This window comes from Ziziphus jujuba, chromosome 10 (assembly GCF_031755915.1).
Source record: "Ziziphus jujuba cultivar Dongzao chromosome 10, ASM3175591v1".
Classification (NCBI taxonomy): Eukaryota; Viridiplantae; Streptophyta; class Magnoliopsida; order Rosales; family Rhamnaceae; genus Ziziphus; species Ziziphus jujuba.
In genome coordinates this window covers 19,106,926-19,162,155 of record NC_083388.1, presented here as the reverse complement: position 1 = coordinate 19,162,155, position 55,230 = coordinate 19,106,926, and the positions used below count along the sequence as shown (strand labels likewise).

General features: G+C 32.9%; 8 protein-coding genes and 1 pseudogene across 9 annotated transcripts; 4 read left to right on the top strand and 5 right to left on the bottom strand.

The window, feature by feature from the left end:
* The first annotated feature begins 814 nt into the window (after positions 1 to 814).
* On the top strand, positions 815 to 5,749 carry LOC107411676 (uncharacterized). The gene is made up of 9 exons (XM_016019306.4): positions 815 to 1,160; positions 1,291 to 1,428; positions 2,248 to 2,336; positions 2,442 to 2,577; positions 3,498 to 3,572; positions 3,797 to 3,918; positions 3,995 to 4,070; positions 4,919 to 4,978; positions 5,385 to 5,749. The coding sequence occupies exons 2-9, from the start codon at positions 1,315 to 1,317 to the stop codon at positions 5,532 to 5,534; spliced, it is 822 nt and encodes a 273-aa protein (XP_015874792.3). The 5' UTR covers positions 815 to 1,160; positions 1,291 to 1,314; the 3' UTR covers positions 5,535 to 5,749.
* A 1,761-nt stretch (positions 5,750 to 7,510) lies between these two features.
* Positions 7,511 to 11,409, top strand: LOC107411702 (calcium uniporter protein 6, mitochondrial). Its single transcript, XM_016019340.4, has 2 exons — positions 7,511 to 8,697; positions 10,618 to 11,409. The coding sequence occupies exons 1-2, from the start codon at positions 8,146 to 8,148 to the stop codon at positions 11,101 to 11,103; spliced, it is 1,038 nt and encodes a 345-aa protein (XP_015874826.3). The 5' UTR covers positions 7,511 to 8,145; the 3' UTR covers positions 11,104 to 11,409.
* Positions 11,410 to 11,589: 180 nt separating this feature from the next.
* On the bottom strand, positions 11,590 to 19,237 carry LOC107411701 (uncharacterized). The gene is made up of 20 exons (XM_016019339.4): positions 19,087 to 19,237; positions 18,820 to 18,932; positions 18,610 to 18,685; positions 18,353 to 18,495; positions 17,856 to 17,942; positions 17,176 to 17,259; positions 16,598 to 16,805; positions 16,306 to 16,391; positions 16,002 to 16,233; positions 15,673 to 15,796; positions 15,361 to 15,497; positions 14,961 to 15,069; positions 14,422 to 14,464; positions 14,043 to 14,214; positions 13,547 to 13,617; positions 13,363 to 13,456; positions 12,838 to 13,050; positions 12,530 to 12,739; positions 11,989 to 12,351; positions 11,590 to 11,897 (listed from the first exon to the last, which is right to left on the bottom strand). The coding sequence occupies exons 1-20, from the start codon at positions 19,102 to 19,104 to the stop codon at positions 11,772 to 11,774; spliced, it is 2,709 nt and encodes a 902-aa protein (XP_015874825.3). The 5' UTR covers positions 19,105 to 19,237; the 3' UTR covers positions 11,590 to 11,771.
* A 6,277-nt stretch (positions 19,238 to 25,514) lies between these two features.
* Positions 25,515 to 28,515, bottom strand: LOC107411680 (bifunctional bis(5'-adenosyl)-triphosphatase/adenylylsulfatase FHIT). Its single transcript, XM_016019311.4, has 5 exons — positions 28,342 to 28,515; positions 28,141 to 28,257; positions 26,326 to 26,472; positions 25,913 to 26,011; positions 25,515 to 25,833 (listed from the first exon to the last, which is right to left on the bottom strand). The coding sequence occupies exons 1-5, from the start codon at positions 28,462 to 28,464 to the stop codon at positions 25,717 to 25,719; spliced, it is 603 nt and encodes a 200-aa protein (XP_015874797.3). The 5' UTR covers positions 28,465 to 28,515; the 3' UTR covers positions 25,515 to 25,716.
* Positions 28,516 to 28,736: 221 nt separating this feature from the next.
* Positions 28,737 to 31,087, top strand: LOC107403542 (large ribosomal subunit protein bL17c). The gene is made up of 2 exons (XM_016010447.4): positions 28,737 to 29,145; positions 30,435 to 31,087. The coding sequence occupies exons 1-2, from the start codon at positions 28,890 to 28,892 to the stop codon at positions 30,842 to 30,844; spliced, it is 666 nt and encodes a 221-aa protein (XP_015865933.2). The 5' UTR covers positions 28,737 to 28,889; the 3' UTR covers positions 30,845 to 31,087.
* Positions 31,088 to 31,742: 655 nt separating this feature from the next.
* On the top strand, positions 31,743 to 33,190 carry LOC107403531 (uncharacterized). Of its 2 annotated transcripts, none has more exons than XM_025068278.3 (3): positions 31,743 to 32,184; positions 32,299 to 32,528; positions 32,830 to 33,190. In XM_025068278.3, exons 1-3 carry the CDS (start codon positions 31,909 to 31,911, stop codon positions 33,023 to 33,025), a joined length of 702 nt encoding a protein of 233 aa, XP_024924046.2. In that variant the 5' UTR covers positions 31,743 to 31,908; the 3' UTR covers positions 33,026 to 33,190. The 2 variants fall into 2 exon arrangements, with proteins under 2 accessions (XP_024924046.2, XP_015865923.2); XM_016010437.4 differs by having other exon boundaries at positions 31,746 to 32,184; positions 32,293 to 32,528.
* A 140-nt stretch (positions 33,191 to 33,330) lies between these two features.
* Positions 33,331 to 35,923, bottom strand: LOC107403532 (reticulon-like protein B4). Its single transcript, XM_048468701.2, has 5 exons — positions 35,617 to 35,923; positions 35,064 to 35,244; positions 34,820 to 34,961; positions 34,655 to 34,724; positions 33,331 to 33,597 (listed from the first exon to the last, which is right to left on the bottom strand). Exons 1-5 carry the CDS (start codon positions 35,795 to 35,797, stop codon positions 33,422 to 33,424), a joined length of 750 nt encoding a protein of 249 aa, XP_048324658.2. The 5' UTR covers positions 35,798 to 35,923; the 3' UTR covers positions 33,331 to 33,421.
* A 2,987-nt stretch (positions 35,924 to 38,910) lies between these two features.
* On the bottom strand, positions 38,911 to 41,700 carry LOC107403544 (cytochrome P450 714C2). Its single transcript, XM_016010449.4, has 5 exons — positions 41,236 to 41,700; positions 40,609 to 40,829; positions 40,284 to 40,531; positions 39,809 to 40,166; positions 38,911 to 39,672 (listed from the first exon to the last, which is right to left on the bottom strand). Exons 1-5 carry the CDS (start codon positions 41,534 to 41,536, stop codon positions 39,247 to 39,249), a joined length of 1,554 nt encoding a protein of 517 aa, XP_015865935.3. The 5' UTR covers positions 41,537 to 41,700; the 3' UTR covers positions 38,911 to 39,246.
* Positions 41,701 to 45,944: 4,244 nt separating this feature from the next.
* LOC107403536 (cytochrome P450 714C2-like) lies at positions 45,945 to 48,430 on the bottom strand (annotated as a pseudogene).
* Positions 48,431 to 55,230: the final 6,800 nt, after the last annotated feature.

Genomic DNA, 55,230 nt, shown 5'->3' with positions numbered 1-55,230 from the left:
TTCCCGTTAAAAAAATAAAACAACATGCTTTATGGAATTTTCTACCCATATATATATATATTTTTTTTTTCTTTTCCTTCATTTTATTTTAGTTTTACAAACCAAAGGTTTCAATTTGACAAAATAAAAAAGCAAAACATTTAATTAAAGGGAAGAAAGGGGCGCACTCCCAACATCAACTCTTTCATAAATAAGAGAAAATGAGGTTATTCTGAAATGTTGTCTTTTTTATTTAATTTTTTGAAATTTGAAAAAGACTATAATAAGGTCTTAAAATAAATAAAAATAAAAATAATATAAGGATAATAGAGTGATAAGGAAGATCAATAACTTAAGAGTATATTATACTGCACATTTAAATTTTTTTTTATTACAATAAGATATTTTTGTTTATATATTTTTATAATTTTATGAAAATATCTTATTATAATTAAATTTTTTTTTAAAAATATACAGTATAGAATATGCATAATTTAATAAATACTCGGTAACAATAAAGCGCGTCGGCGGCACCTGTCCGGTCCAAATAAAGACGTGGAGTGGACCAGCCAATGTATTATCTTATTCATTATTGTTATTATTAGATTAATTATTATCTTATTTATTATTACTATTATTTATTTTTAAATATTAAAATATAAAATAAAATTAATAACGAAGAGAATTAATTTGTTCTGGTCCACGAATGGACTTAGAAACGAACCCATTCCATAAATGAACAATCAGAATCTTAGAATAATTAAATTAATAAAATAATATTATTCATTTTTTTTATTTGTTTATTTTTTTTTTAAAAAAAAAAATTTTCAACACAATGGATGGGTAAAAGAATATAGCAAGAAAGATTCCTTCTCTCTGTCTTCAAATCCAATCCTCAAATTCGTCGTCTTTCTTTCTCTCTTTCCCTGCCTTTTTCATTTTCCTCCTTCACCATTATTACCCTTTTCATTTCAATCATTTTTTACCATTCATTTTTTTTCTTGTTGGGGTACTGTATTGGTATTTAAGAGCTTTTCTTTGTTGATGGCGTTTTTGTTTGTGGTCTTCCATTTGACTAGTTGCTTCCCAACTCTTTGATTTCTTGGGCTACAAGAAGAACAAGGAGGAGGGAGAGGAAAAACGATTCCTTTTCTGCTGCTTTTACAGCTTTCGGTTACTGGGTCTGTCTTTTTATCTTGCATTTCTTTTGCAGCTACATTTTTGCTTCCATGGAAATTGGAATCTTTTTCATTTCGTCTGTATTTTTTTTTTTTGGGTTGAATTTGAGGCAATTTTGTGTTTTCTTTGCAGTTTGGTTGAATCCCAAGAAGCAGTATGGAGGGATTTCTTTTTCCCAATAGTGCTATATCCATCAGTGACTATGTCAGTTCCAACAAGGAATTCCACTGCTTTGCTTCCATCTTGTGTGGCATCGTTCTCTGCCGTATTGTAAGTTGGGTTCTTTCGTAAATTCACTTCTGCATCATAATACTGCTTGCTGATTACGGTTTGGTCAGATTTTATTCAATGTATTTCTGTTAAAACCCAGAATAGGAATTTGTGGCCTGATTTTTGCCAATTCTACAGTATCCCTTACTTTGTGCGTGCAAGTGGGTTGTCTTTTTTAAGACTGCTCAAGCTTTCAACTTCCTGTTCTCTGTCTAATAGCTAGCTGACAAGACTCTTTTATTGCGCTGTTTCATCACTCTTTCTCTCAATGTGTTACACCTCCATTCCTCTATCTTGGATACAGTTATTATTCTATTACTTATTTCATGCAAGTGGGTTTTCATTCCTCAAGACTATTCAAGATTTTAATATCCAGTTCTCTATATTAAAGTTAGTGAATAAGAATCTTTCGTTGTGCCACTTCATCACTCCCCCTTAGGATGTGTGACACCTCCTTTCCTTTGTCAGGACTCAGCAAGTATTTTCAAGCTTAACCTTAGCAGCATCCTGTTTTTTAATGTTATTTACTTTCTAAAATACTCATTTTGATTGAATAGGAATATATTTCTTGTATGTATAATGATGACCTACCAAGATATTTCTGGAATATAGGACCATACTGCATACAGAATGGTTGAATAAAAGAACAAATGGATGCAATAAACTTGTTAGTGTGATTGTTTTAGTATAGGATCTAATTATGAAATAACTGGTCTATTTTTGTTGCTTCAATTTCCATCACAATGTAGGCACAATTAATAAGAAGATCATTTCTTTATTGTTAGTCGGTTCCAATTGATGAATCTTTTCTCTGTGAAGGTATATAAGTTAACCGGCCAAGTTAGCGCTTCTTGCTTTGAGAGATATGGCAAATTAAGTACAGCAGAAAAAGTTGAATGGAACAATCGGTGAAAATCTTTTCCTTCTACCATATACATTTGTACCTATTATTTTTCTTCTGTTGAAATTCAAGTTCTTCCTGGGCATAATTGTTGTTGGCTTCCTCTGAACAGGGGATTCTCAACAGTTCATGCTATTTTTGTAGCATTTGCATCTCTCTACCTCCTGCAATCAGATTTGTTTAAGGAGGATTTTCAGCATGAGCTAATTGTTGATAGAAAATCTACTTTATCTGATACGGTATTGGGGGTAAGTGGATATTCCTTGTACTTTTCAGCCTAATTAACTTAAATTTTGTTCCTGAGAACCTGAACTACAGATTATTTTCTCATATCTCTATGCTGCAACAGTTGAGCTATGCTTTTGATTATATGTAGTATACTAGTATCAAAGACATATTACATCATCTGAAAAAGTTAAAGCTCTATTAGAGTAATGCTTCTAAGTGATTACATGTAGTGTCCGAGACATGTTACTTTCTTTGATAGAATTGCCAGGTTTCTTTCTTTTGCCTCTGGCTTTGTAAGACGTTTCCTGCTTGCAATTTTAAGCCCTGATTTGCTTTGATTTGTTTGCTTTAATTAAATTAAACTTATGCTTGTTCTGACTAACGTAGCAACACTCGCACATTCCTTTCTTGGTACACGTTTATTTGAATAAATTCTACCTCTACACCTTGAAGTAAGTAAAAATAGGTCAGATCATTATATGGGTTCATCTTGACATGGTTCCAATTGCGGGTTGGGCATCTGGACATGAACATGTTCAGTTTGTTTATTGTTGGGTTGATTGGCCCAAATTCAATCTAAATCTATTAGCCTGAAGTTGAACAAGTAATCTTAATGTTTGGTTTAAGTCAAATTTGCAGATTATGTCAAAAGTTAGCATCCTTCATTTATTATCTGCTTGGCATAATCCACGTTTATATTTAACTGTTGCATAGCAACCATCATGCAATATAAGGCAACATGATGGTCATCTTTTTATTTGTATTATTTAGAGTTTACTTATATTTTCTGGGACTACGTCCATATCTATTGCAATTTACTTAACATTTTTGTTGGACATTAGATAATGAAGAAAACTTTGCAATATTTTATTTCCTGTTGTCTTTCTATTACTGTTCTCTAGGTTGCTTAATTTATTTTCCTTTTATATGCTTACTGCAGGTCTCTATTGGCTATTTTCTGTCAGACTTGGGGATGATTTTTTGGAATTTTCCAGCTCTAGGTGGTTTTGAGTATGTAAGTGCATAATATGGAAGCAAAGATGCTTTCTTGGTGTTAGTAAGTTATATTAATTGCAAATTAATAATCTTTCAATGGGACTTTTTTTTTTTTTTTTTTTTTTCATATTTTCAAAGAATTTATAATTTAGTGTATCCACTGAATTTATATTGTGATTACCTGATCAAGTGATCAGGACTCCGATATTCTTACCCAATTTTTTATTTTATTTTTTTTGTTAGGTAATACACCATGCACTGTCCATGTTTTCAATCATTCTGTCCCTTGCAAGTGGTAAAGCGCAGATTTACATACTTATGGTTCTCTTCACTGAGAGCACCACTCCTTTTGTAAATCTTAGATGGTAAGGTTGGCATCTAGACATTCAAGCATCTGTGTTCATCATGGTCAAGATTGGCTTACTTTGTGAATATGTTTAGGTACTTGGATACTGCTGGTCTGAAGGGCTCAACTCTTTATGTCTGCAATGGTATTGCATTGTTCATTGGGTGGCTGGTATTGTCTAACAAACTCAACTCTTAGTTCATTCCAGACATCTGGTCATGTTTCAATATTTTGTATTTGCTGTGTTGCGTGATATTGGGTGAAGAGTGATTGAATTAGATTGCCCATCAACTGTGATAGTGTTGTCACTGAATAAGATTCACGTAAAAGCACATAACATGCCAAGTTATTTATAATGAAAATAATCCAAAAGAATTTTGATTCATGGACAGTAAAATGGAGATCGACTGAGGCATCAATTTTTTGTAAGAATATTATGGAGACCAAGAAATGGAGATTGTTGATGGTTAATTTTGGTTGAAAGGTTTTCTATATGCGGTGGATCTCTTTTGCATGACTTGGGTTGGGGTTGGTTTTCCATCAGGCTTATTGATATGGAATGATGAAGTTCTCCCATTTATGTGTCTCAAAATACAATCTGATAACTTAATCAAGGATGGATGGTTTTTCTTTTTACCTTTAGAATCTGTCTAACATCCATACATATGGGCATGTATATGCATATAGATGCTCTTTGTTGCTAGGACTCAGCAGTCTAAGCAAAGACCTAGGGTTTGAAGAAGATGGTGAAAACCACACAGACATCCCTTAGAAATACACTCTATACAGAATTTCTATTGTCATGTGTGTGTTCCACTTAGATACAATAAAAGTAATGGAACATTAAATCTTTTTAAAACAAGTGACTCAAAGTATAGGGAGATTTCTAAGTCAGCTTTTGACCTCATACTATTTTGTGTTTCTAGTAGATTTTACTAAGTGTAATGCAAAATTTATTTATTTACTTAATTTTGTTGATTTATTCAACGGTTGTGACATTGGATTTTCAATACCTTCAGGTTGCAAGGGTTCTTTTGTTCATTTTCTTTTTCATCCATATGCTCATACATTTTGATCAGGTGAGTTCTATTTTGGAAGTACTTCTGATTTTAACCATGTTTGAATTGTTGTCGATTAAGCAAAACCTTTCTGAACTAAATCCATTTTGTCCTCCATGCTGGCTCATAATTTGAGTCATTTATGGTGAACCTGTAGTTCTATCTTGTAATTATTGCAGATTTGAACAAATTATGAGTGAAAACATTTTTTATGTCTCTTCATGCAAATTCCATGTCGATATTAAGCCTTTCCTATTTTGCGGTTCTTGTCCTGTAACAAACTGAAATAAACAAAATTATGAACTGGCTTTACAGTTCTCTCTGTGTGTGGATACATACATATAGCGAGCTTGTATTCCCTCATCCTTCTTGTTTTGATGCATGATTCTGTATAATGTTTATTTACCAAATATTCCTCGACTCTCAGGTGAAGACAATATTTCCTTTGGGCTTCTACAGTTTGCTGGTGGTGCCTCCAGTGTTAGGAACCATGAATCTGTTCTGGTTTTGGAAGATCGCGAAAGGTTTGATCAAAACCCTTTCTAAGGCAAAACATAGTCACATCCACAGTCAGTGATGCTACCATTCAAAAGATGATATTGATGGATATGTGAATGGGATGCAATCACCCAATGTACATTTAGTTACACGCTTTTTTTCTCCACAAATTCTTTTGTTTTTGTTGGGAGGAGACCTTGACATTGTTTGTGATTTTAATATTGAAAAAAAAAAAAGAAAAAAAAAAAAAAAAAAAGGAATACAAGTGAATGGTTAAGAAGATATATTCAGACTTCTCTACAGAAGCCCTTATCCTTTCACGGTATCTCATGATAACTCAACATCATTCATCCCTTATATTTTTCTTTCGAGAGCACGGGAACTTGGAATTACAATGACATCAACTAGAATCATATTGAAAATCTTTTGGGGTGCCTTGAATGGGAATTGAAAGCAGGGTAGGTCGGCATTTAATAAATAAAAATGATAATAGCAGAGTGGTTGGTTAGGGTAGAAGCACAATGATAAGGAGATGAGAAATTGGGTAGTTTTTGAACAAAGTTGTATTTTATGGGGTGCATGGTACACAAGTAATATATATGGTACACTTATTGTACTATAATTTATAACTGCAATGGTAGGATTCATTTGGGGTTTGTTTAAAAGGTTAATTTGATATGTCTTTAGCCTGTCAACTGACTGTCTGTGCATATACATATACATATATATATATAGATATATATGTTTTTATATATATAGATATATATTAAATGGGGACACATGTGAGATTGATGGTTTTATGTAACTATCATTGTGAATATAACTTCATTTTAAATTGTGATGAAGAATACATTGTTTGTTAATTATGAACATAAACAATCACAGACAACACAAACAAATAACATTTTTATACTTCCAAGTCTCTCTGAGAGAGAGAGAGGGAGGGGAGACACGTGTGATAATTTTTTTTTTGATTGATAGTTTTATGTAACAAACATTTTAAATGATGATGAAGAGCACATTGTCTGTTTTTTTTTTTTTGGGGTGAATGGAACACATTGTTTAAAGGTTAAACAATCATAATAGACAAGACACGATGGCGAATAACATTTTTATACTCCTTAAACTTCGAAATAATTATGAATGGAAGAAAAGAAGTTTGTGTTTTAGAGAGTGTTAGTTGGAGATTGTTAGTTGAGGAGGAGGTAGTGGAGTTATTTTGACCCAACTCTTCTCAGTTCGAAAAAGCCTATGATAAACACAACGTGGGGACACACCATGTTTGACATATAATACGCGTTAGTAGGCATCACATTCAGAAACATCCTTATCATCTTCTTGCCCAAAAGTTGGTAAATGCATTCCCAGTATAAACAAGTCAATGTTTTCTGAAAACCCGTGTTTGATTCTTGTATCCACATATCGTTCTTCGATCCATGTCCGACACCTGTCTGCTGGGTCGGTAGGTCGGTCAAGTAGTACCAGCTCCTTCACTCCCGACAGCCTTTAAAAATAATATATATTTACATACGTAAATGTTACTGCGACGAAGTACCATATGGCTTATATATGTAAATACAGCGCTGTAGAATTTCTTCTATTAGGATTTATGTAAGGAAAATTTTGTAAAACAAAATAAGAAATGTTTGATTGTCAATTTAAAAAAAAAAAAAATACTTTTAATATTTTATTCATTGCTCTTTTAAGCATTGTAGTATTAAGTTTAAATTAGAGTTTATTGAGAGAAATTTAAAATTTTGATTTTTTTAATCAATAAATATGTATTAATTTGTGGCAAAATATCTATTTTTTTCAAAAAAAAAAAAAAAAAAACTAATTACAGAACTCATTACAGTCTCAATAAATACTATGTACATTTTAATACTTGTGAAGGGATGTATATTTTAATATCTGCATGGCTATCTACCATAATATAATGTTCGAAGTCGTAGCAGTATATAAATATATACAATTTTTTTTTTTTTTTGGGTGTGTGAATACTCTCAAAAATAATATTTTGAAAAAAGAAAGAGAAGAGAAAGAATATGTATGAATATGACACATGTACTTTGCCCTTTGAGAAAATACATGGAAGGAACGGAGATGGCGGTCCGGTATTTGGATGGTTATCCTTGGAATTGGGGTGGTCAAATAAAAAAATTGGTTTTCTCTGGACGGTTTTTATTTGGCCTTAAAAATTTTCTCGCCCGCCTTCAACTCCACTCTCTTCTCTTCGTCATTCTCTTCCTTCTTAAATAAATAAATACTTCTTCTACTGCTTACCCATTATTAAGCTTTTGCCTTGTTTTTGTCTTTGTTTATTTTATTTATTTATAAAGTGATTCAAACCTTTTTCCTTCTCTGTTCTCCACTTCCAGTTTGTTCCTTTCCTTTTTACAGGTACTTGTCCTTATTTTGTGAATCTATGAAATTGGAAATCTGATTTGGAAAATAGGAAAGTTTAGATCTTTACAGCAACAAAGTTCAAGTTTTAAAAGCAAACGAAACTATATATATATATATATATATATAAAATCATGGAAACCGTTTTAGAATTCAAACCCACTGGGTTTTTTTTCTTCGCAAAGAAGAGCAAGCTCTGATTTTTGGGTGTTTTTGCTCAAATTCATATTAAAGATCAAATTTTTTGGTTGTCCCAATTGAAGAAAAAGGGAAAATAGAAAAGGGAAATGTGGAGGAGATGGTGGTGTTTTGGTGTTCAGCTATTGAAGCAATCGGCGGTTGGCCATGGCTTCCATACCAGGAATCAAATCCCTTTTCCTTCTTCTTCTTCTGCTACCTGTTCTTGCCGATTATTGGATTGCATACCAATGGGTATTGAAAGACGTGGATTGGCAGGAAGACTTGGACTCTGTTTTCCTGCATTGTGGTTCGTTGGATCCACAAGGACTTTCTCCTCCGATACGTCCTCATCCGCTGATACCACCAAATCCAAATGTAATGATGAAGATGATAATGGCAATGGCAAAGTTGTTGGTGAGGGAGAAGCAATATCTTTTGCGGAGGCAAAGAGGCTAATGAGGCTTGTTAACGTGGATGCGCTCAAGAGCAAGCTTGGTGCTGAAGGGAAAGAAGCTATCAACTACTGTGAGCTTCTTCAAGCCTGCGAGAGCGTCGGTCTTGCTAGATCGCCGGCAGAGGCTGCCGCTTTTGCTCGTGTCCTTGATGAAGCCGGTGTCGTCCTTCTCTTCCGTGACAAGGTCTATCTTCACCCTGATAAGGTAAAAATCTTCTCTACCCTTTTCTTCTTGTTGTTGTTGTTTTTGAATTCTCAATGGCTTTTTTCTTGGTTTTACACATATTTTAGACACCGTCTACGAACCATTTGCATCTCTTTTCCTTGCTTTCCGTAAGTGAGAGGCAAATGGGGGCAACAGGACACTTGCTTTTATAGCAAGTCTCATACCCGTGTGTGCTGTCCAAAATTCCAATTTTTCTCTTACACTGGCTTGCTTATTTTCTTTCTTTTTGTTCTCATTTTTATTTTATTTTATTTTATGATGGTGGGACTTGAAATGTACAGTTGAGGAATCCATGCTTTGTCTTTGGTTAGGGGGGTCTACAAAGAAAGTAATTGATTTGGATAAAGAAAGCATTTAGAATAATATCTGCTGGAAAAGTTTTCTAGGGTATGCATTCTTCCCAGGTGGAGTATTGAGGACTAGTTTAATGAAACTTCATTGTCAAACTCTACCTTAAATTGGTATGCAATTTCATATACTATGGAAATTATTTATGTATTTACTTAAATTTAATTTAATTTTTTTCCAACTTTGATGTACAATCTTTGTTTCGTTCTACTAGTTTGTTATTGTGATATTCGTTTCCTATTTCTTTTGGGTGGGTTTTTTTGTTTTTATTTTTCCCCATCATTCGACTTTCAATTGGTTCTTTTGGCAACATTTTCTGATCCACCCTTTAACGAGATGGATCATAATATAGCTCATGGTCTTTGTTCTCTGCATCAATTCAAGTTAACTCCTGGATTCAGTCTCATCACATTCCCAGTGTGGCTCACTTTTCTTGTTGACACATTTCGGCCAAAGAGAATATAATCCATCAACTAAAAGTGCAACAACTGCTGGTGCTAGCGAACTTCTACTTACATACTTAACCTCAATTGCATACTTTAAATACATTTTGCTTCTTGTCAACTCAGATCACCTTAAACAAAAAGATAGAACAACATTTTATGCTACCAAGACTGGATATCAATCTGTTAAATACTGGACATCAGGCAGATGATGGTGTATATGAATCCAACACGCACTGGCCTTCGTAATATTTCCTTTCTAATTTAAAACACTATTTCAATGCAGGTAATGGCAGTATTGTGTATTGACAGATGACACAAGTGACTTTATCTGTGTTTTTGTACCTTCTCATTTAAGCCAATATCTCTCTGATTGTTTTTTACCTCTTGTAACAAATCCTGAAGTGATTTCCGATCAATTAAGAAAATGCCCTTTGCCTAAATTTAGTTTATGATGCATTTAAGCCAGCTGCATTTGCATGGAATCCAAAAGATGCACCAGCAGGAAAGAGAGACTAAAGGCGTTTTTTCATTTGATAGAGTGGAGATAGATAAAGGTAAACATAAAATAACATAGGAAAAACAAGTGAGGAAGTATTTGATTCTAGATGTAGGGGTCTAGCGTTGGATAGGTTTGAAAGACTAAGAGGAATTTATCTGAGCTTTTAAGTAGTTTTGAAGAAGGATGTATAGAGCCAGATGATTTATTTTGAGATAACAGCTTACTTGGGTTGGTTTCCTGCCATGCATTGTATGCGGTCATGTTATACTTGCACATACTCGCACTCACAATTTTGCATCTACAAGAACATGCATTTGTGTCAAAATATGACTGCCTAATAGAGGTTTTCTTCATTTTCGGTTTGTGTGTATCATTTTTTTTTCCTTCAACATCAATAATTCTATGTCCAAAGCTACATATATGTTTCAATTTTGTACCTAGTTGACTTATACTTGTATTTTGAGCATTTTGAAATCAACTATTCTCGAGTCTAATAAAACCGAAAAGTTGGACAGAGTGTTGAACTTTGTTAAGGAGTCCTTGTTTAAAGTCCTTATAACTATTGATTTGGTTTACCAAGGGGCATCTTATCCTTGTAACATTCAGGTGGTGGATATGGTTAGAAATGCAGTACCTCTTGCTTTGGTTTCCGATGATGACCCCATAAGGCACGAGCTAAAGGTGCTGCAGAAGTTGAAGGAAGATATAGATGTGCAAGCACATAAGCAAGTTAGACGTGTTCTCTGGTCTGGACTGGGGCTCGCGATGTTGCAGGTTGGTCTCTTCTTCCGCTTGACATTCTGGGAGTTCTCATGGGATGTGATGGAACCCATTGCCTTTTTCACCACAACAAGCGGTTTAGTCATAGGCTATGCCTACTTTCTATTAACTTCAAGAGATCCCACTTACCAAGACTTGATGAAGAGGCTTTTCCTCTCTAGGCAGAGGAAGCTTTTGAAGAAGCACAATTTTGATGTTCAAAGATTCAAGGAAATACAGAGAACGTGTAGAACACCTCTCGACGCCAATGCTTCAATCAAGAATAGGGTAGGCGTGGAGCTGGAGCTAGATGATTGTTTAAGCAAGGATTAACATGTTTGGGGTTTTTACTATTTGTGAAGAAAAAGAAAAAAAAGTAATACATGTTGGTAACAATTAGGTCCCTCCTGTTTTTAAGTAGGTAGGGGGCAAGAATTTTACTTTTTAACTTTTGGATTGTTCAGCAAACTTTGCTTGTTCTTTTGACAGTTAGTATTCTTGCTGCTTCTCGGTTTACAAGAGAGAAGTGGGAAAAAGACATTCTCAACTACAAGAGCTGCATTCTTATGTTTCTATGGCGGAATGCTGGCATACATAAAATCTAACTCAGTTGCTACAATTTAATTTTGCTTCTTCATACGATTATTACCTTGTTTCTATGTTTGGGCTACAGTCAAAATATTTTTTAGTTGATTTCAAAATAAATAATAAAAATAAAAAAGAAAAATTTCGAGTCAAAAACGGCAAAACTGCTGAAATTATTGGTTGGATGTCATGTATATAAGGTTGATAAATATGGAAAAAATGAAAAAGAAAAAGTAGTCAGTATTAAAGCGTAAAAATAAGATTGAATAAAATACAGTGATTCTGATCTACTCGATAAGGCAAACGGAATACGTAAGTATGTAATAAAATATCTCTTCGTTTTGTATATTCTTCATACAAATTTACTCATCTATGACATACTGTAAACCATCACGTAATCTGACGCACTTTTTAAGTTACATGAGCTTATATACATTATTCTTCTTATAAATGAAGAATTCACCTTCAAGCTGATTGACTAAATCACTTACAAATTGTTCTTCAGATCCACTGAAGTGCTTGACAATATCTGATAGAGTGACCTGAAATGCATCCACATACCAAACAACATAATCAGACAAAATCAAGTTAGCTAATAGCTATAGAAGAGACTTGAGTCAAAATAGCACTTACCCCTTCATCATAATTCTTAAGCCAGTCTAATATGGAATCCTCTGTTGCATTCAATTCCATGGTACATCTTTCCTCTGGTTCACTGACCTTTTGGCGTTTCTTCGGAAGCAGGTCTGTATCATGGATTAGGGGCAGCTCTGCTTCCTGGAACTCATTAAAGGGAAGAGAAGCTGTTTCTTCATTTTCCTCCAAGCAAGGAACCAAATTCTGAATTGTGGTCTTAACTTCACAAGGCGTTCCCTTGCAGCATGCATTAAGGGAACTCTTTGGCAATCCTGATGCCTTGCTCCCTGAAAGAACGACTTCTGGAGTTATCCCGCAGTTTTGCATGGCTAAGCATGTCTTGATGTGTGTGTAATTTATCTGGCATCAAAAAACGCATTATTCAGGAACTCAAAAAGTGACTCGTATTAAGTAGGCCAGCATGCATGTTTAACAAGCCAATATAGTAGGTTCCAGTACACATGTATATTTAAGTAAACTGCAGTAGCTATTTAGAGAATAATTCCAATATGGCAAAGGTTGAAGGTTTCAAGCTCACGTCTTCTGATAATTCGTTTTTGATAGGCTTCAATTTTTCTGTAGAGCCAACCTTCAAAATAGCACCCTTAATATCTGAGAACATTTCAAGTGTCAATCCAACCTCAGCACAGAATCTGGTCCAATCCATTGCAAATCCTTCTTGGGCAGCCTCTAGAAGATATTCAGCGACAGTCTGTTCCTTTATAGGAGATGGTCTAGCAGGGTTGTTCTACGATTAATAAATTTACACAAAGATTAAAGCATGTACCACAAGAAAATAAGAGTAAAAAAATACCAAAAAAATAAAATAAAACTTAAAAAGCATACAGCAATTTTCTGAACTGAGAGACCATCTTCATGCCACATTTGCCAAGCCTCAAACTTTGCTGGTGTTAACTTTCTATGTTGGCTGGGCACTGGATAGACTTTTCTAGTAGTAGCAGTTTGTATACTTGCCTCTCCATCCAAGGAAAGGTTTAACTGTCGCGATAGATGCTCAATAGTTTGAAGAACATGATTTCCATGTGTCATTAGAAGGTACTGCATCATTAGCAGAGTTCATATTTAGCTTCAAATATTTGAGAAAAAGTAAAATCAAAAGCAGGTACCATATTAAATTTTCAAAAATTCTTAAAACTGTTTGTGCAAGATGTGTCAATGGTGATAGTCTTAAACTTATCTCACTATAGATTAGCATTAATTACAGTGAAACCTTGATTGTTAACATCAAATTAAGTACAAATGGTGATCCTGATGAAGTCATAGTCTGAATGTTACATGCAGAGAAATAACAGATAATTATAAATAAATAAATGGGGAATCTTTGTCATTGGCCCCATTATTAGTGGATACCTGGTTGACACCATCGATGTTTGCTAACCTTGCTTTGGTCGATGGTCTAGTCAGTGCAATTTTTTTTATTGTCTGATCACCACATATAGCATATCTGCAAAGAGGAAAATTTTTAACATATAAATTAATGTCTATGCTAATTGAAAACAATTGCCTATGCTAAAGAAAAAAGAAAAATCCTCACGGAGCAGTTCCTACGCCTCTTGCAAGCTTCATTCTCTCTTCTAGAAGCATGTGGTACAGTTGTTCCTCAGCCTAAGTGGAAGATAATAAACAAACACAAACATATAATTAAGATTTGCCCAATAGAATAATAGAGGTGAAAATCGCAAATTGCTTTCCGGGCAGGAGAACAACAGCCATATGATTATCTTCCACAAGCATATGTTAAAGTATCTAAGGTGAGACATAAATGGCAGAGAACAAGTTTAAAGCAGAAAGGATCAAAATTTGTTTACAAATATTTATTTCAATTTTAAGTTTTCTAAGTCTAGGGGCCCACGAATCATTTGTAACTAGAAAATGAGAATTCCCTAGCTTCATAAGCAGGTCAGGGCACATCAAATGAGTGTTCTCTTTCTTCTTTATGGCTCAACTTACAGGGCATCAAGAGCATATGAAGATGAAAACAAAGATGAAATTGAGGCACATGGACATATTAACACTCAAAATTTACCAACCTCTGAAAATCCCTCACTTTCCAAAGTAGACAATTTTTTAAGTTCTCCAGCTTCACTTGATTGGCTTATATTTCCCTCTTCAGCGACCATTTCATTTGTCACTGGCAGAACTAGGGGTGGTTGATAATCAGGTGTGGCTGAACTAAGATATTGTACCCCTTTTGGACTGACACTGATGCATGAAGGAATAGGTTTTATATAAGTCAGCACATAATTTATTTAAATATAAGACAACCAAATTTAAATTACAAGAGCAATAATTTACTTATTAAGCACATATCATATTTTGATATGCAGATATTAGAAGGAAATAGAGAAGGAAAACCTCCAGTTTAAAATATTTCATTTTGTACTAATAAACCAAGTAAAAATAGTTTACCTTACAGTCTTATATATATCAACCACAGTCTCCATCAGATAACCTGTAATAAGTTGTAACTTCAAGTTATTAACTGCTCAATTACTCAAAAGAGAAAACTAAACATGATTTGAATATAATCCACTCATGGCAATAAAACTGTAGAGAATAAATGAAACATGTTCAAGAATAAGAAAATTAGTAACAGATAAACATGGATTCAGAAATGCAAGTCAGGTTATATTTCAAAACAGAAAAAGGCAGGCACGACCCAATTATTTTTTCCCTACACAGTGAAAGAAGGTCAACAATGTGTAGTGCTAGATAACCAACAAAAATAACAAGCAGGCATGCCTATAATTAACACCCTATAATTTAATTTATCTACTACTCTAGAAGACATGCACTGGAAAATTTCTACTAAAGCATGCTCTACTCAGTAGAAAGAAAATTATACAAGGAACAACAAGATCAACACCAATAGATACCACTATCAGTAAGAAACAAAATGTACATTTATTACACTCAGCTATAGAATGAAAATATTTTCCATCACATACCAGAGGAAATCAGTGTGTAAGCGAGTGCTTTCCACCAATTTGATGAGTAACCTTTCCCAAGTCCATAAAGTGGAAGCTTGTCAGAGTGAGCATCAAGAACTTTTTTTGACTGTGAGCCACACCAGCAAGATAAAGCAGCCAGTAAGAGCCTCATCAAAGTTGAAAGTCAACAATCAAATACTTTTCTACCAAACAAAGTCAATCACATACAATTCTTTTCATTAGCTGAAGAGATAGCAAAATTGTTATAATCAAACAGGGGGGGGGGGGGGGGAATCAACCATTTGAACTACTTGATCAATGGAAGCTGAACTACTGGCACACACTTGGAATTAACTTCCTGCACACCTCTGTTAACAATAAAAAGTGAAATTGTATTCAAAATGTATGAAAAACTTACTCGAGAACCACGAAGAATGTCTACAGGCATATTTAGGCCCCATCTACCCTTACATGATTGAATGCACGCCATTAAAAGAAATGCTTCTCTAGACATGTCACGCTCCCTCCTTGAGATAATGCAGTTATCACAATTTTCTGCAAACACAGTAACAATCAACTATGCAACAGTGGACGAAAATCAGATGAGACTGGAAAGGTTCAACATCGTTGAATATAAGTATTGTATAGCTTTAAATTAATCACTTGGATGATGATGTTGAATACTGAACTTGAAAATGAGAACAGACAAACTACTAAACAAAATCCATACCACATTTAGCAGCTGAAAGATTCTCTCCAAAGTGGTTAAGCAAGAACTTTCTTCTGCAAGTTGTCAGTAAGCAATAGTGTTGCGCAGCCATCAATGACTCCACAACAGCTTTTCGCTGATTTTCCTGGTAAAAAAGAAGACAACTCATGAGGCAGAGTACAAATTCACAAAGTAAGCTTGTCAGGAAAAGCATGAAAAAAGCTACTTCAACTGCCAACTGCCAAGAGCCACAATTTAGTTTAAATAACTATGTTGTATAATTTATCTGCCATAAACATAGGGAGTGCAAAGGAAAACATGCATTCTGAGAGATAAACAAATATACGTACTGTCTGTAATTCCCCAATATAGAAATCGGCTTTAGCAAAGTCACTTCTTGTGTAATAAAGCCAGCAGACAGATGCCATCCCATCTCTACCACAACGCCCACTTTCCTGATAGTAGGACTCCAGACTTTTGGGACAACCATAGTGTATCACTTGCCTTACATTTGGCTTGTCAATACCCATGCCAAAAGCAATAGTAGCAACCATAACATGTAGTTCATCTGTTATAAATAATCTAGAAAAAATATGCAGAAGAATGAGTTAGGTATATTCTTATCTCCAAATGCACATGAAATAGAGGAAGCACCTGTGGGACTCCTCACGAGCTTTGTTGCCCATTTGACCATGATAGATTGCAGCCTTAATACCTGCCTCTCGAAGTGACTTGTATATCTAAGAAAAAATAATATTAGGAAAGGAATTATAAAAAGTTCACTGTTTTGGCCTATATATTTGTGACCGAAATAAGGCTATAGAAATCCTACTAGAAATGCAATTGGATGAGGAGTAAAGTTTAACATTGATTTTTCTAGCAAACAACGACATGTCTTAAGCAAACAAATGAATTATAAGGACAAGAAAAAATAAAAAAGATATACCTGCTCAACATCGTTACGTGTAGTGCAGTAAACGATAGTCGAACTGGTACTAGCTACAAATTTTGAAATTTCTTGAACCAGCTCATCCACAGATGATTGACCACGATTGAATGACTTGACACCATAGAAGAGATTTTGGCGGTCAAATGAGCCTATGGCAACATAAGGATCTTTCATCTTTAGGGAACTGATAATATCATTTCGAACCCTGAAAATGAATAGTGCAGAAACAAACATCAGAAAATTAATAGTCACCAATAAAAAATTTGAAGCAGACGAATCTTTATAACAAAGTTGATGGGGCAGCATGATGAAACTGTTATCAAATATGACCACAGATTGTAAAAAAATAAAATATATATATATATATATATATATAAAAAGGACAAGTATACAGGCGATAAATATTTGTATGGCATCATCCCTGGAATCTAAAAAATAGAAGTACTTGACATGAAGAATCTTACTCCTATAGTTGCTTTGGTAAATCACATACAATTCTAAAAACAGAAGGCAGAGAGAGAGAGGGAGAGAGGGGGAGGGGGGGCGAGGGGGGGTAGAGAGAGAGAGAGAGATACCTTTCAGTAGCAGTTGCGGTTAATCCAACAAATGGAACATCTGGGAGAACATCACGTAACTTGTCTAATTGCTTGTATTCCACCCTGATAATCAGAAAGGATGACACCTCATTAAATGATGAAAGCAACAAGACAAAGGGACTACTAGAAAAAAGTAGATATCAATCATCAAGCAATATAAAAATAATTATAATAACTACATTATGTTTTCATCTCAATAAACCTATCAGGCAAGCAAAACAGCTAAATGGTATGAAGTCAATACACAAGATAAATCAAGCAAAGAGAAATAACTGATAAATGATGAAAAAATAATAATGCTACTGGATGAAGAATTTGCTGTTGACAGTAATTGAATACATAAAATTAAAATAATAATGACACGAGAAAGAGAGTCACATGAAGATATAGACTAAATTAATTAGGATCCAAACTAATAGTTTCCCAGCCACTCCACAAAGACAAGGAAATTTAAGCTGTAAAAGTAAAACCAACATAAAACTGTAAACACGGCTGGCCGTTAAGAGTTTAGCACACAAGAATAACCGTGTGAACCCTCCCTTTTTATCTTTATCTAGTCTCATAACGTTAGGAAAGCAGGAACAGGTTTTGCAGGCCATTGGCCAAAATTTTCCAGAGACAGAGACTTGAAGAACAAACAGAATAAAAACATCAATAACCTGAAACTATGGCCCCACTCTGATATGCAATGAGCTTCATCAACAGCGAACAGACAAATCCCCACCTTTAGCAAATTTGACCAGAAGCTGAAAATGAAACAAAATTTAGATAGCTACATGTGTTACGAAAGTCAAATAGAGTAAATTATTCCATTGTGATATCCACTTCCATCTCTCAATAACTAGTAGAAAATAGTTGTGTTACAAAGGTTTAAACCACGCAAAATGATAAATAGTAAATAAAAGAGCACCAAACAAGCCTTAGCTACCATCAAACAAATCATTTTAACCATCACTATTCTTGCTTTTGTAACCAAAAACATAATTTGAGAGCTGGAAGGATACACCAGGAAATCTTTAAAACGCTACATATGTTTATTCCAAAGAAGGATTTTCCACTAAATGTTCCTGAAATGTTGGGAGGCAAAGATTTGAAGCAAGTTCCACAACCAACAAGGATACAATGTCACATGGGTAATTTGGCAGGAAGAGGGTACCTCTTAGAGACCATGCATGCCTTTTCGGGGGTCATGAACAAGATATGGAATTCACCACTCTGGGCTTTGGTATATACAGACTGATCAGTCTGAGTGCTTCCCAGAAACTCAGCTTTGATGCCCCGTTGTTTCAAGGACATAACCTTTTTATGTGAAATACTAAGGTAAGTACCAAAACAAGCCCCACCATACAATGATCCTAAAAAACTAAGAGCAACGGCAAACGACTGGTCGTTTTTATGGTGTGCCAATTTTACCTGATCTTGCATCAACGAAATAAGGGGGCTCACAACTATGCCAGTCGTCCCCACAGCCAAAGGAGGTATTTGATAGCTGTTTTCACAATTCAATAAGAGAGGCAAAAGCTTAAAGCAGAAATACCCACATGGATGGGACATGGTGAAAACCGGAAAAAAAAAAAAAAAACAAAACAAAACAAAACAAAAACAAAATGAAGTGGGTTTTACCACAAGGACTTGCCGCTTCCGGTGGCCATGACCACCAAGCAGTCTCTTTTGTTGATGATTTTCTCAATCACTTCCTTCTGGTACGGCCGGAACGCAGAGTAGCCGAAATATTGCTGCAACCAAAGCACCACCAGTATCAGAACCAGAGAGCGCATGAAAACAAAGCCCAAAATTCTTTTTTTTTGAAGAATGAGAGGGTTGCAGAGTGGTTGATCATAATACAAAATCAATGTAAAATGAAATTGAATATGCGGTTGTACTACTCACTTTGAGAAGGGACTCCATTTTCTGTGCCTCTGCTTCTGCTCAGAAGCATAAGCGATATATATATATATATATATAGAGAGAGAGAGAGAGAGTGTGTGTGTGTGTGCTAGAAGAGTATTAGGGAAGCTATTTATATTCCTCCAATTTTCATTTTGATTTTTCGAACGTAATCAGTTAACGCTTCCTTTTTCCCGCCTTTCGTTTGGAACTTTTGCTTTCCCTACGCCATCCAGGCCCATTGCCACCCATTTCTCAATCCACGTTGGGCTTTGACCCCCACATAACAACTTTTCATCATCCCTGTCTTAGACCCCCTCGTTTTGGGGCGGGTTTCCCCATTGGGTTTTTTCGATAACTAGACAGTTTACAATTGCATTTTAGAAAAATAGTAAATTTTTTTATTTTTTTAAAAACTAACCAATATTTTACCCGTTTGGACTAAAGTACCCTTATCTACAAAACCTTTCCTTTCTTCTACACAGCCGTTCGTTCGTGGGGGTGGGGTTTATACAAAACTGTTCGTGGGGTTTCTCTAAACTCTTTGCATCTCATCGCCTTTCACTCTCATTTTTTTGTATTTTTTTAGATCTCAAACTAAAATTAGGTAAAAATTTTATCTTTTTTCTTATTAGATGAAAGTAAGGAAATATATATTTTTTTTGTTTTTTCTCTTTCTATTTTTTCTTGTAAGTTTTATTAGTTTAGGGTTTTTTAAGCTTTTTATTTGATATGGGTATGCAAGAAATTGATTTATGAGATGTTCTATGTGATTTTAAAGATACTTTAGGTGGCATATGGTTTGAAAATGGGAGAAATTTTGTGTAAAACTGAAAAATCGCGAAAAACAGTAAAAACGGAGGAAATTTGGCGAAAAAGATGAATTTCCGCCAATTTCCTCCAGTTTATCAGTTTTCGCAAATTTCCGCCAATTTTCCACCAGTTTTTCGCCAGTTTTCCGCCATTTTTCCGCCAGTTTTCCATCAGTTTTCCGCCACTTTTCCGCCAATTTTCCGCCAGTAGGAAAAAGCTATATTTGGCCCGAAAAAAAAAACAGAATCAACTTTTTTAATACAGTTAATATGTTTGTTTAATATTATTCAAAATTTTATATATTTATTGATTTAGTTTAATGTTATTCATTTAATTTTGTAGTCAAATGGAAGATGATGACATTGTAATTGCGATTTTATACAATGGAACATTGGTACAAAATGGTAGTGGTGATTGGGAATATCGAAATGGTAAAAATGTAATGGTTTCCGTCGGCAAGAGATGCACAAAATCAGAGTTAGAGGACTGTGGCATATTTACACTCAAGACCATCGAATTCTTACATGCTAGATTACCATTGACATTCACACAAGATAACATGGAGTTCTTTAGGAAGAAGTATGCATATGAGGTTTACAACAAAGAACTTAGCATATGAGCTGCGTGGTGATGCTTTTTTCTTTCCTTTTTTCATGTTTATAGATGCATATTATTTATTATATTTGACTTTTAATTGTAAATATAATGGTGGCTTATAATGTTCATTTAACAAAGATAACAATGTGGTATTGATGTAATGATAAGTAATTGACCTTATAGGAAATGTGCCATGTTTATTTATTAGAATTTCGTTATGCACAAACGCCTTAAGAGCTCAATTGCAAATTTTAAAAAATTTTCCGCTTGTCGGAAATATTTCCTATAGGCCGAAAAATTTTCCTACTGGAGGAAAAATGGAGGAAAAACGTTCCTCCAGTCGGAAATCCCATATGAAGAAAAATTGAAGCCTCTTGATAAATTTCCGCCAGGTGGAAAAATTTTCCTCCAAGCGGAAATAGTTTTCCTCCTGTTGGAAAACATTTCCTCCAAGCGGAAATCGTTGAATAATTTTTACTCCTATTAGAAACTAATTTCCTCCACTTGGAAAATCAATTTCTAATAGATTATATAAGTTAATAGTAGGGTAAAAAAAATTGGGAGTGGAGACAAATATTATATAAGATGAAGATGGAATTAACAAAAAATGTAGTGACATTTAAAATCAATAACCATTTTAAATAAAAATAAATTGATATATGTTTGTTTTTATTTTCAAAATCATTTGGACATTTCATAAAATGATATGTAAACTAAAGATTGAAAATCAATTCCAGAAAGCATCTTTTCATTTAGGATTAAATTCAAAAAAAAAAAAAAGATATGAAATAATTATCAAAACATATTAAACCATAACACTAAATTAAAACTTTCTAATTCGAAGCATAAGACAATGGATTCGTACATCTCTGCCTATAATGTCCAACACCACCGCATCGGCTACATCTACGTCCAATAACATCTTCACCTTCGGATGGTATGCGTTGCATCCTTGGTCTACCGGCTCGCCTACGTGTCCATCTTGGTGGAAGAACAATGCGACTTGCCACGTCATCCGGGACATACCACTGTTTTTCATCTAACAAAGGATAAATGGACTCAGCATAAGCTGCACGATATGCATCCGCGGTGTAGTAATGAGAACACATGCCATAAGGAGCAATTTTTCGGTCTCTGCAAGCGGCAATACAATGATCACAAGGATATTGATCAAGATCGAAGACTTTGCATGAGCATGTTTTTGATTGGAGATTAACTGTACCCCTCAAACTCCCACCTTCCACAAGAAATTCATGCATATTAATGGCTTTCACACGTAGTCCGATGGACTCCAAATTTCATAGTTTGAGTTGCTCTTCCATATGGTCAGTCACAGGCTTTGTCAATTTTGCACCTGCAGTACGTCGCTCATAAAACCACCTTTGCAGTAAATCCCGTATGTGCTCTATTAATGCTACTATTGGCATCTCTCTAGCATCTAGCAGAATGCCATTCAAGCTTTCTGCAATATTGGTGGTCATGATAGTATACCTTCTACATGGACAAAGAGAACGTGCCCACCTTGTAGGGTCACATGATCGAATGTACTGGGCAGCTCTACTGTTTTTTGCCTCAATTTGCCCCATATAAAACTCAAAATCTTCAACCAAATATGCACTAGCTGCGAGCATGAAACATTGTATTATTGATTCATCTTTCGCATGTCCATTTGCTTTAATATTTCTGCTTATATGGTACGTGCACAACGCATGGTATGCATTGGGAAAAACTTTGCGTAATGCCCTTTCAATAGCGGGGTGTCTATCACTCACAAACACCAAATCTGGAAAATCTCCGATGGCATCCTTCAGGTTTTGGAAAAACCATGTATATGCTTGCTCGTTCTCTCCATCTCCAATGCCGAAAGCCAAAGGATATATTTGCTTATTGCCATCCATGCCCGATGCAATATACATGTACCCTTTGTATTTCCCTTTCAATGTAGTTGTATCAACAGCCAATACGGGTCTTATGTGGGATTTAAATCCCCTAATGCTTGCTCCAATCGCCATAAAGAAATATACAAAATTGTTATTATCGTCTGTTTTGATACGTGTAACAGTCCCAGGGTTCTTCGACACTAACTTAAAACAGTAGGCAGGTAACTTAGCAAAATTCTCCTCTGGAGATCCCCTAACACTGTTAAGTGCATACTCTTTACCTCTCCATGCTTTGTTGTAGCTTATATTCACCCCATATTTCTGCAAAAAATCATGTTGAATTTCTTTGGGTTTGTAAACACGTGCAATACCTTCATATTTAGATTTGATACATTGCCCGATAACCCGGCTACTGGCTTGCTTGTGTTCTCGATGCACGATATCTAACGAGCAACTGTGTACATTATCAAAAATTCTCACAACAAATATTTCTCCATTTTTAAATGTGGTTGCACGTAGTCGCCATTTACAAGTATTTTCCAAGCATACAACCTCATACCGTTGTGTAGTTGATCGTGTCACCTTGAACTCCTTATTTTCTCGCATGCAATAGATACTCAGTTTATTCTGTAGGTCACGTTTGTTGCGAAATAATTGTCCAACTACTATGCTCTCACAGCCAGTGAACTTTGACGAAAATATGGCCATAGAACCACTTCTGTTGCTCGATGATATGTGGTCACTTGTAGCACGATGAACCCTAACATCATCAACTCCTTCATTGTTCATTTCAGGATGCATATCATTATCATTATCCGGCAACTCATGATCAAAATCTACATCATTATGACCAACATCATCCCCTGCTGCATTGTAATTCTCATCATGATCAATATGATGCAACTGCTCATACTCCTCGTCGTTAGGAAACCGTTCAGCATAGTCACCTCCAACATCAACTCCTTCGTGAATGTTAAATGATGTCCAGGCCCCCCCACGAATATCAACTTGATCTCTAAACTGAGTTTCTTGAACCATAATTTCCTGAGATGTAGCCTGAATTGGTTCAGTACCGGAAGCTTGTGGTAGACGACCGCCAATTGGAGGACAAGAAAAAGAATGAAGATTACTCCCACTATCCGAAGCAAATGCTGTTTGATGAACATTTCTACATACATGTTCAACTTTTGAAATCACCTCAACATACAATGGAGGCCTCATCATTGTCATCCCTCCATTCCTCACTTCTTGAAGAAAGCATTTCACATCCCTATCACATCGTATTTCTGTAGGATCCAACTTTTCTGCACATCGTCCATATATCCATTTTAGCTTTAGCAAATATTCATTTCGATCTATCTCAATAGAATTGAAAATCTCATCCTCTAACTTTGATTTTGTGCATCTCTTACCGACGGAAACCATTACATTTTTACCATTTCGATATTCCCAATCACCACTATCATTTTGTACCAATGTTCCATTGTATAAAACCGCAATTACAATGTCATCATCTTCCATTTGACTACAAAATTAAATGAATAACGTTAAACTAAATCAATAAATATATAAAATTTTGAATAATATTAAACAAACATATTAATTGTATTAAAAAAGTTGATTCTGTTTTTTTTTTCGGGCCAAATATAGCTTTTTCCTACTGGCGGAAAACTGGCGGAAAATTGACGGAAAACTGGTGGAAAAATGGCGGAAAACTGGCGGAAAATTGGCGGAAATTTGCGAAAACTGACAAACTGGAGGAAATTGGCGGAAATTCATCTTTTTCGCCAAATTTCCTCCGTTTTTACTGTTTTTCGAGATTTTTCAGTTTTACACAAAATTTCTCCCATTTTCAAACCATATGCCACCTAAAGTATCTTTAAAATCACATAGAACATCTCATAAATCAATTTCTTGCATACCCATATCAAATAAAAAGCTTAAAAAACCCTAAACTAATAAAACTTACAAGAAAAAATAGAAAGAGAAAAAACAAAAAAAATACATATTTCCTTACTTTCATCTAATAAGAAAAAAGATAAAATTTTTACCTGATTTTAGTTTGAGATCTGAGAAAATACAAAAAAATGAAAGTGAGAGGCGATGGGATGCAAAGAGTTTAGAAAAACTCCACGAACAGTTTTGTATAAACTCCACCCCCACGAACGAACGGCTGTGTAGAAGAAAGGAAAGCTTTTGTGTAATTTTCAATTTTATCAAGGGTATTTTTGTCCCAAGGTGGCTAGTTTTTTTTTAAAAAAAAATTTTTTGCTATTTTTCTAAAATGGAATTGTAAGGTGGTTATTTATGGGAAAAACCCTTCCCCCCATTCTCCATTATTTAAAAAAAAACAATTTCTTTTATTAAAGTAATATATTGAAAACATTGTTCTCTCTCTCTTTTAAACACAAAGAAAACAATAAAACAACAAAATATAACATTTATAATTAAATGAATAACAAATTAAAAAAATAGTAATTCTTTTATTATATATTATATTATATATATATAATATAAACAAGACGGATGCAGGGCAAGGCAGCATCGATTCCCCAGTTAACCAAGGAATCCCTGCGACATTTGGGGTGGGTTCCTGCAGGGATTGGGGCGCCTGGGGCAATTTTGCCATCCCCATTAATCGTTTTGTGTTTCATATCTTAGTTGCCCAGAAAAATTGGCTACCAGAGACTTGAGGGTAAATCCAATTTAAAATTTAATAAATTTAAAATAAATAATAGCTTTAGAAAGATTTAATGAATTATTATAGAATTTTATGAATTTTATAAAAATCCAACGAAATTTTTAAAATTAAAGTTAAATTTCATATTGATAATTTTCTTCTCAATTTTATTTTTAAAATCCTTTTTAATACATTAAAATTCATCATCTTTAAAAATAAATAACTTTTTAGATGCTTATGAATTTTAAAAGAATTCTCCTACAAAATCCTAATTGTATAATAATTCTACTACAAAATCCTAATTTTATACATAATTGAATATCATTAGACTTACCTGAACTCTTTTAAAATCTAAATCGAATTCCTCTAAACTTCTAAATACTTTTAACATCTTCAAATTATAAATTGAATACACACCCTAAGATTAATCATCATTAAATATTCAGGCTACAATGTAGAAATCATATAAAGGATCAACTTTCATACAATTCATCTACCACAAAGTCAAGCCACCACACCAGTAACTTGTAAGACATAAAGGCTATAACTACTACAATCATAAATTAATATCCTGAAGTTCTGGAAATGTTAAAGAGAAATATAACTTTGCAATCAGTTGTACGATCTCTTAGCAAAAAATGGAAAATTTATTAGTGATCTAATCTACAAGAAAAGCTTTCTGTATTCATCTGCTTCTTGTGCCATCTCCTCGAGGCTTCTGTCCTTCCTTTCCTTGTCTAAGTCGAGCTTCTGCTTTAGTTCCTTCTCCTTCTCATCAATCTATACAATGCATGTGGAAGTAAATATTCAAGCACAAAACACAAGAAGCAATTACAATTAGAAGGAGATTCCATCTTACTGCATCATATATCTCATCATTGTTCTCAAAGTCACCGCCTTTCCTTGGAACAATATGGATGTGAACATGGGGCACAGTCTGTCCTGCCTGCGGTCCATCCTAGTATAAAAGCAAAGAAGATGCAGTCAGTTTTAAATAGTATGAGCCATTATATCGTTCGTGCTGCAATTGTAACGAAGAGGGGAATATATAAACATAAACTTGAAGTAATGTCTATAAAAAATAATAAAATATCAGGGTCAAATAGGTCGATTAAGAAAAATGATAAAGATGAACGATTGCATCGCATGGTACAAAACGTGCAGTCCATATTTAGTAGCAAATGTCAAATAGATTTTGCAATTTATACAACAGGGACTTATGAAAAGAACTAATAATTTAAATCCAACAACAAATAACTGGCAAACTCTTACTTGTATTGAAAATGTGAGAGATGATGCTTTGTGATACTGCTCAAGCTGACCACCAACCTTCTTTGCAGCGATCCACAGATCACTAGTCTCATCAGTAGTGAGATCAATAAAGCGCTTCACTTCACGCCTTGGACAGACAAGCACATGTATATAATGTCAAGGCAACCAAATTGAATGGATTATTATGATTATGATTTCATTTCCACATCAACTGAATAAGATCACATACATACTAAAGAAGCCTGATATATATCTATTGGGGCATAAAGCATGCAACTTATGGTAATGAGTTTTCACATATTGCAAGTATGCTACCATTTAAATATAAATACTAGTTGGCCATGCTTCTCCAAGTTTTTTTCTACACTTGCTATTTCTATGGACTTCTAACAATAACGTCAGGGCTGTGGTACATCAATTGCTAAATAAACCAGCAAATGCCCTGGAACCGGACATACATGTATACCGAAACATGTGCTCAAAAATTTGCCACTAGCTATCCTCATTTATTAAGCATAATATCGTCTAGTTCTACTGGTTCTGTCTATACCATCTAAACTCCGTGCTTGCACAACAGTATAACAAGAACCAAATTGACAATTAAATGCCTAATTACGCTCTTCGTGTCTAAGTTCTAACTCCAAAAATTAAATTAGAAACAGTAGAGAGAGAGAGAGAGAGAGAGAGAGAGAGAAAGAGAGCAGTGGTAAGCTAGGAAAACTTTCTTTTTTGAAAAGTCAAGCAAGATATCCAACAAGTTTGTAGTCCAAAGCATTTCAACAAAATTGCTGAATTTCAGCACAATTCTAAACATGCATCACGGCATTTGATATGCATATTGAAAGAGATGTTCCAATAGAACAAGTACCGCAGGTATAGAACTTTTCACACATCTCTACCTATGAAAGCAATTACTGCAGAACATCTACTAGTAATAATGTGCTTCAACTAACACATTTGTGCCTTATAAGGAGCCAAACAACTCAAAGAAACCTTCCAGTTTACTAATCCCAAAAGACCATTCTAGTTTTGATAAAAAAACAAAAAAGGATATGACCTGCAAATGAAAAGAGAAATAGATCACAACCAGAGTAACCGCAATTTATTGGATAGAGAAGATAAAACAATATAAATAACATAATAACAATAACAATTTAATATAATCCTAATTTAAAATCTAAAGGGGATATTTGGCAAAAACTACTAGCACCGTTACGACTAAGAAATGGAAGAATACAATGCATTAGCAAATAAGGGTTATCTCACAAAAAGAATTCTTATTGAAGACGAAATCCATGGTTGTTTGCTTGTTCTCAAAAGGCTATGATGATTGATGATGACCCGTCATTTTAATTTTTAAAAAGTAGACACACTTGACCTATTGTTGCCAGCTTGAAGTTTAATGAGTGCATTCGACCACGACTAGATATTTACTTAGGTAGCAGAATTCAGATTTTGGGCTCTAAGCTCCTAAAAATGCTTTGCAAATATTGCTTAAGCATCATCAGACACATGGGTTTTTTAAGCATCAGTTTCTGTGATGATCGTCAACTTACAAACTTTTTGTTTATTGTGAACCAAATACATGGGTTTTATATATCGAAATGTAAACCAAATACATCTGATGAAAAATATGGAGAAAGATATGCAGTCCGGCAGGCATTGATAATAATAAATCAAAAAAGTTTTGCGCTTTTAGTTCAGGGAATCCTCTACCCTAGAAACAATTCAATGACCAAAAAATAAATAAATAAATAAAAATTCAAACTTTTCTAATCTCTAACGGGGGACACGGGAAAGGAGGCAGTGGAACAAACCAGGAAGAAGAGGACGCAGGTTGACCATGGCATAGGAAAGCTGGGTTGAGTAGAACACCTCCTTGTTGTCTATCTTGTACGGCCCAAATGTATACTCTTCCGTGGCCATCTCAGCCTATGTTGCGGAGGCTAAAATCAATCAGAAACTGGAACAATAGGAACCAAAACGATACCGTTTAAAGTTAGGAATAGAAGTTGCCTTGCTGGTGGTGACGTTGCCGGAGCAAAATAAGTGTAGTCCTCTGGATGATCGTGAAACGGAACAGCCGATCGCCGGAGCCAGACAAGGAAGCAGCTGCACAGCCGGATGGAGCTTTAACATTTGCTTTCTTTCTCACACTTCAATGTTCCTCTCAAGCCAAAAATTCCTTATTTCTCTTTTTTTTTTTTTAAAAAAAAAAAAGAAAAGAAAAAAATTGTTTTTTTGTGGGTACGACTCCTCTACGGTGTGTTGTCCTTGAGTTTGCGCTCAAGTCAACCCCTGATCCCTTTGATTATTGATCGAACGGTGATTATTAGCCAACAAAAGGCAATCTCGTAAAATTCGATTCCACAACGAACAAACAGCACTGGAATAATTAAAGCTAGCCGTGGGGTGCGTCTTCCTTTCTCTCTATCCCTTTTCCTTTATCCATATTCGCACCAGAGTGTGTTTTTTCACACAGGCGTGGTTTAGTTTGGGATCGTAGGTTGTATAAGCCCAGCAAGAATACATAGAAAAAGAGGTTGGGATTGAGATTTGGGGAAATGGGTTTGTGTGCGAATGCAGTAGTTTCGACCGGTAATGGCAGTCCATGGAGTATGACATCTCTAAGAGCGTCTTTGCCTTCCATTCCCTGTGCTACTCCTTCTTCACTGCGCTTCCCGTTAGCTGCAAAATACCCATCTTCTTCTTCTTCTCCATATGGGTTTAGGCTCTCACAACCCAAACCCAAAGTTGTTCTGCGCTCCTACACTGGGCTTGCCCCTGTGCAACCCAGTATCTCCCCCCTTGCTTCTCCAGGTACTTTTTTTTTTTTCCCACAGCCCGTTACGCTTTTATTTCAAATTTTTTTTTTTTCCACAGCCCGTTACGCTTTTATTTCAAATTGAGGCTTCTTGAATTGTAGCATAAGTTTTCTAATTGTGCTGAAAAGTTTTTAGAAATTTAAGTCTATTGCTTTTCGTTGTTGATTTTTATACGAGGTAAAACATGTTGGTAGCTGCTAATATGACATTCTTCTTTCTTTGATCCTTTGGGGCTGCTGGGTTTTGTGATTGTTTCTTTTTCTTTCTTTCTTTCTTTTTCTTTTTTTTTTGGTTTTTTGGGTAATGGGTCTTATCTCTTGGTTGGTACGCTGTTTTTTGGTTAATGGGATGGAAGTCTATGTGGTTAATGGGATGGAAGTCTATGTGGTTGAGCTTCTGGTAGGTGATATTGTTTTGATGAACGAGTAATTGGTGCTTGACAAAATATTTTCTTGGAGTTGGACAGTTAAAAATTGAAGCTTCAATTTCGTTTTTCCACCTTCTTTTATGTTTTTTTTCAGTTCATTTGTAGCAATTCCGAGGTTAAATGTTAAGCTCGATTTTACATTCCCCTTCTGTTATCTTTCCCTGATGCTTTTCATGTTATCCTGTTGTTTCCCTTATTCAATTAAGAATTTAGTATTAAGAGTTTTACTACTCGTGGTCTATTCGAAAATGCATCATAAAGATTTTGGAGATTAGCTAAGAATGTATGTAGGGTGAGAATGCCTCGCGTTTAATTTATTGAGAAAAGAAAGTGAGAATGCCTCGCGTTTAATTTATTGAGAAAAGAAATTGCTTTTTGGTTGATTACTTGATTCAGGATCATGTCTCCATGCTTTCACCGAATCAAGGATCATGTCTCCATGCTTTCACCGAATCAACTAACATTTTCTTATCCTTGATTACACCTGAACTTGTTCTATCCCTTTGATTCTGATTATTTTCGTAGGATTGTAGCAATTCGCTAATATCATATTTGTCAAGCAGTTAATTTTATTGCTCATAACAATGTTGCCTGATTTATTTCTTAGGTTTATTGTTAAACTGCTCCATTTGATTATTTGTGGTACTCCCTATTTAACCATCCAGTGAACACTTATTGTGCTTAGATTCTGTATGCTTTTCAGCTTTTCCTACTGTTGTGAGAGTGGCACTATAATGGACATTATATTGAAATCATAATATCGTTTACCAACTTCTGCATCCTTGTTTCTGAATTGAATTTGTTTTCCTGGTGACAAAAAGAACCTTGAACACTTCTTTGTTACCATGTTGTCACAGAATTTAACAGTTTTGAGCATTGCTTCCCCATTATCGACAATGGTGGACGGATCTATGCCATGAGACATGGAAAGCGTGTCCCCAAACTCAACAGACCACCAGACCAACGCAAAGCACTACTTCGAGGTCTTACAACTCAACTTCTTAAACATGGTCGTATCAAAACTACCAGAGCACGGGCAAGTGCAATGAGGAAATATGTTGACAAGATGATAACACTGGCAAAAGAGGGATCTCTTCATAAGAGGAGACAAGCTCTCGGCTTCATCTACGAGAAGCAGATTGTCCATGCCTTGTTCGCTGAGGTTCCGGAGAGGTATGGTGAACGAAATGGAGGGTACACCAGAATTATCAGAACACTTCCAAGACGAGGGGATAATGCTCCTATGGCATACATTGAGCTTGTATAGCTACTGAATGCATCTTCTTGCAAACATTAATCGTTGTAGATGTTGTTGGGGTTCGTGTGTACTTCATATTGTTTTTTTGGCTGAAATTGGGTACTCCACCAGATTCATCATCTTTCTTACCCGATCACCAATGGACACAAGTTCCTTGCTATTGCTTCACATATTTGTTAAGAAATCACAATGCTTAAACCATGATTGGATGGATATTATTTGGATCTATTGCAGCACTTTATTTTGAAGTTATTTCTGGTCTGCTATACTTTTCCCAAGCCAAGAGCTGTGAGATGAGTAATTTTCAAATTTTGTGCATCAAGTGATGTGATTCATAAAAATAAAAAATAAAAATTGAGACCCACGTATGAAAATAAGTAAAATAATGATTCATAAGTTGGTATTTACAATTTTATAGGCAATTTTAGTCACCATTATAACTGATAAATTACCTAAAAAAATCTCTCTTCTCTTTTTTAATCTTTTTGCAAGGTTGTTTAAGTATTTTGATAGTTTATCTTTCTAAGTAACGTGAGCAGAAACATAACTGGCCCTCCATCTTCCCTTCAAGTTTCATCTATCTTATGTCTATGGTTAATGGAAAAGTTATAATTTGGTTTCTGACAAAGATAACAAGAGGGGAAAGAAAAAAAAAAAAAATTTTTTTTGAGCCAGCATCTTTAGACTTTCCTATTACTTTTTTCTTAAAAAAAAAAAAGAAAAGAAACAAGAAAAATTAATGGTCAAAGAGTGTGAAATTAAATATTGATGACATAAAAATTAAAACGAAAAAAAAAAAAAAGGTTTTAGATTTGTAAAATCTAATGATAAGGGTAAAATAAGCGAAAAGGGAGTGAAATAAATATATTATTACACGAAAACATGTAGATAAGTAGATAAGGTTGTCCGTGTTATCTTATTTTCCATCTATAGCTGTGTAGCAGCGTCTCTGAACACACTGAAAACTGATCGAAATTTTGGCTGACAGCTTTTTTTCCACACCATATAACACAGACAAACAAAGAAGAAAGAAGAAAGAAGAAAGAAGAAAGAAAAGAAGAAAGATAACAGAAATGAGCGCAGCGGCGAGTAGTCTAGGACCGGGTTGCTTGACAGCCTCTGCAAAGGCAACAACCCATTTTCACAACAGCCACAATGCCAAAGCAGTTTCTCTTCCCGTCTCTGCAAACCGTAATTCCAACCACACTTTCTTCTCCTTCAATTCGAAAGTTTTAGCTTTTCCTCCTCCATTATCCATTTCCACCAAGTCCTCCTCCTCCGTCAAGACAGCTGTCGCCGCCGTTGACTCCGACCAGATTAGTTCCTCTGATCCCTCCGACAACAACAAGGTCCTTTTCTATTCTACCCCACTTAACTCATTTCTATGATTTTAATGTTTGGAAAAAAAATATATATATATATATATGCTTTACATTACAATCGTTTTGCATGTACAGCAACAGGAAGCCAAAAGGTATTACTTTGTGGTTGCAAATGCAAAATTCATGCTGGATGAGGAAGAGCATTTCAAGGAGCTCTTGTTTGAGCGCCTTCGTCTCTATGGAGAGCGCAACAAAGAGCAGGATTTCTGGCTTGTGATTGAGCCCAAGTTCTTGGATAACTTCCCTAACATTACTAAGAGATTGAAAAGACCTGCCGTTGCTCTTGTTTCCACCAATGGCCCCTGGATCACGTAACTACTACTCTTGAACTCTTTTGAATTTATGTTTCATGTTATCATTTCTATGTAATTCCATTTCACCATCACAATGTTGAGAGTGTTGACAAAAACACACCAAAAATTTGGGCAAAGATTTTTAGTTGCTTTGCATATGTAATTGCAAGGAATTGGGCTATGCCTTTTGTTTCACTGAATAGTAGAAAGAGCCCCATGAACTAGATCTGTACAAATTGTAGGAATACATAGTTCAATTTAGAGGTAGCGAATAATTGGGTTTGATTTGTTGTTGATGGTGGTTTGGTCATGGATTCAGGTTCATGAAGCTGAGATTGGATCGAGTATTGTCTGAGAGTTATGCAGCTGAGAGTATCGAAGAAGCACTGGCTTCTAATCCTACCAACATTGAGTTTGAGAAGCCTGAAAAGTGGGTAGCACCCTACCCAAAGTATGAATATGGTTGGTGGGAGGCCTTCCTGCCCCCTGGATCCAAAGAGGAGGCAAAAGTATAGGTCTAGTTTTTCTTGTTTAAATTGTACAACTTTCCCAAGTTAGTTGTGGCAAATGGTAATGATTTCTCAAGTTTGAGTAGCTTAGGAGGTTAGATTCAGTATTTTGGCATATGAGTATGTGTAGAGATTTAGTATCATTAAATGGCATTTTCTATCTTCTGTTGATCATCTGGTTTGATAAATGAGTGCATCTTGTGGAAATGGTGGAAACCAATTGAGTTTTTTGTGGCTTACATTTGAGGGCTTAGAACACCTTACCATAATGGAAAAAATAAAAAATATATATATATATATATATATTCTGGGTTCAATCTAGAATTAGAAAAAAAAAAAAAAATTAGGGAAATTGACACAAGAATGGGTGAGAATGGCTTATGGAAGGATACAAAATCATGATTAGTGCTGCTTCTTGTTCTTGTAAGACATTATTGCTTTTGGGATTTTCTGGAGAACATTTTCATTCAACAATTTATATTGAATCTTTAACTCGACTAGTGCCTTCTCAGCAAAGGTATCGACAGTGTCTTCATACTTCTCATACAGCACTGGCACTACCATCACAATCACAGTCGCTGCAAAAACCATGAAGAAAGCAGGTTTAATGCCTTATCTTGGTAATTTTCTGAGAAGATAATTGATGAAAAGTAGTGACCATGAATGAATGCTCCAATTCCATATATGGCTGTATTTGCAGGTGCTATGTTTAATGTTCAATTGAATTTTGGTGGCTATTTCCAACCTCACTATATGTACCTTTTTCACTGCAAAAAACAGTAAGCATACTGTTTTTCTTTACTGAATAACAAAATATACTATAGACTAGTGTTGAAAAACCAATTATCAACTAGACAGGTGCAAACGATGTATATGGCTTAGCAAGCTCATTACTTTGACATAATCTTCAAGTTTGAAGCAGGGTTTTTCGTTGGCATCATATGCAATTGTTTTTTGTTTTTCACCAATTACCTCCTTTCCCTTTTCAGTAGCTCAGGAGACTAAGTGCTCAAAAAAGCTGAGAGATACTGTTTATGTAAAACTAGAAGTGACACTAATAGGTTCTTGACCAACCAAAAACCTCATTATAACTTCAAAACTCTCTTAAAAATAGGCTGGCAGAGGCTAGAGATCTTCAAAATCTGGCCACTGAATACAAGCTTTTCACTCCGAGAAAAGCTTCTTCAGATAAAGTTATACACAAATTGTCCAACCATTATTTATTTTTTTTGTAAACCACCCAATACTACAGGATTCTGCATCAGCAAGATCTGAAAGCAGCTTAATTAACCCTACATGTGAATACCTCTAAAATGACTCTAATTAAGTTTCTATAAAATCATTCTGAAGAAACTTGAGATAAATTTGTAGGTGTTGATAGCAGGATGAGGAAGCCAACCGTAATTCATTGATATTCTATCCAATTTCCTAATCATGAAAAGTTTTCGCTCTCATTAAGCATAGGAGTGATAAACTACCTTCATTCAACTTCTTTAAACGCTCAAGTTTTCCACTTATATGACTGATATCTGACTATTAGCAACCATCACTAAATCAAATTGTCTCACGGGATGGTAAACCTGAAAATGTACTACAATTCAATGTCAAAAAGGAAGGGATGAAACCGAAACTGACCCAGGTAAAAGAGAGTTAAAAAATTGAACCAACTACCAAGAACAGAAAGACCCCACAAAGCCACAATCACCTGCAAACCAGTTTCAGACAGTTATTGGTAGAATTAAATAGAGATGGCTATGAGTTGCAAAATAAACGTAGCCTCAGGAGGGATGAAAAAGATACCTTGAAAAATTTTTTAGTATCTGTCCCAAAACTTGCATCACCTAAAATTCTTAATGCTCCAATATATTCAATCCTCATCTGGAGAGCAATAGCCACAAATAAGTCCCGTGGTATAATAATTTCGGGAACTTCTGGTGGCGATCTGTTTAAAAAAGTTTCAAGTGCTGTTATTATAGACAAAACGAAACTGCAGAACTAAAGCAGCAAAACTGAATGTCATAGGAGCCAAAGCAAAGAAACTCACATATGAGTAAAAGAGGCTACACTGAACCACAAGAACAGTGGAACCAAGACGAGTAATAGAAAATGGCAAACAAATGTAAGCAAGTGATAATCTATCTTCTCAAAGAGAAGCCATATAACTGTTGCACCGGCAAGTATGCATGCTGATTTTTCCTTATTCCGCCATAATATAATGTCAGCACCTGCACAGACATAAAGAACAGGCAATTTCTATAACAAATTTTTCAGGGCTTGAAAACTGCTAAGGAAAAAAGCAAACAGAAAAAAACTGACGTATTTTGATTAAGAGAAGAACAGACAAAAAAATAAAATTTAAAAAAAAAGAAAAAAAAAAGAGCATATTCTGGAAAAAAAGGAAAATTAAATGCAAAGATTCTATAGTTTAGAAATTCTCTTTCTTTTCTATTTTTCCTTCACATCCAGTTATTCAAACTATCTTACATTCATTATATTATTTAAAAAAAAAAAATTTAATATGATGCATATAATAAACAAACTCTATATATATATATAGATATATAATAGTTGTTACATGGAGAAGAACAATTACATACATCTTCCACGGCCAAGGACCAAATGGAGAGGCTTCTGGCGGCCAAATAAGCGATTCTTGCAAGTAAACTGATGACAGTAATTATCAATATCAGAATCAGAATCATCATCAGTATGAAGATCTTCACCTCTATCACTGAGAAAATCAGCATCAGCAATATCCACATCTACTGGATCCAGCATTTTTTTTTTTCTTCCCCCAATCAATTAGGAATTGCTTGAATATATATATATATATATATATATATTTTTCACATAATAACAGAATGATACAAAAGTTGTAATATCTTTTTTAACCTGCAATATTTTCACACGAAACAGATCATTATCATTCATCACAATCGGAACCAAAATCAACCAAAAAAAAAAAAAAAAAAAAAAAAACCCACATCAAATATTCATTCATTGAATAAAATCAAGAGGGAAACAGATTGTTCACATGCAACACTCACGGCTAATCTGCCATAGAACGTTAATGCACAAGAGCAACTATGAAACTGTGATCTCTTTCTCTCTGTGTATTCATCGATCGCTCACCTGATAGACAAGGACCCCAAAACGTGTACTGCATTCTGTCACGTGTTTGCCAATAATGGGGAACACTTCCAAGTGTTTGTTCCTTTGGGCTGCTTCGCTGTGTCATTGTTTAATCCCATTTGATAAAAAGCAAAATAACATATTTTTGGACCAAAGAGTATAGCATGTAACATTTAAACAGCCACATATAATGCCACTTTTTCAATTACTTATACATTTTTAGTATTAAATAAACTATACATTAATAACTAACTGGTATGCGACACACCACATGATAGTTTACACGTTATATGAGATACTTTTTCATACTTGTATGACACGCCTATAATGAATGGTATATTATTATTTTCGACGAACAATGAAGAAGCGATTTTGTCTCAAAACCTTGGGAACACACTAATCCCAAAATGGCGTGTACATCTCTAATCCTCCCAAATGCACTTTCACCACAAAGTTTTGGATCTTGATCTGTCTGTTGTAAACGGCATGTCGTCTTTTAAGGTATGGAACTTTCCCTGATTAGGGACATGTTGCACCTCGACTATTGCTTCATTTTGGCCATTTACAACTTACGAATTTTTTATTAATTATTTTACATTTTTTTTTTTTTTTTTAGCATGAGGAATTTTTTTTTTTTTCCTCTGCTGATAAAGGAAGATATTAAATTTTGCACATATAAGAAATATATCAAAATACACACTCTCCACTCTCCTAATGTACCACAAAACCAAAAAAATGTCTCCTGCCTAACATTTCTTTGGCACCCAAACTTTGATAGTCACTTCTAAGTTGCATTTGCCCCTTCTTAGGTGAACTTATATATGAACGAATAGTCTAAGCCCTTTCGTTATCACTCGAGCTACTATGTACTTTAAGATGCAAAGCCACGATTTTTAGACAATGAAGACAAGTACAAAAAAAGATAAAATGGAACAATCTTTTTTTCTTTTCTTTTTTTTTTAATATATATATAAAATTGATAGAAGATAATTAAAAAAGGAAAAAAAAACATTATTGAATTTTATGATATAAAGACAAAAAAATTAAATTTGTCATATAAAATTTTAAATTATCTCAAAAAAATAAATTTTGTGAATTCAGTTAACAAATTCAATAACTTATTTTAAAAAAGGTGTTTAACGAGAAAAACAAATACTTTTCAAAAAAAGGGAAAGAATAATGCTACAGTTACACATATAATCAAATTATAATAATAATTAACTATCACGACCTTTCAAAAAAAATTATATAATAATTAAGTATCAGGGTTTGGCCTGGGATTTTGAGGGCCTTAAGCCAATTTATAGGTTAGACTTTTTCTAAATATTTAAAATAAATAATAAATACAATAAATAAAAGAATATTTTTAATTAAATTACAAGGATTCAAAATTACATGCAAAGTAATAATTCTAAAAGTTTATTTATTAAAAAAAAAAAAAAAAAAACTAACTTGTCCATATGGACGATACCTAAATGGAGATCTTTCATATGTGAACAATGGGCTGTGGAGTGGAGTGACGCAGGTTAAAAAAACAACAGCATTTTTATAATTAATACTAAATATTATATTTGATAGAAAGTGAAAGATGATACAAAGATTTAAAAGTTAAAGAAACTAGGTAAGAGTTTGATAGAGATTTATGATAGTATATGTGCAAGAAACAAACTTTAATCACATCAAAATTATAGCTTTAATATTGGAGAAAAAAATAATTATGGTTATATTTTTTTTGGGAAATTGCAATATTATTTATTGATGTTAACTTTTATTAATAACAAAACTTAAAAATGTAAAATAATGGAAGGGGTTCATCTTTTATTGTTCTTTTTACTAGACATATAATATTTCAACTTTTAAAACTATTATATATATTTTTTTAAACAAATATAAAAAAAAAATTTAAAATACATATTTTGAGGAATGAGGACCCTGACCAAAAGCAGAATTTGTGCCAGTGCACACTAGGTCCAAAAAAAATTCAAATGAAATATAACTAGGTCAAATAAATAATTTCAAAAAATTATTGGAAAGTATTTTTTTTTTATAATAAATGATTGTAAATTCTTTGTTATGGTTTTTAGGCAACAAAGAATATTTCTTTTTCATTTTTGGAAGATTAGTAGGAGAATATTGTCCCCCCCAAAAAAAAAATATATATATATATAAAAGAAAAAAACCAAAAATAAAATAGTACAAGAAGAATTTTGACAAAATTTTAGTGTTACATATGGAATGATAAAAAATAGATTTTTCTTTTAAAAAAATAATATTAGTAAAAAGAGAATAACTGCTTACTAAATGCTAACATTTACTTTTCCTTTATCGTAGGATATAATTAAGGGAGAGAATTAAAGAGATTTAATCATATTACATTATTGAAAAGCCTTTCTGTTTGTCATTGTTGCTAGCTACTTCTGTTTTGCTTGAAAAAGGGCCCGATTGGCTTAGCAAATGCTTTAGATCTTGATGTATCTCTTTTTATCAATGAATTACTCAGTTTTTGTGAAAAAAAAAATGTTAATACTGCTTAAAAAGCTTTTTTTTTTTTTGGGGGGGGGGGGGGAAATAGTCCCTAAAACACAATTATCATCTAGATAATGATCACCATTAGTTGGTATTGCCTATTTATCTCATACATATATTTTGATTAAAAAAATATGTATCCTAGAAGTAAAAACATGAAATTCTTTTTAAATTAATAAATATTAATTTATTGATAAATTGATAATTATTTATTTATCAATAATAAACAACACATTTAAAATATAAATCCTTCATCAAGACATCTTGCACCTCACCTCATTCAGACTTGTAGGTAGCTAGAATTAGTTAAAGATATGTATAACATAATAATGATAAGCATACACCCAGAGGATTAACGATCCATCTGATCATATGAAACTGAAAACCATTCAACATATTTATTCTTTTTTATTTTAGGAACCTATTCAGTATTTTATTTATTTATTTATTTATTTATTTTTGGTGAATGATGAATCTATTGGCTTGCACATTTAAGAAATATATATCAAGCAACATGTTGGATTCTTCTATTTGTCTTTTATATTAACCCAACATCTCTTTCTAGTTAATCATAACTTCCTAACCAAAAGATCAACTCCATGTTCTGGTTCTAGTAGCAAACGAATAGCCGGCGCATGGATATACTTGGGGGAGAGTGAGAAGGAGAAGTTGGAAACAATTAGAGCCAAAAGTAACTTGAGCTCAATCATGGCCAAGTTCTGTCCAAGACATACCCGAGGTCCAACCCCAAATGGCATGTATAAATATGGAGGCTTGCAAGCTCCAGCTATCCCATTTGCAAATCTATCTGGGTTGAACTTGTAGCTGTCGGGTCCCCATATTTTTGGATCAGTGTGCAATGCCATGACCGTGGCCCAGATAGTGACACCTTTTGGAACAGTGATGTCTCCGAACTTCATGTCCTTGAAAACCTCCCTTGATATTGTAGTAGCTGGGGGATAGAGGCGCAATGATTCATGAATCACCATTGTTAGCTGCATATATATATGCAAAGTCAATTTCCAAGTTTATGTTACTAATTAATAATCCAAAAAATATTAAATTTAGAAAATGAAAATGTATATGTATATGTATAATTATAAACAATAACGGAGTAACATTGTACTGCACCTGTTTCATCTTATTGAGCATATCATAATCGGGAGTACTGCGACCTTTGCAAACTTGGAGGACTTCTGCTCGGACACGATCTTGCCAATTTTGGTTTGCAGCCAACAACATGAGGCACCATGTGGCTGTAACTGCAGTGGTTTCATAGCCAGCCAAGTATACGTTCTTGCAGTTGTCAACTACGATGCGGTCAGTTGCTTCTTGGTGAGGGTCACCATTTTTAGCACGCTCAAGAACCATTTGGAGGAGGTCTTTCTTGTATCTAGCTTCCTGTTTCTCCTTCACCACTTTCAGTATCAAATATGCCACCTCTTTTTCTAAAGCCCAGGCTTCTCTATTGATCTTTGTAGGAAGATAGCTGCAAACCGATCAACTAAAGATAATTACAAAGCCTATAGGTTTTATAATGTTTTGCTTATTGTTGATGAAGTTACTTAGTAAAGAAGAAATTCATGTATTTAGTTAGTTAGTTGACCTGCTGCCTGGAATGCCAAAGGAGAAGCCTTTCTTGGACATAAGCTTCTGCAGAGATCTTATTTTGTGGAAAATCTCTTCCCCTTTGGAAAAATTGCTTCCAAAACATGCCCTTGAGATAACATCTCCAGAGAAGCTTCTCATATGGTTATCTATCTTAATGTCTGCGGTTCCTCCTTCTGTCTCAATTATACTATTCCAGGAGTTGACCATAATGATTGCACACTCTGTTATTAAGTTCATCATTCCCTGTAAGTGATTAAAAATATTTTTAGCAAATTATAATATCAAAAATCTATATATGCATATGGCAAACATGTATATACCTTAACCTTGTCCATATAGAGCTCAGGAGCAAGGATTTTTCTCTGTTGAGCCCAGAAAGTGCCATTTGAAGTTAGAATTCCCTGACCAAGTAAAGGATCAAGGTCCTGGAATAAAGGTTTTCCCAAGTCCAAAGATGTACAAGTTGTTATCTCCCTCACAATCTCAGGTTGATTCACGCATAATACTTGGGTGTTACCAAGAGCAAACACATATACATCACCTGCCCTCGTCAAAAATAACCATATCAATATATAAAAATGGAAACCTCTGCAGAAAATTAATTCTATATACGATATTCATTCTTTGCATGTCTGTTTCAATCCAGCACACCATGATCAGAATTTTGGACTAGCTAGTGCACGTGCATCTACTATGTGCAAGACTATACTTGATTTTCTCATTTTATATATGTATATATATATATATGGAAATTCTATGATGAGGACGGTCCGCATGAATACCGCAGTATTAGCGACGGTTTTTCATAGTATTAACGACGGTTTTTTAGAAAATCGTCACCAATACTATAAAAAACCGTCACCAATATTGTAGTCCGCACAATAAAAAGACTATATATATATATATATATGCAAATATATATATATATATATATATATAGATTGTACCGTATTGCCTCCTCCATTGCTCAAATAAGGAATTGAGAACACCGGAGCAGTTGTGGTTAGCAGGGGCTTCACCGGCAGGAGCGAGGCCGGTGATGGTTCGAGCTTGGGATTTATTGATCTCCATAATATTTCCTAGAAGAAGCGTGGATGGTGGTCCTCTGATGCCCTGCTTGGTTAATAAGGATCGAAGTCTTCTTGGCTTAACCACCAAAGCATTGTATAGACTCACCACAACCCCTATCAATCCGACCGCTGCAATGGACGAAGCTAACATCTTTATCAGCTCTAACTCAGCCACCATTTTCTGTCGCTCCTCTCTCTCGTCTGCCTCTTTCTCTATTTTTCTCTTTAGCGAATCATCTTCCTGAAGCTCTAAGGTATTACATTAATATGTATAGGCAGGGCACGAGGACAATTTTGTCATTGCCCTATCGCAACAATAGTCCATCACTCTTTTTATTGGTCAAAATTTGCAACCAAAAAACTTAAAAAAATATATATATAAAAATTTGGAAAAATGAAAAGCTTTTTTATATGCTAAATATGGTCCAAATTTGAAACCACAAATCAATTTTTTTCATCGATAACGCTAGGCTCCTCCACAAGCATCATTAAGCAAAATCACTGTTACTTTTGTTCGTTTTAATTTAAAAATCCATAGTATAGGATTAAAGACACTTTGATCTAAGGTTTTGGGATGATTTAGATATTGTCTAGCTGTTTGATGGAAAGTGTGTTGATAAAATTGATTAGTATAGAGGGAGAGTCGCCTTTGTGAGAATGTGTGTTTGTTGCAGAGAATGGTTAGGCAGAGAAGAGGTTTAGGGTTTAGGATTAGGTAGAGAAAAGGATAGGGGTTTAGGCAGATAATGGGTTAGGTAGTTCCAAACAGGAAGAAGGGAGGGTTGTGAGAGAGAATGAAACTGACGTGGAAAGCAAAGTGCATATTTCACAAAACCATATGGAGGAGTACTGAGTGTAATTTGAAACTGACGTTGCTGAAACTACTCCATTGTCTAATTTGATCGTCGAGTCAAATTGTGGACCATTACCGATCCAATAAAGTCAGAAATGTGCGACAAAGAAAGGAAAAGAAAGTTATGGAAGCTAAGATGGTAGCTCACTCTCTAGCAAGCCATGCTATACATTGTGATAATTGTTGTACTTGGCTGGAGGTTGGGCAGCGGTCGCTTCTACCTATGTTTGATCTTCTTGTAAGTTTTCTTCATTCTTCATTCAATGGAATTTGATTTTTAAAACTAAAATAAAATAGGAATTGGAATCTCCATTTCATTTCTCCTTTGGTAGCACCAACCAAGCGCCATCATAGAGCATCTTCAAATAACCTTTTAAAATAAGGAGTATATTTTTCACAATAAAAAAAAATCTTTTTAAAATAAAGAATAAGATTTTAAAAAATCTTCGAACAATACTTTTTACTTTCTTCTTCTTCTTCTTCTTCTTTTTTTATTTTTTATTTTTTATTTTTTATTTTTTAAATCTATAAAGATTTGTTGCTTTATTTATATTTCCTCTCCATTTTTATCTAAATTCTTTTTTAAATAGTATAATAGTGGAATGAGAATTTATAATACATTAAATTAAAATGAGGAGTTGATTTGGATTTCTACATTTGAATAGTCAAATCCATTCCTTATAACAAAAATCAATATAAACAGTCTAGAAGTTTTTTTTTTAAAGGTTGGCTTTTCAAAATAAGAGAAATTTTATTTATACTCTTTTAGTTTTGTCATTATTCTACTTATATTCCATACTTTTGAAAAATTATCATTTATTTCTTTTTAATTTTTCAAAACGATCAAAAGAGGCTTTTTATCATGTTAATTTTAATGGTTAAATATTATAATTGTATTTTTACCATGTTATTAATTATAAAATATAGATTTTTAACTTCTTTTTGAACTTTAATTGTAAATATTAATTTATAAAAATAGCAAAAACTAATAAATAAATTTGTTATAATAAATATAAAAAACTAAAAGAAGGTTAATGATGATTTTTAAAAAGCATAAAATCTAAATGAAATAATGATAAAACCGAAAAAAGACAAATAAATTTACCCTTAAAATAAAAATTAAAAAGAAGAAGAAGCGTAACACAAATGAAGAGTAACTAGTGCTCTAAAAGAAAAAGCCTGATTGTATTATTTTCATTATTCAATGTATACTATTTTTAATAATATAATTCTTTAAAATAATATTTTAATTATTTATATTTTCTTTACACGAATGTCCAAATAAATTCTGAATTGAAATTTATTTATTTTTTTATTGTATAACAAATAATTCAACAATTTTCTTAAAAAATAATAAAGAATTTCAACAATTATTTTAGAATAGAAAAATTATCAAAAATTTTAAGTTTTAACCATAAATATGAATTATAAATAGTTTTAGTTAGATATCAATTCGCTATGTTTTAGCCATATTTGTGCTATAAAAAAGACTATTTTGTACATGTTTGTACGTTCTGGGATGTTAAATGTACACTGATGCTCTTTATATGATGCTCCTATAGCAGAACGGTTAGCCATATATCAATTCCCTTTGTGCAAAATTAACCATAAATCCAATTGTATAAATCATTTAATTACATATTAAATAAGATATGGTCATTTATTCTATTGATGTAGCTTTATATATTGTTAACCTTTGTTTAACTAAACCACGAAATCACGAAATAACATAAGTATAAATCACTCAAGGTAACAAACATAATCAAAATCAAAATTATTTCAGTATTTATTAATTTGGTCAAAAGCTTGTAAATTTACTAAACTGCCCATGCAATAAATCAATAAAAATCTAAAAAATACATATAATAGATGCTAATAAAAAAAATAATAAAAAGAAAAAATATCCCATAACTTGTAAGTAAATCTTAAATAGAAGTCTTAAATGTTAAGCAGAGATTGTTAGGTGTAGCGAAAATAGAAATGCAAATAAATAAATAAATAAATAAGAAAACATATTGTAAGTAAATGTAAATCTTAAGCAGAGATTGTTTGGGTAGAGAGAAGATTATTTTAGAGGGAAAGAAGAAAAGTGAGCTGGAAATTGGATGTATACTATAATTTACAAATTATAATAATATTTAAAAAAAAATTGTTTGACTATAAACTAGAATATTTTAATATTTATTTTATAACAGAAAGAAATTTCATCAAAAGGCTTGCAAAAATTAAACCCAATTTAAAAGGAATGTTTCATAAAAAAATTTTCCTCTTGGTATATACTAAATTACAATAATTTGATAAACGATAAAATAATGTTTTTTTTTTATAAATAAAATCCCATTGTTTAATCAATATATAATTTTTTCCTTCTGGTATATACTAAATTACAATAACTTGCTAAATGCATAAAATGATTTTTTTTTTAATAATAAAATCCTTTAGTTCAATGAATATATAAATTAACAATTGATTAAATATACAATATATATATATATATATAGCATATAAAAAAAATCTATAATTCATATCAAGAAACATTTTTATGGAGAATTTATATTTTCTGGAATAGATGTTGTAATTTTGAATAATTTCGATAAACTTTTTGGTGCTATGTCCAAACCAATAAGGCATCAAGTTTCTCCTCATGCTGTGGAAATTATGCCGATCAAAAAATCGATCTATTTTGCTCTGGATTGTGGTCATTTAAAAGCTATATTTAATGTCGAAACTGACTTTAAACAGGCAACTACTCTTATCTCTGATTTTCCATAGTGTAGGGTGCAAGATTAAAATAGTATATTCAATTTAAAGTTTAATGAATTTAAAATAAATTATAAATTTTAAAAAATTTGATGGATTGTTGTGGTATTTTATAGATTTTATAAGAAATTTATAAAAATCCAATGAAATCTTTGGAATTGATGTTGGATTTCATATTGATAATTTTCTTCACAATTTTACTATTAAAATTCATTATTTTTAAAAATTTTTTAAAATCAATGAATTTATGAATACCATTAAATTTTAAAATAATTATATAAAATTCTAATTAAATACACTTAAATTTTAATATATTTTTTATAAAATCCATTAAAATCTGAATTGAATATCATTAGATTTGTATAGATTTTTTTAAAATCTAAATTGAATACCTATAAACGTCTAAATACTTTTAAAATTATTCAAATTTTAAATTGAATACATCCCTATAAATATTTTCTTAGAGTTTGTAAGATACCTCCTTAGAACCTATAATTATTTTTCTTGCAATTTTGGCCGAGGTCCACTAATCAGATTGCTTACTTTTAAGCAAAACATGCTGTAAATTTGCGAGATACTTCTGTTCTGCTTGAAGAGGGACCCGATTGGGTTACCAAAGCTTTAGAACTTGATGCATCTCTTTTTAATCAACGAATTACTCAGTTTTTCTCCAAAAATAAATAAATAAATAAAAATGCTATTACTCCTTAAAAACTGTTTTTTTTTTTTTTTTTTTTGGGAAAACAGTCCCTGAAACAAAATTATCATCTAGATAATGATCAACATTAATTGGTTTGCCTATTTATAAGTACTATATATATTTTGATTAAAAAACATATACATACTCAAAAAGTTAAAACATGAAGTTCTTTCCAAATTAATAAATATTCATTTATTGATAAATTAATAATAATTTATCTACCAATAATAAACAATCCGTTTAAAATAACAAATCTTTAATCAGGACATCTTGCACCTCACCTCGTTTAAACTTATAACATTGATAAGCATAGAAACAGTGGATTAATGATCCATCTAATCATATGAAATTGAAAACCATTGAACTTATTTATTCTTTTTTATTTTCTTTTTACTTTTTGGCTTTACGAACCTATTCATTATTGATTTATTTATTTATCCTTTTTTGGTGAATGCGGAACCTCTCGACTTTCACAATTAAGAAATATAGATATCAAACTAAACAATCTCCACCCTCCTGACATACCGAAAAATAAATGTCCTAGTCTTGTACTCCAAGCGACATTTTCGATTCTTCTATTTATCTTTCATATTAACCCAATGTGTCCTTCTGATTAATCATAACTTCTTAATCAAAAGATGAACTCCATATTCTGGTTCAACTACCAAACGAATGGCCGGCGCATGGATATACTTGGGGGAGAGTGAGAAGGAGAAGTTGGAAACAATTAGTGCCAAAAGTAACTTGATCTCAACCATGGCCAAGTTCTGTCCAAGACACACCCGAGGTCCAACTCCAAATGGCATGTATAAATATGGATGCTTGCAAGCTCCAGCTATCCCATTTGCAAATCTATCCGGGTTGAACTTGTAGCTGTCGGGTCCCCATACTTTTGGATCAGTATGCAATGCCACCATCATGGTCCAGACAGTGACACCCTTTGGAATATCGATGTCGCCGAACTTCATGTCCTTGAAAACCTCCCTTGATATCACAGTCACCGGAGCATAAAGGCGCAATGATTCATGAATCACCATTGTTAGCTGCATATATATATATATATATATATATATGCAAAGTCAATTTCCAAATTTATGTTACTAATTGATAAAGACTAAATTTAGAAAGTGAAAATGTGTGTATATGTATAATTATAAACAATAGTGGAGTAACATTGTACTGCACCTGTTTCATCTTATTGAGCATATCATAATCAGGAGTACTGCGACCTTTGCAAATTTGGAGGACTTCTGCTCGGTCACGATCTTGCCAATTTTGGTTTGCAGCCAACAACATGAGGCACCATGTGGCTGCAACTGCAGTGGTTTCATAGCCAGCCAAGTATACGTTCTTGCAGTTGTCAACTACGATGCGGTCAGTTGCTTCTTGGTTAAGGTCACTAGTTTTAGTACTCTCAAGAACCATTTGGAGTAGGTCTTTCTTGTATCCAGCTTCCTGTTTCCCCTTCACCACTTTCAATATCAAATTGGCCACCTCTTTTTCTAAAGCCCAGGCTTCTCTATTGCTTTTTGTAGGAAGATATCTGCAAACCAATCAACTAAATATAATGACAGAGCCTATAGATTTAATAATGTTTTGCTCATAATGGATGAAGTTACTGAGTAAGGAAGAAATTCATGCATTTAGTTACTTAATTGACCTGGTGCCTGGAATGCCGAAGGAGAAGACTTTCTTGGACATAAGCTCCTGTAGAGATCTTAGTTTGTGGAAAATCTCTTCCCCTTTGGAAAAATTGCTTCCAAAACATGCCCTCGAGATAACATCTCCGGAGAAGCTTCTCATATGGTTATCTATCTTAATGTCTGCGGTTCCTCCTCCTGTCTCAATCATACTATTCCAAGAATCGACCAAAATGATTGCACTCTGTTATTAAGCTCATCATTCCCTGTAAGTGATTAAAAATATTTTTAACAAATTATAATATCAAAAATCTATATATGCATATGGTAAACATGTATATACCTTAACCTTGTCCATGTAGAGCTCAGGAGCAAGAATTTTTCTCTGATGAGCCCAGAAAGTACCATTTGAAGTTAGAATTCCCTGACCAAGCAAAGGACCACGGTCCTTGAATTGGTATAAAGGTTTTCCCAAGTCCAAAGATGTACAAGTTGTTATCTCCCTCACCATCTCAGGTTGATTCACGCATAATACTTGGGTGTTACCAATAGCAAACGCAAATACATTACCTGCACTTGTCAAAAATAACCACATCAATATATACCTCTGCAGAAAATTAATTCTGTATATAATATTCATTCTTCGCGTGTCTGTTTCAATCCAGGAGACCATGATTAGACTTTTCGACTAGCTAGTGCACATGCACGTATATACTATGTGCAAGACTATATTTAATTTTCTTATCATCTATATATATATATATAGATATAGATATAGTTTGTACCGTATTGCTTCCTCCATTGCTCAATAAAGTAAAAGAGAACATTGAAGCAGTTGTGGTCCGCAGGGGATTCGCCGGCAGGAACAAGGCCGGTGATGGTTCGAGCTCGGGATTTCTTGATCTCCATAATATTTCCGAGAAGAAGAGCGGATGGTGGTCCGCTGATGCCCTGCTTGGTTAACAAGGATCGGAGTCTTCTTGGTCTAATCACCAAAACATTGTATAGACGCACCGCAATTCCTATCAATCCGACCACTGCAATGGACGACGCTAACATCTTTATCAACTCAAATTCAACCACCATTTCTATCTCTCCTCTCCTCTGCCTCTTTCTCTATTTTTCTCTATATGGAATCATCTTTGCTCTCAGATGTTACATTAATATATAGATACAGTGCACGAGGACAATTTTGTCATTGCATTTTTTTCTTTTTTTTTTTCTTTTTTTTCTTTTTTTCAAATCTGGTAAAAAGAAAGGTATTTTATATGCTAAATTTGGTATCTATTAATCAATATTTATATAACATAGTCCCAGTTGGATAATGCAAAATTATTAAATAAATACAAAGTTATGAAATTTTGGATGCCAAAATGGATGTAAACTTGCATGATTGTTCTAATGCAAGGTTGATTTGGAAGGATGTGGACTTTGTAATGGATCTTCTTAGGATGCAGTTATCGTATTTTGAAGATTTGTGTTTTGTAGTTCTAACAGAAAAGATTTGCACATTTCTGTTGGGCAATTTGGAATAGGGGAGTGCTTATTATCCATGGTGCTTTGCGTAGTACGGATGTGAGCCCAAGAGATAGTTGTTAGATAAATTAATATTTGTAGACTTTGCATAATCAATTATTCATTTACAGAGTCCATTTATATTATTAATGAAACTGATTTACTTATTATTTTATAGTAGAACCCTTGATCACACACTTTCTATTAGATTTCGGTTGGCCCATTGAACTGGAGGAACTCTTTTTATAAGCTTATTGACTTATACATAATTTTATATTATTAAATTATTATTATTTTGATATATGTTAAAATTAATGAGTAAGTTTGACTTATAGAGATTATAAAAGGTCTAGGTTTTATATTATTAAATTATTATTATTTTGGTGTGTATTAAAATTAATGGATAACTCTAACTTATAAATATTATAAAAGGTATAAGGCAAGTAAACAAATACACATTATATTTTTAAAATTAGGATTTTCATAAATAAATTTGAGAATGGTTAGAGAATAATATGTCCATAGACACTTTTATTATATTATTTTCTATTTATATTATTAAATATTTAATTTATCAATGAATATTTGAAAGTTAATAATTTTTGCTATAATGAAATTTATTATAAATATTTAGATCCGTATAATTAAAATAAATTATTACAACAGTGTCATTGTGATTAATCGGCACTTGACCTTTTTTTGAAGGCTACAAAACCTGTGGTCCCTGTTTCACATGAAGTTGGGCTTGTGCAGCGGCTCCCACCTTTGGCTGGTCAGTACTACAAATTGTAATGTTGATGGATGGAGCAATTTTTCCTGCAGGTTGTTAAGTGGTGATGTTGGTGTGTCTCAAATCGATTGGGACAGCAGTGGCAATCTGATGGCCGCATTATTAAAGCCCTTTTGATTTTTCCAACGTTGTTTCATACCTTTAGCTATCAAGTTATTTATTTTTTGTTCTTATTAATGAAAAGAAAGTTGGATATGACGATCACGAGAACGATTTTGTATTTATAAAATATATAAAAATTTCAATAAATTTTTTTTTTTTTTGGGTTGAATCTAACAATTTCAATTACTTAATTGTTATTTATTAATCAATATATATCAGCAAAAATAAATAAATAAATCAGTGTTTATATATGGAACATATATATAGTCGAGTTGATTAATACAAGATAATGAAATTTTGTACACCAAATAGATGTAGCATTAAATTTGGTATTCTTTACATACAAATCACTTAATTATTGCTATTTGTTTTCATTAGCCTCGTGTCAAATTCAATTAGTCCGGAAGTAGAACATTCAGTACTCCCGCATATCATTTTGGAACCTGTTTTTTTTTTTTTTTTTTTGATAATAGACTCAGACTTCGCTTGTGAGGAGTGGCCAAAATCCAATCCAACCCGTCCAATCCAATCCATTTTTAATGGTTTGGATTGGATTTTTACATCAATTGGATTGGATTGGATTCAAAATATTATAAATTATATGGATTGGATTGGTTATGGATTGGAAATATAAATCTAATCCAATCCAATCCAAATAATATATTATATAACTAAAAAATTATATACTTTTTATTTTTTCATTTTTATATATTAATTTTAGTATATTTTTTTCATTTTTATATATTAATTTTTAAATTTTTTTTCCATTTTTATATATTGATTTTTAATATATATATATATATATATTTTCCTTTTACATCCCTACATATCAAATTCCAAATTAAATTGTAAATTGTAACCCTAAACTAAACATTTATCTTTATTGCCACCCACCACCAGTCCATCACCATAATATATATATATATATATTTTTTTTACATCCCGATCATATATATATATATATATATCTACATATATTGTATCCAATTATTATATATATATATATATAAATGTTTAAATATAATTTATTGTTAATTTTATTGTTTTGATCTTTGTAGAGCTTATAGAATCAACTAAAATTAGTGAATCTGTCAACGTTGATTGACTTATGATTTACCAAAGTTTTAAGGTTAAAAAAAAAATTATGCATTGATTCTTCAGTAAATGAATTTTAACGAATGTATTATTTTACATTATTTATTCTAACAATTTTAATTTGATTTTATAGGAGTGAGATGATGACATTAATGTTTGCTATTTAATAAGTGCATGATGTATATCATTTGCTACATTTTCTTCTTTATTTTTCATTGTAGACTATGTTGTATTATTCTAATTATATTTTATGTTTGAATAATTATAATTTATTATTTATATTTTATATTTGAAAAATTTTATATTTGTATTATATATTTATAAATTAGTAAGTTTCAAACCAATCAACTAATCCAAACCAAACCGATTATAAATGATTTAGTTTGGTTTGGATTTAATATTTTAATGGTTTGGTTTGGATTGTAAATTAGAAAAATCGATATGTATGGATTAGATTGTATTTTGGTCCAAAACCGAACCAACCCAATCTATGCCCATCCCTTGTGCACTCTCATACAAGGTAACATATAAACCATCACATTAAGCGGGAACCCACGCTTATCACCCTCTCTCACCAAACGCAGCCACTAACATTGACTAGGGAGTCATCTAATACGGAGCAATTCACTAACCATTTTTTTTTTTTTGTTTGTTTTTTAAATATATCATAGTCATTGCTTGACTAGTTCACTTAACTTATATTCGAGGCAAGCTATCCTGTTGGAACGGTCGTTAAACAACTGAATTTTTTGGAATAGTCGTTCTCCTATTGTCTTTGCTGACCCACTGGCAATCGTTGAACAGCTCTGTCTACTGAAAAAAAAAACAAGTATTGATCTTAATTGTAATTTTCATTTTGATGACGATAGTCTCCACTCCCTCCCAGATGATTTCACTAATTTAGCTCATGCTGACTGTCGGTTTTTTTTAGCAAAAAAAAAATAATTATAATAAAAATATCTTCTAATGATATCAAACCATGCGGATATACGATATTGTAGCATAAAATATAATGTAAAAATTAAATGGTTTCTTTCCATTAAGCTACTTTCTTTGCTGGTTCATGCTGTGCTCATGAGTTAAGTTAAGTTTGTATTCCTTTGATGGTTTTTTTATTTTTTTATTTTTCATTTTTGTGTACTATTATTAATAGCAAACACATTTCCATGAGAAAAGGGCAAGCTATTCTCTATATAACTGCTAATGTTGGTTTGTTATGCTGAACTCTCTTAATACATATTGAATCTAGAATCAAGAAGGATACCGGATCAACAAGACCTATAACGATCTCCAATACTTTCCTTGCCGTCCGAGCATCACATAATTCTAAAACCTTCGATTCAATGTTGATATCCTTCATTAATGTGGTCCAGATTTGGAATCCAAAAACCTCTGTTGTTGTTGTTGTTTTTTTTTTTTTTTTTTTTTTTTTTCCTTTCTTTTGTGCAAATCTGGGTAAAAAAAGAAAAAGAAAAAGAAAGAGCTAGTTTATATGCTAAATCTGGAACCACAAACCAATTGTTTTCGTAAACAACGCTAGACTCCTCCACAAGCATCATTAAGCAAAAATACTGTTACATTTTTTATTTTTTATTTTAAAATTTTGTTATTACTTCTTTTTCTTTTTTTTTGGTTTTAATTTACAAAATTCCGCACGAAGACTCTAATTGTATTGACGCAGTAGAATTCCAATTATTCCAACCAATGCAATGGACGACGCTAACATCATTGGTCTACAGAGGGAATATCAGGGACATTTCTCATATCGATTATTCCAACCAATGCAATGGACGACGCTAACATCATTGATCTACAGAGGGAATATCAGGGACATTTCTCATATCGATTATTCCAACCAATTCAATGGACGACGCTAGCATCATTGGTCTACAGAGGGAATATCAGGGACATTTCTCATATCAGAGGCAACTTTCAATAAGTTAACTTCATGTGGTCCCCAGGAATTCCAATTTCTTGGCACATTTTATTTGTAATTGGTGTATTCGGAGTAACATTTCAGGCACCCTATCTTCAAACTCTTGTCCTTGGATATTTATTGATTTTGTTTCCCAGGAGTGTGGTAGCATGACCACCTCATTTTTGTAAGCTCGTTTGTAAGCTTCTCGCTGGGTTTTTGGTTATAAAACACTCTTTCTCAGCAACAACAAAAAAGAAAAAAAAAAAAAAATTATATATGGAACATAGCTGCAGTTGAATAAGAAAAAGTTATCAAATTATAATACAAAATTTTGAAATTTTGGACACAAAATGATATAGAATTATTCTATTGTTTCACTTTCTATTATTTTAGTTTATATTAATTTATCGATCGATAATAAACTATCATATATATAGTTTAGAGTATCTCCAATAATTTTATAGATGGTTATCTATATTGTAAAAAGATTGGAAAGGCTACTAATCTATATAATGTAAATATATACTTAATAGATATTCAATCCAAAAATCATAATTTTATTTAAATCAAAATTATTTAATGATGTGCATATATATTTCTTCTTTAAAATAATAATAATAATTGATAATTATTTATTTATCTATTTTTTAAAATATCTTGGTAAGAAATATTTGAAAAGTCACACAATCTAACAAACGTTTAAAAAAACAATATTTTGATGATATTTATTTTATTTTTTATCATATCTGCTGGACAGAGTCAATTAATAAAATTATTAAGGAGTTTTTTTTTTTTAAAAAAAAAAATCACTAAATATGCTTTTGATGTGGCAACAAAAATATAACAATCTATAAAACCATTGAAAATGCTTTTAGTATTCAAATTTTAATAAATAAATTTGGTGCTCCTATCGAGTTTTTGCTTTAAATCTACCTATCCAATACTTTTGTAATTTTTTAATTCTTTTTTGGATGAATCCAATACACTTGTAAATGGTAGTTAGGTCCTTTGTTTTTAGTTATCCTTTCAATGACTTACATTAAAATAAAAATAAAAAAGGCTTTATCGGTAGTTTGCTTTAATATTTGAACATTTAAGTTGACTCTAGTAATTAATTTCTTTAAAGATTTCTACGACTTATGGATCTCTCCAAATTTTCATTTTCATAAATACAAACAAATTTAGAAATTTAGGAATGAAGAACTGACTTTTCAACTTAACATTATAACTGTTGACCAATAAAAATTTTTTGAGAATTTTTCTCATTCGCGCAAAAAAATATATTAGTTTTTTTTTTTTTTTTTAGAAATGTAATGAATAGTAGGATCATCCTAGAATTTTCTTAACAATATGGTGATAAGAAAGATTCTTTGCTTTGTTTGTTTCATTAATATGAGAAAGATTCTTTGTTTTGTTTGTTTAATTAATTCATATTGACGTGCTAATTCAACTAAAAATTTAACAACATATAAAACTATCAAAAATGTTCTTAATATCCAAATTTTGATAAATAAATATGGTGTTCTTGTCCGTGTTTTAATTGTGTCTAAATCTACCTATTCAATACACTTGTTATTTATTTATTTTTTTTTCCCTGATGAATCCAATATACATGTAAATGGTACTTAGTTCCTTTGTTTCTAGTTATCCTTTCAATGACTTACGTTAAAAAAAATAGAAATAAATGCTTTATCGCTAGTTTGCTTTAGTATTTGAATATTTAAGTTTACTCTAGTAATTAATTTCCTCAAAAATTTCGACGATTTATGGATCTCACCAATTTTTCATTTTTCATAAATACAAACAAATTTAGGAATGAAGAACTGAGTTTTTAACTTAAAATCATAATTGTTGACAAAAAAAGTAATAATTGAATATTTTCTTATTCAACCAAAAAAATATATTAATTGATTTTTTTTTCAAAAAAAATGTAAAGAGTAATAGGATCAGGGGAGATTTTTCTCAACAGTATCGTTATGAGAAATATTCTTTGTTTTGTTTTGTTTCCTTTTGGCATCAAATGAAATTTGTTTTGAACACAATTTACTTTATTATTATTATTATTTTGTCTTCAGTATCTGAAAAATATTTGTTACGATTATTTGTAGCAACATTTTGAAGCAGGCTGGGTCCTAAGTGAAGGACAAATGGGCATAAATTCTAAGCGGCCCAGTTTCTCTTTGAAAGCAAATAGGGCTTCTAGTGTGTGTGTGTGTATATATATATATATACATATTTTTTTGTTCTCTGTAGATATTTTTAATCTTTTATTGTTATCATTTTTTTTTAACCAATCTCAATTTTTTTTTTTAAATCGTAATTTTAAAAATCTCACCCCGTTTTGAAAAATTGCTACAAAAATATGCCCTTGAGATAACATCCTCAAGATTGCTTCTCATATGGTTTGTCTATCTTTATGTCTATGGTTACTCATTTTGTCTCAATTATACCATTTCAGAGTTTACCAACATTATTGCAGACTCTGTTATTAAGCTTGTC

What these genes read in the sequence shown, in the direction of transcription:
- LOC107403532 (XM_048468701.2), bottom strand. Translation starts at nt 35,797, where the DNA reads ATGCTGGATCCAGTAGATGTGGATATTGCTGATGCTGATTTTCTCAGT. An exon ending in ATACTAAAAAATTTTTCAAG is followed by an intron (nt 34,725 to 34,819) that starts GTATCTTTTTCA and finishes ACTGGTTTGCAG; the next exon opens with GTGATTGTGGCTTTGTGGGG. An exon ending in TTTAACTCTCTTTTACCTGG is followed by an intron (nt 33,598 to 34,654) that starts GTCAGTTTCGGT and finishes TGGTTTTTGCAG; the next exon opens with CGACTGTGATTGTGATGGTA.
- LOC107403544 (XM_016010449.4), bottom strand. Translation starts at nt 41,536, where the DNA reads ATGGTGGCTGAGTTAGAGCTGATAAAGATGTTAGCTTCGTCCATTGCA. An exon ending in TTTGGCATTCCAGGCAGCAG is followed by an intron (nt 40,167 to 40,283) that starts GTCAACTAACTA and finishes ATCGGTTTGCAG; the next exon opens with CTATCTTCCTACAAAGATCA. An exon ending in TGCTCAATAAGATGAAACAG is followed by an intron (nt 39,673 to 39,808) that starts GTGCAGTACAAT and finishes ATATATATGCAG; the next exon opens with CTAACAATGGTGATTCATGA.
- LOC107403542 (XM_016010447.4), top strand. Translation starts at nt 28,890, where the DNA reads ATGGGTTTGTGTGCGAATGCAGTAGTTTCGACCGGTAATGGCAGTCCA. An exon ending in CTCCCCCCTTGCTTCTCCAG is followed by an intron (nt 29,146 to 30,434) that starts GTACTTTTTTTT and finishes ATGTTGTCACAG; the next exon opens with AATTTAACAGTTTTGAGCAT.
- LOC107411701 (XM_016019339.4), bottom strand. An exon ending in GGAAGCGGCAAGTCCTTGTG is followed by an intron (nt 18,686 to 18,819) that starts GTAAAACCCACT and finishes TTGTGAAAACAG; the next exon opens with CTATCAAATACCTCCTTTGG. An exon ending in ACATTCTTCGTGGTTCTCGA is followed by an intron (nt 15,070 to 15,360) that starts GTAAGTTTTTCA and finishes TGTGGCTCACAG; the next exon opens with TCAAAAAAAGTTCTTGATGC.
- LOC107411680 (XM_016019311.4), bottom strand. Translation starts at nt 28,464, where the DNA reads ATGTTAAAGCTCCATCCGGCTGTGCAGCTGCTTCCTTGTCTGGCTCCG. An exon ending in GCAACGTCACCACCAGCAAG is followed by an intron (nt 28,258 to 28,341) that starts GCAACTTCTATT and finishes TCCGCAACATAG; the next exon opens with GCTGAGATGGCCACGGAAGA. An exon ending in ATGATGAGATATATGATGCA is followed by an intron (nt 25,834 to 25,912) that starts GTAAGATGGAAT and finishes TGCATTGTATAG; the next exon opens with ATTGATGAGAAGGAGAAGGA.
- LOC107411702 (XM_016019340.4), top strand. Translation starts at nt 8,146, where the DNA reads ATGTGGAGGAGATGGTGGTGTTTTGGTGTTCAGCTATTGAAGCAATCG. An exon ending in TCTATCTTCACCCTGATAAG is followed by an intron (nt 8,698 to 10,617) that starts GTAAAAATCTTC and finishes TGTAACATTCAG; the next exon opens with GTGGTGGATATGGTTAGAAA.
- LOC107411676 (XM_016019306.4), top strand. Translation starts at nt 1,315, where the DNA reads ATGGAGGGATTTCTTTTTCCCAATAGTGCTATATCCATCAGTGACTAT. An exon ending in GCATCGTTCTCTGCCGTATT is followed by an intron (nt 1,429 to 2,247) that starts GTAAGTTGGGTT and finishes TTCTCTGTGAAG; the next exon opens with GTATATAAGTTAACCGGCCA. An exon ending in TGCTCATACATTTTGATCAG is followed by an intron (nt 4,979 to 5,384) that starts GTGAGTTCTATT and finishes CTCGACTCTCAG; the next exon opens with GTGAAGACAATATTTCCTTT.
- LOC107403531 (XM_016010437.4), top strand. Translation starts at nt 31,909, where the DNA reads ATGAGCGCAGCGGCGAGTAGTCTAGGACCGGGTTGCTTGACAGCCTCT. An exon ending in ATCCCTCCGACAACAACAAG is followed by an intron (nt 32,185 to 32,292) that starts GTCCTTTTCTAT and finishes TTGCATGTACAG; the next exon opens with CAACAGGAAGCCAAAAGGTA. An exon ending in ACCAATGGCCCCTGGATCAC is followed by an intron (nt 32,529 to 32,829) that starts GTAACTACTACT and finishes TCATGGATTCAG; the next exon opens with GTTCATGAAGCTGAGATTGG.